General features: G+C 39.5%; 1 protein-coding gene and 1 long non-coding RNA gene across 2 annotated transcripts; both read left to right on the top strand.

The window, feature by feature from the left end:
• Positions 1-40,259: 40,259 nt before the first annotated feature.
• On the top strand, positions 40,260-47,692 carry LOC149236720 (pentatricopeptide repeat-containing protein At3g24000, mitochondrial-like). The gene is made up of 2 exons (XM_089372463.1): positions 40,260-41,971; positions 47,113-47,692. The coding sequence occupies exons 1-2, from the start codon at positions 40,591-40,593 to the stop codon at positions 47,223-47,225; spliced, it is 1,494 nt and encodes a 497-aa protein (XP_089228589.1). The 5' UTR covers positions 40,260-40,590; the 3' UTR covers positions 47,226-47,692.
• An 898-nt stretch (positions 47,693-48,590) lies between these two features.
• LOC149236719 (uncharacterized) lies at positions 48,591-49,392 on the top strand. The gene is made up of 2 exons (XR_016268430.1): positions 48,591-48,972; positions 49,059-49,392. It is a non-coding gene; the product is annotated as an uncharacterized LOC149236719 (long non-coding RNA).
• Positions 49,393-72,089: the final 22,697 nt, after the last annotated feature.

The following is a 72,089-nucleotide window of genomic DNA, read 5'->3' as shown; positions in this document are numbered from 1 at the left end:
TTTCCAGTCTACTCCTGGAAGGGAGCTACAACCCCCTACTTCTTTTCATAAAGCATAAGATGATCAACAAGTACATAACAGATATAGACCACTACAGATATCAGATCAGCAATAACAGAACTAACCCATAACACCTTATCAACAGAGAAATTCAATCAACAGAACATCTTAAAACAGAGACGCAGTTTTTCCTTCTGTGGCCTGCGACCAGACGCAGTAAACCTTCTGCTACTCTGCGTCCACACGCAGATATCCTTCTGCTGCACTGCGTGCCCACGCACTGTTCCTTTAACTGCTCTGCGTTCTGTTGCTTCAGGGACGCACCCAAAGATACTATCGCGCCGCGTCTTTCGCTACAGAGACGCACCTGAACACACTATCGCGCCGCGTCTTTTGCATCAGAGACACACCTGAACCTTGATCGCTCTGCGTCCCCACGCAGATCTACAGTCACTGCGCTGCGTCCCAGATGCACCTGAACTTCGTCTGCCCTGCGTCCCCACGCAGATCTCCAAACTCTGCACTGCGTCCCGGCGCGCTTTCCTTTCACTGAACCTGCGTCCCTTCAGATATAAATGATATGAAGACTTCAGGACTAACCCAAACAGTCAGATCTACAGATCTGATCATGCGCCATAGAGATCACAGTCCATTAGAAGATTCGCCCTCTTAGATCTGGACTAGATCTCACCAAATAAGATATTCAACCAAAGACAATGCACAATCCAAATGAACTCCTTTGCTTTATATAGGCAAGCTCCTCCCCAAAACATGGAACAATACCACGAGCCGACACCATAGAAACACAAAACCGTCGGCTAGATACCACACAAGAAACCCCCACGTGCTTTTTCTCTGCCTTGAAATGTGTGCACTGGGTGGACGCACCCCCTGAACGGCTGGCCAGCGTCGCTGGACGCGGACCCTGCATGGTGTACCTGCGGGTACGCACCTCTGAACTGGTTTCCTGCGTCCTTAATTTTCAACAAACTGAGAGCCTTGCCACTGGAGTTGCCATCAAGTACAACATCTGTAACATACAGTCATACCAGAAAACATAATGCCAACAATCTCCCCCTTTGGACTTGATGGCAACCTTACAAACTTTCAGCTTCATTCTCCCCCTTTGACATCAAGGGCAAAGGGTATGCTCCCCCTAAGCTCATGCTCCTCCAGATCTGCAACAAATAACCAGAGATCCACCATGAAAGAGATAGAGACATATTGCAGCTATTTCCAAGATCTCCTTCTCCATAATGCCAACAATGCATTATGTGCTCCCCCTGAGCCTGTACCACCAATAAGAAGATGTTCAACAATAAGATGATGCATCAACAACCCCCAGCTTTTGCCTGAGGTATTCAAACGTGTCCCTGGGCAATGGTTTGGTGAGAATATCAGCAACTTGTTCCTTGGAAGGAACATACTCCAACTTGACTTTCTGTTCAAGCACTTGTTCCCGGAGAAAATGGTACTTGATTGGTATGTGCTTGGTTTTTGAATGCATAACAGGATTCTTTGAGATGCTGATTGCACTTGTGTTATCACATAAGATGGGGATTGGTGGTGTACAAGTGATTTGAAAATCCTGCAAAGTCTGCATCATCCAAAGAAGTTGGGTGCAACAAGATGCAGCAGCAACATATTCCGCTTCAGCTGTAGACAAGGCAATCGAACTCTGTTTCTTGCTGAACCAAGATACCAGTCTGGAACCCATAAAGAACGCACCACCACTTGTGCTTTTCCTGTCATCCACGCTTCCGGCCCAATCTGCATCTGTATAAGCATGAAGAGTAAGATCTGTATCTCTAGGATACCATAAGCCATAATTTTGAGTCCCTTGAAGATATTTGAAAATTCTCTTTACTGCCTGAAGATGAGTCTCCTTCGGATTTGCCTGAAATCTTCCAACTATTCCAACTGCATGCATGATGTCCGGTCGGGTACCTGTCAAATATAGTAAACTTCCAATCATAGATCTGTAGGTTGGTTGATGTACTGCTGCAGATTCATCATTTGCACTGAGACTACATCCTGTGACCATGGGTGTACATACTGGTTTTGCATCTTCCATGCCATATTTCTTCAAAATCTGTTTGAGATACTTGGTTTGAGATAAAAAGATTCCTCCTTCCTTTTGTTGGATTTGCAAACCAAGGAAATATGTCAGTTCTCCTAGCAAGGACATTTCAAATTCTTTCTGCATGACCGAGGCAAAGCTTTGACTCATAGCTTCTTCATTGCTGCCAAAAATAATGTCATCTACATACACAACAAGTATTAGCAATTTGTCATTTTCAACTTTTATATACAGATTGCTATCTGCTGAACCTTTTGAAAAACCTTGTTGATGAAGATATTTGTCCAACCGGTAGTACCAAGCCCTTGGAGCTTGTTTGAGACCATAGAGAGCCTTTTTCAATCGGCATACAAGATTTGGATCATTTCCAAGAATGAACCCATCTGGCTGTTCAATGTACACTTCTTCTTCCAAGTCTCCATTCAGAAAGGCTGATTTCACGTCCATTTGAAATACTTTGAAGTTTTGAAAACTTGAGAGAGCAAGGAACATTCGGATGGCCTCAAGTCTTGCAACAGGAGCAAAAGTTTCTTCAAAGTCTATTCCTTCTTGCTGCGCATACCCTTTACAAACAAGTCTGGCTTTGTTTCTAATTACTTCTCCATTTTCATTCAATTTATTTTTGAAGACCCATTTTGTTCCGATAACATTCTTATCCTTTGGTCTAGGAACCAGCTCCCAAGTGTTGTTCTTTTCGATTTGCTCAAGTTCTTCATCCATTGCTTTTACCCAACATTCATCTTTGCATGCTTCTTTCACATTTTGTGGTTCAGTAGAGGAGAGTAATGCCAAATAGCTTGAGGCTTCTGCAACTGTTCTTCTTGTTTGTACACCTGCTTCTTTCTGCCCCACAATCTGAGATTCTGGATGATTCTTCTGAACATATCTGGATGGAGTTTTCTCTTCTATTCTTGTCTGCTCCTCTGGTTCTTCTTGAGGTTCTTCTTGAGGTTCTTCTTCTTCATCATTCTGTCTTTGAGGGTAGCCTTCATCTTCTTCGATGTCTTCATGATGTACTTGCCTAGGAATGTATCCCTTCTCATCAACCACTACATCAATGCTGTCAACAATTCTGCCAAGTCTTTTATTGTAGCATTTGTATGCTTTGCTATGTGGAGAGTAACCAAGAAGAATGCCTTCATCTGCTCTAGGTTCAAGTTTGCCAAGCTGCTCATCAGTATTCTTGATATAGCATTTGCTCCCAAAGATTTTGAAGTGCTTTACCGAAGGAGTTTTACCACTCCAGAGCTCATGAGGAGTTTGAGTGCTGTTCACCCGGACATTTGTCTTGTTGAGAATAATAACCGCAGCATGTGCAGCTTCACCCCAGAAAGTTGCGGGAGTTCCTGATTCATCAAGCATAGCACGAGCCATTTGTTGGATTGTTCTGTTCATTCTTTCAACAACTCCATTTTGCTGAGGAGTTCTAGCTGTAGAGAATTCTCTCCTTATCCCATGTTCATCACAGAAATCGAAAAATTCATTTGAAGTAAATTCCCCACCTCTGTCGGATCTGAGGCACTTAATTTTGTGACCTGATTCATTTTCAACCAAGGCTTTGAAGGATTTGAATTTTTCGAATGCTTCATCTTTGTGCTTCATAAGTCCTAACCAGACAAACCTGGAGAAATCGTCAATAAATAATATCAAGTATTCCTCTCCTCTAGGTGTTCTTTTCCTGAATGGACCACATGTATCTGTATGTACTAGCTCAAGAGGCATGCTAGCTGATCCTTCTTTCTCTGGAAAGTTAGTCCTGGTTTGTTTTCCAAACTGACATGATCTGCATATGGTGTTGTCAGGAATTTTGATATCTGGAAGATCGCGAACTGCCTGATATTTGCATGCTTTCCTTATTTGTGAGAAGCTTAGATGTCCCAACCTTCGATGCCATAACCAGTGCTCTTCATCCTTGCTTAGATAGCATTGTTGTTGTCCTTCTTCAAATATGTACAGATTATTTGGAGTTCTTTTGCCTTTGAGTACTGTTTTACCTGTATCAAGATCACGAACAAGACATCCATTCGATCTGAAAATAACCTCGGTTCTTTGATCACACATCTGGCTGACACTTAGAAGATTATGCTTCAATCCATCAACATACAAAACATTTCCAGCCTTGACCTTTTCTTTTAAAGGAGCAATCCCTTTTCCTTTTATAGTTGCAGGAGTATCATTTCCAAAAGAAACTTTCTTTCCCTTTTCTAAAGTAGAATAAGATTCAAGTTTTTCTTTATCACCTGTCATATGTTTCGAACATCCACTGTCAATGTACCATAGATTTTCCTGTCCTTCTGCATAAAATGCTATCCCACATCTTTCTGTTTGAGGTTCCTTTATTCTCCATGTTTTGGTGCTTGTGGCTTGTTCCTTTTTCCGCTCTTGTTTCTCCTGAAACCTGCTCCTGCATTCAGAGTCTTCATGACCAAAATTATTGCAAATAGAACATTCAACTTCATTTTCAAGAGCCGAAAAGTTGTTATAGGTCCTTTTTGTAATCCCTGTCATACTTCTTTGTTTTTGAGCTTCCCTAGTCATGATTGTTTTATATGCAACACATTGAGCTGCTTTGTGACCAAAGTTATGGCAAGAAAAGCATTGTCCATTGAAGAAGCTTCTGCGGTTATTGAATCTACCAGCCAACTGATTGTAATTTCTATTTTCATCTATTCTTGAACCAAACTGAGAAGATTTTACCTGTGGCTGGTTGTAGCTTTTGTTCACCCTTAAGATGGATTGCCCCTGATAGTTTCTGTTTGTAATTCGTCCCTGCTTTACCTGATTATCTTCATTGTTCTTCTGCTCATTTCTTCTTGCTGCATCAAGATAACTTTTTGAGGTGGATGCTTGAGAGGTTTCTCCATTATAGCCCAAACCTGTCTTGTTTAGAGGAGACCGCTGCACATTGATAATCTCATCCAAAGTTTCAGATCCTTTGACAAACTTAAGATTAATAGCTTTTGTTTTCTCAATTTCTTTTCTGAGACCAACAATTTCACCTTCTAGTTTTTCAAGATGTTTTTCCTTTTCATCAATTTGAAATTGTAGAGTATCAATGATCACATTCTTTTCTTCTATACATCTCTTGAGTCTAGTAATTTCATCATAGAGATTATCCACATCTACAGCATCCTCATAATCATCATCTTCAAATGCCATTAACAGCTTATATTTATTACCTTGTTCATCTTCATCACTGTTTGATAAGCCATCACTATCTTCATGGGTGTAGTAGCTTTTCTTATTTGCACTTTGTTTCTTGTTCCATCTAGCAGGTTCCTTTCCTTTATCCTTATAAGGACATTTTGCAGCATAATGACCTACTCTTCCACAAGCAAAGCATTTAAAAGGTAGCTTACCTCTGAACCTTCCAGAACCCCTTTGAAGATTTCTGACAAAATTTGATTCTTCTTCCTCTTCTTCTGGAACATGGCTTGCTTCATAGTAATCTTCTTTGCCTGATGCCTTAAAAGCAGCTTCCCTTCTGTCTGATGGACCTCCCTTTCTCATTTCATAAGCAGTTAGAATTCCATGTAGCTGAGACATAGTGAGAACACGAAGATTTTCCTTTTCTTCTATTGCAGATACTTTAGATTCAAACTTGGGGGATAATGATCTTAGAATCTTTTCAACTACTATAGCCTCTTTTATTTCTTCACCCAAATTTTTCATACAATTAACAATCTCATCTACCCGAAGAAAATAATTAGCCACACTTTCATCATTATACATCTTGAGAGTCTCATATTGAATCCTGAGAGTTTGAAGTTTAGCTCGTTTTACCTGTTCATCTCCTTCATAGCTCGTGACCATTTTGTCCCATATCTCTTTTGCTGATTTGAAGTGCATTACCTTCATGAATTCTGTTTGGGATATACTTCCTAATAGAGTACTGACTGCTTTTGCATTTGTTTCATACTTCTTTTTCTCAGCTGGATCTGTAGGAGTAGCTGAAGGAAAAGCATAGCCTGTTTCTACAATGTCCCAAACTTCTGTACCAAGAGATTGAAGATATGCAGTAACTCTTACCTTCCAATAATTGAAGTTTGTCCCATCAAAAATCGGTGGCCTGATTGATGCTTCTCTCTCGTAGTTGCTCATGATGAATGATCTACCTTCAAGCGATCAAGCTTTTCTGAAGGACCTGCTCTGATACCAATTGTTGGAAATAATACTGAGAGGGGGGGTGAATCAGTATTATCTAGCAATTTAACAAATCTTCCTTATTTGATCTTTGAATTATTCTTGCATATCAGTACCATAAAATAATGAGCATGAACAAAGAAAATAGACAGTCACACCAAAGAACACAAGATGTAAGGTGGAAACCCAATGTGGGAGAAAACCACCTGCTGCAATATGTCTCTATCTTCTTTCAATTTAGAAACTTCTTTTACAATGATTTTGTACTGGTGCAGTCCTTTACCAGTACGCAGGCTGCAACCTGCAGAGAGCTACAACTCTCTCTCTTTCTCGTTTTCCAGTCTACTCCTGGAAGGGAGCTACAACCCCCTACTTCTTTTCATAAAGCATAAGATGATCAACAAGTACATAACAGATATAGACCACTACAGATATCAGATCAGCAATAACAGAACTAACCTATAACACCTTATCAACAGAGAAATTCAATCAACAGAACATCTTAAAACAGAGATGCAGTTTTTCCTTCTGTGGCCTGCGACCAGACGCAGTAAACCTTCTGCTACTCTGCGTCCACATGCAGATATCCTTTTGCTGCGCTGCGTGCCCACGCACTGTTCCTTTAACTGCTCTGCGTTCTGTTGCTTCAGGGACGCACCCAAAGATACTATCGCGCCGCGTCTTTCGCTACAGAGACGCACCTGAACACACTATCGCGCCGCGTCTTTTGCATCAGAGACGCACCTGAACCTTGATCGCTCTGCGTCCCCACGCAGATCTACAGTCACTGCGCTGCGTCCCAGATGCACCTGAACTTCGTCTGCCCTGCGTCCCCACGCAGATCTCCAAACTCTGCACTGCGTCCCGGCGCGCTTTCCTTTCACTGAACCTGCGTCCCTTCAGATATAAATGATATGAAGACTTCAGGACTAACCCAAACAGTCAGATCTACAGATCTGATCATGCGCCATAGAGATCACAGTCCATTAGAAGATTCGCCCTCTTAGATCTGGACTAGATCTCACCAAATAAGATATTCAACCAAAGACAATGCACAATCCAAATGAACTCCTTTGCTTTATATAGGCAAGCTCCTCCCCAAAACATGGAACAATACCACGAGCCGACACCATAGAAACACAAAACCGTCGGCTAGATACCACACAAGAAACCCCCACATGCTTTTTCTCTGCCTTGAAATGTGTGCACTGGGTGGACGCACCCCCTGAACGGCTGGCCAGCGTCGCTGGACGCGGACCCTGCATGGTGTACCTACGGGTACGCACCTCCTAAACTGGTTTCCTGCGTCCTTCTTAATTTTCAACAAACTGAGAGCCTTGCCACTGGAGTTGCCATCAAGTACAACATCTGTAACATACAGTCATACCAGAAAACATAATGCCAACAAGTAGGCTATCCTTTCAAATGTTTTGACCCCATTCACAATAACCCTCACCTTGCTTATATAGCAATCGAGTTAGGGTTTCCAAGCTCCTCATAGAGTTCACTAGGGAAAAAGCAATGAACTTGCTCTTGCTTTTAAACTCTTTCCCATTTGCCTTCTTTTTTTAGATTAGAAATCCTCCAAATATCTTGATTTTGGATGTTTCCTTGCTTTTCTTGAGAAAATTTAGGGATAAATATCTAGATATTTGTGAGTTAATTTGTTGGCTTGACCCATTGAACTTCCCTTAGTTTCACTAACACTACCCCTGGTCTAACAACTTGAGTTAGTAGGGTCACTAACGCACCTTTAGGCTTGGTAACAAGCTTTATAAAGCAGGTTTTCAGTGTGTAACTAGCGTTAGTGTGGTGTTAGAGTCTGTCTGGTTATCCCTCCATCAGAGATCCAAACTCTTTTTTGCATTTCATGTTTAGGTGTCCCATCATTTTTGACCAGTTGCATTTCGTTAGGAGCATGCCATAAATCTGATGGAAAGGTTTGTGTCACTTATTCCCCTCGTGCTTTGGCACTGCTGGCTCAGGTTTGTTCATAAAAATCAAGTCTTGAAAATTCATTTGCAGTCCTGTTTCAGTTTCCAGGTCATAAGAGTTTTTTCGGTCATTAGGTCTAGGGTTAAGTCAATTTGGTCTTTGAAAAAGTCTAATAAAGCCAGCAGGCTAGAGGGAGGTCCTTGATATGTCGTTATCTCAAAGATTTTTATCGTCAGATGGATAGATTATGACTTCTCTTCAAAACTCTGTTTTGAAGATAAGTCGACATTTCATTTTTGTAATAATTTTTCAAAAATTTCAGTTCTTGAATTATCCAGGTGCAGCCCTGGTCTCCTTTGCCAGATCATATCACAGCTATCCCTACAAAAAATTGTCAAAGAAAATCATTATTTCAACCAAATTTAAGGAGGAAACAAAAAGGTCAAAATTCTATTAATCTTGAAAAAGTGTCAATTGCAAAACATAACAAATTGGGTTATGGAAGAGGCAAAAATAAAATTGGTGTCTATATAAAGGTTTTTCAATCAATTTTCAAGTCATTGTGCATGTCAAAGGTGGAGAAATTCATTCCAAGTTGAATTTGTGCATTTTGGAGGAGATTGGTCCCCATTTCACCTGCGCGGCACATATAATAGCCTGCGTGGCGCATATAACTTGTGCGGCGCACACAACATTTCCAGCCAGTGCAAAATTGAACCAGCGCGGCGCATATACCTTGCACGGTGCACTGGGTAATGAGCGCGGCGCTTACAGTTTTGAGCCCGAAATTTGTTGCAAACTCATCAAATCGCCCAAAATTCGCATAAATTCGCCAGGTAGGCTCACATCCATTGCTTCTATTTTGTATTTGATGGTGAAATGTGAATGGTTCATGGATGATGGCCGTGGAAAAAAGACTTTGAAAGCCTCCCTTTGCCAATAAGAAAAATTGCTGTAGGTTTTGAAAACAGTTTTGTCACCAAGGTTTTTTCTTTTCCCATTTCCCTTTGTTCCTCATTTCCAAAATCCACTCATCAATCCTACACTACAATCCCTAAACCCCTAATCCCTTACCCTTATAAAAAACTCCTTAACCCTATTCAATATCCCAAACCCTAAAACCCTATTCCCATATATACATTTCCCCTCCCTTCCCTAATTACATTTTATTTCAAAATTCCCTAATTCCCTGATATTTTCCCCTTCCTAACATTCCCTTGTACATTTGTTTTCCCCTTGGTCACAACATTGTTTAGATCAAAAGAACAGTCCATATTCAGTTGCACACAATAGTTTCACATATCAGCATTCATTCAAGGCAGTTTGCATATCAGCAGTGATGTCATCTGGCCACTCATCTGAATATGAGGCAGAAACCCAAAGTGATTCTCCCTTGGGTGAATAGGAACCCTGGAGGCCTCGTAAAAGTGGCAAACATGTCAGGGAAGAGCCAATCAACCTTAGAGAACTGCATGCTTGTCCTCTTGCTATGCAATGTTTTGAGCATCAGTCATGCTATGAGTTTTGTCAAAAGGTGGCTGAGGTCCAGTTTCATTATGAGTTGGCTCATCTTTTTGTCTTGCATTTGCACGGAGATCAAGCCACCTTGGCTGGGGTCACCTTTACACTTACACCAGAAACTATTTCGTTAGCTACAGGGATACCAAATATTGGTGAACTATGGCACAAAAAACAACAGATTGATAGGCAGCATTATGAGCCATAAATCAAACCCAATTTCTTGAGGCAGCTCAAACGAGTGTTCCCATTTCAGTACCTGAAAGATGAATATGCTCCACTCATGAAATTGATCATGAAATATTTTAGCTGTGAGGGACGGTTCTCTCGTCTTTATGCTTATCACATCAGATTACTCATGCATTTCACCAGGGTGCAGATGATGAACCTTCTGTATTTCATCTGCCGAAATATTGAGAGGATGACTACCTTTATACAACATAGATTCCCTCAGCAGCAACTCAACAGTGTCTATCATTTTGCTCTTATAAAGATTTTGGTGGTTCATCAGCTTGGTTTGCAGGGCATCACTTGGGATGACTTCATCTCACGTGATTTATTCAGATCTTCACGAAGAGTATCAGAGGTGAAACATGAGGGTGAACCTTCTCAGCAATATGAGCGTCGTGAGACCAGGCCTATTTTCATTACATATTAGAGAGGCTATCCGAAAGGCACCAGACCTTTGTTTGCAGCAGCAAAGTGAGTGTTATCTCCACCCGGCGTGGAAGGGGCCTCGCTTCCAACATCAGCACCACAGGCACAGGTACAGGACAAGGGTAGGAAGCCCATGCATGAGAAGGGGCCTTCAGGTGAGCCATCAGGTTTCGTTCTCATTCCTGATGATGAGACAACTACGGATTCAGAGAAGTCCAGATATAAAAGGATTATCGAGGAACAAGAAACAAACATTCAAGCCTTGGAAATCCAGTTGGAGATGGCCAAATGGAACATCAAGTATCTGGAACAGAGAAATAAGCAGCTTGAAGACCAGCATGCGATCATGGAGCTAAATAACATCTGTGAGAATCGCCAAGCTTCCTGACATAGGAGGATTGAGTTCACTTCTCTAGAGCGACAGGTCAATGAGGATCAAGAATCTAATCTCGAGAGGGTCAACATTTACTTGGAGAAGCGGCTGAACAAGGCCAATAGAGATAATGCATTGTTGACACACATGGCTGTCCACTACAGGGCACGGAACCAAGTTTGCAAGGCTCGGATAAGGAATCTAAAGGCGAAATTGAAGAAGGCAATCAGCAAGCAAAAGAAGAAAAGGGAGCTCGATCGTCTTCAGATTTTGGCCGAGGGCTCTTTAGCTCATCATCACACTTGATATAGAAACTCCAACCCAAATTTCAAAAGATTTGGGGCATTTTTGGTCATTTTGGAATTTTTGTGTTAAAAAACAGGTTTTTTCCCTATATGCACCGCGCACCTTGCGCGACGCATAGGATTGGGAGCTCCAAATTACAAATGGCTTGCAGTTTTGAATTTTTCATGGGAAATCATGAATTTTGGTACTTGGACAAGAAATTTGGGCAAGTTCTGGGTCCCCAAAAGGTAAAAAAACATGCAAAAAATGACCTCACTGCCCCTATTTTGACACACAGGAAGCAGTCTTGGGAGAATGCACTTTTGGAGGGGAAAATGGACACCAAATTGGAAAATTCCACTTGGGTTGGAAAGTAGACAGGCAGGGCTTTCCAACAAGCCAACCTGAGCTCAATTTGGACTCCTGAAGGTGCCTCAAAATCAGCAGCAAAGTAGCGCGGCGCATATAGATTTTTTGCCCAATTTTTCATCTTTCAGCTCAGAAATTCGGCCAGTTTGACTAGTTTTGATTTGTGATGTAATTTTTGACTTCTCTTAATGTAATTGATTGAACATGATGTAATTTTGAAACTTAGTTACTTGTTCTAGAAGATTCATTCACCAAAGAGTGAAAATTTAATGAATGAATCAGTTTCCTACCTTATAGAGGCAAGTTGTTTTCACTGCCTAGATTGTAGTGCTTTGTTTAGAATTAGTTGAAACAGCTCCTAGAATGATGAGCTCGACCCCTAGAGGCAAGGGAATAGGTTGGCTTGCCTATATTATGTAATTTCTAAGTCATTTTCAGGGTTGGACTCTTGGGGAAAAGCTTGACACTCTATTGTACATTCACTTCAGCATTTTTGGCAAAGGAAAGACCAGGGGTTTTGCAGCACTGTTTGGGATCCATGTGGATTTATGTGTTGATGGTGTGCTTCTTTCAGTATTTGTAAGTTGTTATGTGCATCATCTTCCTTCTCTCATCTTCTACAATTGAACAAATGAAGTGTTAAGGTAGAATCCATAGATTGTTATGCTCTGCCTTTGAATTTGTTTGATTTTTCATGTTTTCATCTGTTTAAGGAGAATCCTTGAAAGCTTCTTGCTCTCCTTAGCTTCTCACCAGTCAGATCTAGCCATTCATTCTCTTTAAAAGCATCAAGACAATCGCCTACCTTGCCCCAAGTAGACCTCTGCAAAAACTGTGTCTCATCCCCGCACCCAAAATTGCCTTTTCCTTTGATTCAACAAAAACCTTAAAAAATCAACCTCAAACTCCTTGTACTTCATACCTAGCCTAAGATCAATTGCAAATTTAGTCATCTCGAGCCTCATCGATTACCTTTTGCCGAGATTGACCCGGAGAGAGCCCTCTCTTGTCCTCGTAGGGCTAGCTACGAGGCTGAGCGTGGTTTTATGTGGACCGAGAACCTTGTCTTTTCAGCCTGAGACAAATCTAGGCTCTAACATGTGGAATCAAGGCCTGCAATTGTGGTCTTTTCTTCAGCCATCATGTCTTTCACCTTTGAGTTGATGAGGAGGTCATTTTTTTGTATAACAGATGCCCCCTAAAGTATGAGATCAGAGGCAGAGACGATGGCCAAAATAATTTACTGAAATTGTAAATTTTCCTGTCAAAATGTAGAGAGAGAGAAAAGCTTTGAGTGGCAAGGAAAACCTGATACAACACATATATATAAAACTGCTAAAATCATGTCCTGAGTCGGGCATTCCCATGCTCAGTAGCTATGTCAGAGTAATCTTCTCCAAAGAGATATAACAAGGCTGGCCACTGATAAGCACAATGCGGATCCAGTGTCATAATAGAATCATCCTGAAACAACTGTCTCCAAAAAAAAATATCTGCAGCTTGGGAGAGGAAACAAGGTTGATTGATGCAAGCCTCTACCCAAGGTCTTGATTTCCGCTTCATCGAACGACATAGATCGATAAATGTGAAAATATGTGTTGACGTCGAACATGGACGAAATCATCTGATTACCAGTCAATAATGGATACCATTAACAGACGCGAGGAAGGCCACTGATAATGGTGATGGTCTCTAAGATGCACAGTACAAACTAGTGAGTGTGAAAGATGTCTTTATCATCGAACACCCGTAGAATCGCTTAACCAGAAGCCAATAATGAGAACCCTTGATCAAACATGAGGTAACCTACCACTAATGTCTGCAAGTACCAAGGTACTGAATGTGTTTCTGGGTTATCTTCCTAGATAGAGTGTTGAAGTCGAAAGGAAGAAACCTGTCGAAAGGTAGGCAATAATGTGTCCTGCATCAATCGACACAAAATGGGACAAAAATGATTTTGTTTTTTGAGGAATCTTTTGAGCATTTGGGTCTAAACAATGGAGGGCATGATGAAAGGATATGTTTGATCGGTTGATGGAGGAAACAAATGGGTACCCTTGAACAATAGAAGGCACGACAACGGTTTTAACCAGACAACACTAGACTCATGAACACTACAGAGTGTTTAGGATACAGAGATGCAATTACATCAGGGTATATAGGCTAAAACTCATAGGATGGTAGGGTTCATATTTGAGAGGCCATCAAAAGGAGATTTATCTGAGGGAGTGCCATGTTCAAGGGAATGACTGCTGCCAAACCATGCTTTCAAATACGAAATATAGTTGTATTATCCACTTTCCTCGTCTGATTAATTTTATGAGTCCAGACGGGTAAACTCATCGATCTTTTCATTTTTAAAAAGTCTGAAAAGGACCGCAAAAAGAATGACTCTTTTCCCTGTCTGATTAGTTTAATGAGTCCAGACAGGCAAACTCATTGATTTTTTCATGTTTTAAGAGTCTGAAAAGTATCGTAAAAAGAACGACTCTATATCTTGTCTGTGTAATTTAAAGAGTCTAGACTAGACAACTCAGTGGTCTTTTCATATTTAGAGAGTCTGAAAAGATCGTAAAGTGCAACTCCATGGTGGTCCCTTTGTCATAGTTGTTAAACAGGTGTGACAAAAGGTTAATAGTATACCTGGATCGGTTAATTTTCCGTCAGTTAATATATTGGACCCGGATAAAGAGAAACCTATTTTCAATAGATGTTGACCTCATTTTGTTACGAGTACGAGGCGACGGACTAATTTTTTTTTTCGTCGTGAATTTTTAATGAGTCATGCGACGACAAACTCAATACCTTCATCAAAATTTTTAATGAGTCAAATGAAGAAAAATAAGGGTATCTTTTTTAGTTTAGTGAGTGAGAAAAAGATGGAAAAGAATGGCTCATCCCTTCTTCATATTTTTACGAGCTCGAAGGAGGGGAAAAACTCAGGGATTTTTCGATTTAAGAGCGAGAAATGCTCCCAAAAAAGAACATGCTCTAGCTGCGGCCGTATGTTTTTAACAAGCCTGGTAACAAAAACTCAGGATTTTTCAGTTTAACAAGTGAGAAAAGTACCTAAAAGAATGCTCGGGTCATATTTATAAAGTTTAACGAGCCTAAAGACAAAACTTGGGATTTTTTCCATTTTAAAGAGTGAGCAAAAAGCGCCTAAAAAGAAATGCTCCCTTGGTCTTTTTCAGTTGAATGAGCTGGAAAAAGATCAAAAAAGAGTTTTCTCAGAGCATCGTCATATATATTTAATGAGTTCGACGATGAAAACTTGGAGATGTTTATATTTTTTAAAGAGCAATAAAATATCACAAAAATTTCTCTAACTATCGTCGCATAGATTTAATGAGCTCAATGATAAAAACTCGGAGATGTTTATATTTTTTAAAGAGCAATAAAATATATCAAAAAGTGCTTTATTCTATTCTTCATTGTAGTAGTTTAACGAGCCCAAAGAAGGAGACTCGAGGTTTTTCGGATTAATGAGCAAGAAAAATACCATAAAAAGAACGCTCGATCTTCTTCATGGTAGTTTAACGAGCTTGAAGAAGGAGACTCGAGGATTTTTCAGATTAACGAGCAAGAAAAATACCATAAAAAGAATGCTCGACCTTCCTTGATCTCATGCTTGACAATAGAAGGGTCTATGCCATGCATTTCCTCATAAGACCAAGGAAAAACATCGCAGAAGTCCCTAAACGGGTAGGTGAAGCTCACAATTTCCTCAGGATTGTGATTGGCTCCAATTTGTATGTTTTCCACGATGCCTGTCATGACAAAAATATCAGTGAGCAATGTTTTTGAAATAGTGCCCATGTTTCCTTCCACCTCCAAAGTTTGGAGGATCGTATAGGGTGAGGAAATGATTTCATGTGCGTCAAGTAACAGGATTTGAAGAGGCATCATGTCTGAATCAGATATTGAAACATGATGGTGCGAGTCCTCCCAAGGTCGCTCTTCTAAACTCATGATCTCTCTAATAGCTTCGTCCTTAGGTAGGACTTGATTGAGTGGATCGAAAGAAGGAGCAATTATGGGAGGGGTAGTGGTACCATTGGCCGAAACCAAAGTGACCAGAGATTCAGATGCAAATTGAATGGCTTGGTAGGTCGATTTAGTTGGTGACAACGACATTTTCTCTCCATATGTGTCAATGTCTGAAGGAGCCGGTAGGATCCATGGATCGGTCTGTTCATGAGGAATAGATGAAAGCATATTGACCATCTGTGAAACCTTTGGCAGCTGAAGAGGAAAACAACCCATGAGGGAAGAATCCTTCAGTAGACCGGTACCTAAACTGACATAAGAGTCAGTTCCACCTCCTACTAGGGGTACGGAGCCACTTGGTAATGGTGAATAATCAGGGGTGTAGAAAGACAACTGATCTACTGTAACTACCTTTCCATCCAATGGGAATTGGATGATGCGAAAGATAGTAGATATAATGGCCATCATGGCATATGTCCAACTATGACCCAGCAAGAGATTATAGTCGAGTTTTTTGTCTACGACTTCTATGTCCACCGTTACGGTTTTCCCATACAAAGTGATGGGGAAACTGGCTAGGTATCCTTTTGGGATAAAGGTGTGGCCGTCGAAAGCTTTAAGGGAGTTCGACAGTGGGGTTAGGGTTGGAGAACCCAGGGCGAGCCAACATGAATCCGGCATGACGCAGGTAGAAGCCCCTTCATCGATGACAGTTCTGTGTACACCTTTACCTTTCGAAGTGATATGCACCTGGAATGCAAGCTGGTGAGAAAGGCGAGGTTTACACTTGTCCATGTCGAAAATAGAAAGCATGGAATCCATTGGGTCAATACCTCCAATAGCTGAAAGCAAAGCTTTCCGTTGCGTCGGGCATGTTTGTAGTACTTCGAGCGTCGACATAGCTGACGACACTTGTGCCAAATCCTCTACAATGTTGTAGTGTTGGGCGGCATGTGCATATGTATTGTGCATCGAAGTGCCCCTTTTGGGGGTCAAATTACAAGGTCCTAAACTGGCCTTTCAATATGAAATTCATTAGGATGCGGTGGCTTTTGACCTGAGGATTGTTCTGCTGCAGGAGCGACAGGAGATCCATATGATTTGGCTCTTGTAGTGAGTTCTGCCATTTCAAATGTGTAAATGGTAGAAGATCCTTCACCAGCTGAAGGCTGATGTGAACCATCATTGCCCCCTTGCGGGGGTTGCAGTTGGTTTGGAATAATATTTTGCTGCTGTTGAGTGGGAAAAGGATTTCTAAGGACAGCAGGGGCCTTACCAGTATCCTTTTTGGCAAGGTATTCAGTGCATTCTTGAAGCTGCGGACATCGCCAAGTTGTGTGGTCTTCAGCACAGAGTTTGCATGGATATCTGGTGGTTTTATCCTTTTCCTCGTTAGTAGGCGCAGTGGCCTTCTGTTTTGGGTTGGGCTGCTTTGGTGACTGCTCTTCAGAAGGAGTGGTATTTTTCTTATTCTTCTTGTTCTTGCCACTAGATTTTTGTGTAGACTGCACAAAGTTTATCGTAGTGGTAGGAAGAGCAGTTGTATTGGTAGAGGGGTCCACTGCCAGCTTGGCAATGTAACCACTGAGTTGTTTTATAGCGACCTCAGAGGTTGCGCCGACAATCCCGTTGGCGTGCACTCCGGGGTGCTGAGTGGCGGAAGCATTGGGGTTCCCAAAGCATCGGGGATTATGTTGTAAAGAGTGCCATAATATGAATATATCAGATCTAAGTGCTGGGCACGATGTATGGATTGGTCTTCTGTGACCACACCACCTAGAGTGACATATCTAGCGATTTGCGGGAGTAAGGACTTGTAGAACCAGTCCGTTAAGAGAAAGTCTGGGATGGGAGCTTTTACTGACCTTTGCCTACATCTCCATTCATGTATATGATCGGAGATGTGGGTGGTGGTATCTTGACGAAATGAAGTGAGGAGCTCTGTCCCAATCTCATAGGGGATGGGTAGCTGGAAGTGCTTTAGGAATTCCATCGCTAAAGTGTCAAAAGTGTTTACTGACTCGCATGGTAACTCAATATACCATTTTGATGCATTGCCAGTGAGGGTACGGGGAAAAAGACGTAACCAGACACTATCATCCACCATAGAGTTTGAAACACAACAAAGATGGTAGGTGGTGATATGGGTGCCCAGATCCTCCCCTTGTTCTCCATCGAACTTTGGGATGTCCATTGGTATTTTATGCGAGATCAACGACCATTGTAAGTTGTGGTAGATGGGGTCATTTGTCAACTTGTATAAGTTGGGTATATCCAATGTTGCCAAGAAAGGTAGAGAGTTAGGTGCCCCCGACTCGGACCATGGTGATGACGGATGACTTGAGGAGCTTTGCGCTCCTCCCATTGTTTAGTTCCCCATATTATACATGGGTTGCATGGTGTAGCAGTTTCTTTGAGGTATGGTGTTGTAGAGTGTATTTCCATGAAGATTTTGATACTGGGGTATGTAATTGCCCCTAGTATAAGCGGTGCCCCCTTGACTCATTTGAGTATGTGAGTAGGGTGTCCCCATGGACTGGTTGGGAACCCCTTGAGGATTCCCGCCTGACACAGAACTAACCATTTGTCCTTGATTGACAGAGGGAATGATCATGTCAATTAGCAATTTACCATGCATGCCAAAGAACGGAGGGGGAACTGTTATGTTCCCTACCGGCATGTTCATATTGGGAACCCCCCCAGGTGTATGAATCTGGGGTTTGAATTGTACATTGGTGGCCAACCATGTTGTTGGTAAACTGGAACCACGCTCATAGTGCCACATTGGGTGTTATATGGAGCACTATATGTGGCACTTGTCGAAGGTATGTAGTTTGGCACCAAAGGGGTGGAACTTGGCATATGCTGGGTTCCGCTCGGATATGGTGTCATGTGAGTGGTTGTACCTAGGACAAATGGTATAGCGGGATTTTCCATTACTGGTGTTGTGGTGACTGTCGACTGGGGAAGTGGTGGAGGATCGAAAGTGTCCACAAAGTTCCACGATCCATTAGTCATTGACTGGATAGATGGAAATGTTCCAACTACCGAAGCAGGAAGTATAGGTACCACAGGAGCCAAGACAGGTTCCAACGGATTCATGAACGAAGTGTTAAACGAAGGAAGGAATCCTTCGGTAAAGAAGTCCTCTGGCAAAATTGAATCGTCGGTAGTCCAAATAGATCTCGTGTGAGATCTAGGCGACTGAACCCCCGAAGATGGGGAATCCAGTTCAGTGGAACTCGGCAGATCCTCCATAATGAGTGGAGGAAGTCCTAACGATCGTCTCGAGTGACGACAAGGGCCAGATGTAGCCATGGTGACCGTTAATTTTTATCAATAAATTTTATTGCGATATTCTTTTAAAGTCTCAAAATGATAGCACTCAGGTACCTAAAAAATATATAAAAAATACACTAAATGGATTGATTAGCAAACAGAGGGAAATTACCTCATCTGATAAGCACCGATCACCAGAGATGAAACCCGGTATCTCAATGAATAACAGAGAAGGATGGCCAAATGTACAATTACAGTTACTTTAGAGCTTCGCTCGAACCTTAGATTGAGGGGCCCAAGTACTCTTGTGAAGAGGAGCACCCTCCCAAAAATTGAAGACAAAGTAGATTCGTCTGTGTTAGGTACCAAGATAACCCGTCCCAGTCACCTTGTGTAAATACCTAGAAGTTTGGCCACTAGAGATACCTCAAATCACAGACATCACCGGGGGGACATAGTCATAGACATCACGCTGTATGGGCAGGGTACTTGAGTCCCCGACTCAGTTTCGAAATCCCCGAAGGGACCCCCAATACACAGAATGCCCAAAGGATTTGTAAGAGAAGGCGGGCTACCTTCAATTACAGTCCGATGTTGTTTCGTATTTCGCTCCGTTGTTAGTGGAGTGGTCCCGATAATATGAGTGCAGAAGGAATTTTTAACTCGTTAACGACACTAGTTTGGTTTTCGACCTTGGGAAGTTCACTCACATGCTTATCCCAAGATCCTAGCCTAGCTAATGGTGGTTTTCTCAAAAGAGTAACTGATTGATTTTAATGTAAATTTTATGTGTACTTGATTATTGTCTTCGATAGGGGTGTTGATGTATGAAATATGGTGAGATTCTTGACTCAATAAATTATGCAGAAACAATGCTCTGATTTTTTTTTTTTTCAATTTGATGTAAACAAGCTTTATTCTACATATTCATATTTTTCACATATTCATTGTTTCGTTTGTGCATCTATAGTCATTCAACACATGCATAACCAAAAGATTATTTTCCAATATTTCCTAACAACTACTGAAAACCAAAATGAAGCAACTCACAACTATTTAAACAGAAGGATGAATACAAATTATCAGTCTTTCTTTCAGAAAAATGTTTTTTAAGAGAGAAAAACCAAATCTTTTTCCTAAAAATAAATTTCTAGGACACCAATTTTGCTGACATAATACAGTTACAGATCTTATTTTAGCCCATGATAAGATTTTCCATCCCTTTTGGTCCATAGATACTACTGGAAATCAAGGCAAAGGGAGACTAACACTCTGTAACAGTGGTTACAGAGAGTTAGTAGGGTCACTAACGCTCCCTATACACATGCACAATGCTTTATAAAGCTCTCTGTAGCTTGGTAACCTGTGTTAGTGTGGGAAATCTTTCACAACAAGGGTTTCCAAGATCAGTTTCTAAGATGAATGTATACTAGTAGGATGCAACAAGATATTTGGTGGATCAGAAAAAGGATTGCTGAAGAATAGGGAGCTCTTGGAAGGAAGAGAGAACAGAGAAGAGTCTAGGTAAACTGGGAACTAGATGTCTAGTCCCCAACGGAGTCGCCAATTCTGCTATGGGGTAAAATGCACAGTGTATGGAGAATGAAAACTACCCTCAAAGGCCTTCTTGGGACCTTTGACAGACTGTAAGATTATTTGCAGAAGCTACCAAGTTATACACATGTTCATATATCAAATATTAATTAACAAAGTATGGAAAGAGGATTACCTCAAGTCTCCTTCTAGATTTGTTTGGAGATCGCAATGTAGCCAAGAAGAGCTCTCTCAAAGCCAGCTCCAAATCAATTTCTGCACAAAGGAAAGGCAAACACAATCATAACATACAATATTGAAAACTAATATAAGAATTCACATTGAACATCTATTTTCATATAACTAAACCACTCATCTAAACAAGTATTGAATGAACAACTTAATGAACAAAGGTTACCAACACCATGGAGTAGGGAACACAACTGCAGTTCTATATTAATAACGGAAGAGTGATTACAACCATCCATTGTATCAGTCTTCCTTTGCCCCTTCCGCTTCTCTCTATCTCTCTTCTAGCTCACCTCTTCAAGTATGTGACAGTTCACAACAGCTTAGTAGGCTATCCTTTCAAATGTTCTGACCCCATTCACAATAACTCTCACCTTGCTTATATAGCAATCGAGTTAGGGTTTCCAAGCTCCTCATAGAGTTCACTAGGGAAAAAGCAATGAACTTGCTCTTGCTTTTCAGCTCTTTCCCATTTGCCTTCTTTTCTTAGATTAGAAATCCTCCAAATATCTTAATTTTGGATGTTTCCTTGCTTTTCTTGAGAAAATTTAGGGATAAATATCTAGATATTTGTGAGTCAATTCGTTGGCTTGACTCATTTAAATTCCCTTAGTTTCACTAACGTTGCCCCTAGTCTAATAACTTGAGTTAGTAGGGTCACTAACGCACATTTGGGCTTGGTAACAAGCTTTATAAAGCAGGTTTTCTGTGTGTAACTAGTGTTAGTGTGGACTCAAGGCCTGCAATTGTGGTCTTTGCTTCAATCATAATGTCTTTAACCTCTGAGTTGATGAGGAGGTCATTTTGTTGTATAACACTCACATGTCCATAAAACTTTCCATGAATTGGGCTTCTAAACCCCGTGGAGTTTCTTCTGCCATTCTCCTCTGAGAATAGACTCTCCCAATCTTTGGATTAGCCTCAACAAGTTCTCCTTCTCCTAGTTTGAGCTTTGACCTAGTTAGCATTCAAAAATCCAGCACAAGCTTATCTAACCTTAGAAAACCTAAAGCTCTGATACCACTTGATCCGATAATGATGATCTTAAATTACTTTTAAGGTATTACAGACTCATGCGCATGGATTTGCCTATATCACTTAGTGCAACGGATCGATAGATTACGAATAATATAGACAATGAGCAGTTAGAGAGACATAATAGACATACACACATAGCACAACAAAATAATCAAGGAGTTAACCAAAACTCCTGGGCTACGTCTCCTGGTCCAGCCTTCAGTGGTGACCTCTCTATTATGTCTTCAAGAGTAGAGTTTTACAAAAATGAGCTCAATTTGAGTCTCAACACAATAGATACAAAACAATAGGAGTTTACTTAAATCCCTCAAGTCTCTCTAGGTACATAGACTCTCCCTCTCTCCTTCTGTCTCTGTCTTCTTTCTGTCTCAACACTACTTCTCTCTATCTCTATCATCCAGTGGCTTTTAAACCAATCGACGCTTGTCTGTTTGGTTTCCCATTTGGGCTCTCTAGCTCCTGGCCTCTGTCCGCTCAAATCCATTCTAAGCGTTAAGCAATCATTTGTTAATGCCTTCATGGAAGGTGGCTACCTGTTCTGCAATGGAAGGGACCATCGGCGCTGTAGAAATCCCAAAACAATCGTTCTCTGTTTACACAGAGAAATATACAGAAACACTGTAAAAATCCGCCTAAACGCCTTTTATCGGAGCTGAAATATTATCAATCTCACCCTATAATCCTTTCGGATCCGTCTTCGGGTGCTATCGCAAGTGATCATTGATCCAATGACTGCTATTGATTTCGGGTGGCTTATGCGCATGAAGATTACCCGCCCGAAAAGGTGGTTTTCTCTCTCCAGCATTGAGCCACGTGGTGGCCAGTGTATGGGCTCGGGAGGAGCCCGTCCAATACCACTTATCACCGAAGGCCCGCTTGAAATCCCACTCGTTACGGAACTCAAATTGTATATCACTGCATGTATAAACGCTTTCGAGTCCGTTTTATTGTCCCATTCACATTTCCTTTGTTTTTCGTTTATTTCACGAAAATGCAATGTTACATAGAAAAAATCCTTTATACAAAACTCAATATATATATATATATTTGTACCCATAAGACCCGTTGGGTCTGGCTTTATCGCAAGTCGCATATGTATTGGCCCCACTCCTCTGTATTGTCGCGATGTGATTTTGTAATTGTGATATATCGCAATCGCATATCGCATGGTCTTTGGGCCTCCATAAGCCTTTCCCTTTATGTTTTGCCGATGCGATATCACGACCTAACCTGGGCCATCGATTTGCATGCTTGATCAATGGTCCTTGTTGACTCGCGCTGATCACTGTCTCAACTTTCATAGGGCCGCCTCCAATAACCTTTGCTTACCATCGCTGATTGCAATATGCTGATTGAATCTGGATCATTGATTAGTCAGATATAACGGCTCCTGTGCAAAGTTGTTCAAGCCCCCGATAGACTCTGTTTTTGGCCATTTTTCATGTTTTTTTTGTCTCCCGATGGTGTAATCTACCTTTTTTGAAGGTTTTTCCTTCGCGATAGTTTTTGATCTTTGAATACTTAGAGGGTTTTTTAGGATCCCTTTTAGATCAAATGGTGACGATTTTCCCCTTGTCCTCTGTTGACAACTTGGTGTGCAACGGGTTCTCCGAGGACACACGTATGGGGATCATTGCTTGTTTGTCCTTCTTGGGTTTTGGTGTGCGTGGTGATTTTGGGATTTCTGCCACAATCCCGGAACCTTCCGGAGCATCACCCATAGTCAGGGCCTGCGCGGCCTCTTCGGTGGTCATTCCTATTATCTCCATAACGTCCTCAGTTGTTGCCATCGTGTTTGTCCAAGAATCTAGCACTCACGAACTCAAGGGCTCAATCAACACTCGGCTCACAACAATCAAGGCTTTGCTCAATAGCTCAATTTGCAATTGACTAAGTGTTGTTTGCTGGGTAGCCCTTTGTAATTTATAACACCTTTTGAATTTGAATTTGACTGTTTCCCCCAAATCCGGTTCATGAATGCTCCATCAGCGGTAGATTTCCCCAAATATTACCCATAAATTGCGTCTTAAATGCTTGCCGCCCACTCCATTTGGCCTCAAGTCGAGCATCCCATCATGAATAGTGACTTCAACGATCACTTTCTGGCCAACCTGCGTGACAGCACAACCCCCCGTGCGCAGTTACGGACCTTGTGATTCTTTGCTTCTGCCTGCATCTCCAACATCACGTAACTCCCTGGCAAAATATTTTATCATCCCGTGTTTCTTTTCAACTACCTGGAGTGTTAAGACTGTACTTCCCTTGGCCAGTCAGGTGGCTACACCACCTGTGTATGGTTTCCTCTGGTCATCCATCATTCTTTCTGGGAAATACCCAACTTTCATCGTTACTGGCGGCGTTGCGTATCTTATCATCTGCAGTGCGCCACCCTAATTAATTCGCTTAGTAATATGCAGTCCAAGCCAAGGCATCACACTGATCAATCCACGGAAATAGTCCTCAAACTTGTCAGCATGATCATGCGCACCATGTTTTATCACCATGGTCTTTTTATCGAGGAAATATTCCCTTATTTCGTCCTCCAACTTCTTGACTTCCACGTCCACCAGAGCACTTTTCTTTCTTAATTGTACCCTTTCCTTTTCAAGTTCCTGGAGCCTAGCATTTCCTAGTTGGATTTCTTCTGCCAGGGTTTTGTGAACCCCCGTATCTATCGGTGCTAGGGATTTATAGTGGTTTCTTGATACTCAAGCCTTGGCAGTCCCTGTGCGATCAGGTGCTTGCACGCGGTCCTATAAGCCCATAGAACTGTTGGAATGCGTAGGTCCCATTCAGTTCATTTCACATTGTGGACCTTGTTCAATGCTTCACGTACTTTGTTAAAAGCTTCTACATGGATATTCTTCTGCGCACCTGGTCTTTCCGTACTTCGTGGTTCCAACTGGAGGGGTTGTGCGTGCCATTTCCTTTCTCGTACCTACTTACTAACCGTATCTTCTAATGTGAAAGTTGTGTGCATAGTGTAGGTTTCGCACTAGATGCCTGCATCCATCTGGATAGGTGGGCACGCGGGCCATTTTGTTCGTCAATCTTGTCTGTTAACCACATCAGAGACTTCCCAAACTGTGTGTGCATCATTCTTCTGCAGTCGCGCCAGTCCTCAAAACTTCTTTGGTGTGTACCCCACCACCTCGTGGGTGTAGCGCGCAGTACCCATTTCAGAGTGTTGAAGCGCTACTGTTCTGACACTTCTCTTTCAAATTTGTTCAGGAACTCATCCACCTCACCTAACCCATCGTACGTAGGCAGATCTCTTATCTTTGTTGTTACACAGTGTTGGGTTGTGTTATATTCTTTCCACTACTAGCCCACATTGTTAACCAGGGGGTTAGAGGGGGGCCATAGCCCCCCTTTCGTTGCACCGATTGCATAGTGGGGGGGGATCATAGGGGGTTTAAGGGGTGCAGGTAACCCAACTCTATGGGGTGCAGGTTTGAGGGGCACATGGTTTTGGATGCGATGGTTTTCAGTCCATGGTTTTGGATGCGATGGTTTTGGTCCATGGTAGTGGATGCTTCGGCATGTATAAATATGTATTGTAACATTGAAAGGAACATAATGAAAAATCAAGCTGGTAGTCCCGGTTTTGGGATCCAGGGGAAAATTTATGTGGATTTGTGTTTTATGTGTTATGCTCTCGCATTGTTTATTTTCTGTGTTTTAGAATTCGTATGCAAGTAATTTTTATACGGGGTTAAAACCCACATTTGGTATCAGAGCTGTTTTGGCTTCAAGGGGACGCCTTTGTTGCTGAGGGGTTTTGCTTAGGCTTGTGGTAGACCCTATTCATTGGGAGATCTATGGGATTGATTCTGGTGGTGAAAGAAGAAGGAAAGCAGTGGAAAGATAAAGATCGAGAAATTTAATGGTTAGAGTTTTGAGTTGTGGAAACTCAAGATGGAGGATCTGTTGGTGGATAAAGATCAGTTGATCACGGTAGATCCAGGTACTAAACCAACGGGAGTTTCTGATGAAGAATGGAAGAAGTTGGATCGGAAGGCAAAGAGCACAATACGATTGTGTGTCTCAGATTCATTATTGTTGAATGTATCAAGGGAAGCTATGATGAAGGCTTCATGGGACAAGTTAGGTACTTTGTACCAATCTAAGTCTCTGGTGAATAAACTGTTCCTACAGAAAAAACTATACAACCTAAGGATGAAAGATGGAGACTCAGTGACAGAGCATCTGAATGCATTTAATACTATGGTAAGTTAGTTATTATCAGTTGATATTAAAATTTCAGATGAAGATAAGTGCATCAATTTTTTGTGTTCTCTACCAGATTCGTGGGATAGTTTGGTTATTGCAATAGGTAGTAATGCAACTGCCTTGCAGTTTGATGAAATAGTCTCATTTTTGGTGACGGAGGAGATGAGACGGAAAAATATGGAGAGCCAGAATGATGATGGCTTGTCTGTACGAGGACGGTCCCAGAACATAAACAAAAATAAGTCATCGAGTGGGAGATCTAAATCTAGAGGGAGATATAAATCTCTAGGGAAACCTTTAAAGGTGGTTTGCTGGAAATGTGGAAAGGAAGGGCACTACAAAAGGGACTATAAATCTAAAGCTCTTGAAAAAGGAAAGGGATCTGATGATTCTCCTTCTGTAGAGGTGAAAACCACCTCCGATGGAGGTGGGGATGTGTACTTGGCTTCTTCAAGTACACATGTAGATCATGAGGCATGGTTGATTGACTCAGGTGCATCCTTTCACTTCACTCCCCATAGAGAGTGGTTCTGCGAGTATGAGAAATATGATGGTGGTGATGTCTTCTTAGGGGATGATAGGAAGGCCAGAATTGTTGGTCGCGGAAAATTAAAGTTGAAGTTGCAAGGTGGAAGGGTTAGAACACTTTCGGGTGTTCTGCATATTCTTGCATTGGCCAGAAATCTGATTTCTGTAAGAAAGCTAGACGATGCAGGTGTAAAAACAATGTTCGAGAAGGATACCTAAAAGATGGTTCGGGGAGCACTAGTATTGATGTGGGGAGTTCAGATTGGAACTCTATACAAGCTGCAAGGTAGCACTATTGTTGATGGGTGCAACAGTTCCGTGGTTCCTGAAAGTGGAGCAGAAAATCTAGTGGTCTCTGGAGAGAAGACCATGTTGTGGCATCAAAGGCTTGGACATATTGGAGAGAAGGGCCTTCAAATACTTCATGGTAAAGGTATGGTAGAAGGTATGAGTAATAGCTCTCTCGATTTTGATTTCTGTGAAAATTGTGTATATGGGAAGTAGAATCGGATGAGTTTCCCCTCTGGTGGTAAGAGGGCAAAACATATATTAGAGCTTGTGCACAGTGATGTGTTTGGACATGTGAAGGTTCCATCATTGGGTAAGTCTGTGTACTATGTATCATTTATAGATGACTTTTCAAGGAATACATCGATATATCTCCTTAAGAATAAATCTGAAGTCTTTGATAGGTTTAAAGAATTTAAGGCTCTAGTGGAAAAACAGACAGAGAAGAAGATAAAGGTGCTGGGGACAAATAACGGTGGAGAGTTTTGCAGTAAGGAATTTGAAGAATTATGTAAGAAGTGTGGTATAGCATGGCAGAAGACTACTCCATATACACATTAGCAAAATGGAGTTGCAGAAAGAATGAATAAGACGTTGATGGAAAGCGTAAGAAGCATGCTCAATGGTGCCGGGTTAGGACAAGAATCCCGGGCAGAGGCGGTGGAGACTGCATGTTACTTGGTCAACAGATCACCTTCATCAACATTGGAAGATAAGACTCCACAAGAGGTATGGACTGGTAAGAAACCTTCTCTTTCACATCTAAGGGTATTTGGATGTGATGCATATGTACATGTTCCAAAGGAGAAAAGAACCAAGGTGGATAGTAAATTTGAAAAGTGCATCTTTATTGGGTATAAGGATGGTTTAAAGGGTTATAAGCTTTGGAACCCAGTAACAAGGAAGGTTGTGTACATCCTAGATGTGGTGTTAAGATAGGTGAAAGATGTTATTAAACATGAATTCCAACCAAAGGAAACTGAGAAGATAGAGTTCGAGCTAAAGGAGGAAGAATCAGACTCTACAATAGAGGAGGAATCAGAACATGAAGAGTTACAAACTCCGGGTGTGAGAAGATTAGTTCGAGAAAGAAGGCAGCCGGAAAGGTATAGTCCATATGCTTTCTGTTCAAATTTTTCTTTATCTATTACTGATTGATGATCCAAGAATTGTGAAGGAAGCAGTAGATGCAGAGGATGGACAACTCTGGAAAGAGGCCGTGGTTGATGGTATCTTTGCACAAAAATGAGGCTTGGGATCTGGTGGAGTTGACGGCTCGAAGGAAACCCATTGGCAGCAAATGGGTGTTCAAGAAGAAGACAAATGTAGAAGGAAAGGTGGAGAAATACAAAGCTCGGTTGGTAGAAAAAGGTTATTCCCAGGTGCTGGGAATTGATTTTGGTGATATTTTTTCTCCTGTTGCCAAGGTAACTTCTATTAGATTACTTTATATGTTGCTACTACTTTTGATTTTGAGGTAAAACAAACAGATGTGAAGACAAAATTTCTTAACGGGGATCTAGAAGAGGAGATCTACATGAAGAAACCTGTAGGTTTTGTGGTGAAGGGTAAGAAAGAACTGGTATGCAAGTTAAAGAAGTCTCTATATGGGTTTAAACAATCACCAAGGATGTGGTATCAGAAATTTGATACATTTATATGGGAACTTGGCTTCACCAGAAGCAAAGCAGATCACTGTGTGTATTTTAAATTAATTGGTGACCATGTTATTTATCTGGTCTTGTATGTGGATGATATGTTGTTGGTTGGAAATGACAAAGAAATTATCCAAGATTTTAAGACCCATTTTTCCTCCAAATTCGACATTAAATATCTGGGTGCTACAAACTATATTTTGGGCATGGAAATTAAAAGAGATTGGACAAAGAGGATGCTCTGGTTAAACCAGAGGAAGTATGTCGAGACAATATTGTAGAGGTTTAATATGCAGGATAGTAAACTGGTGAAGGTTCCTATTCCTATAGGTGTAAAGTTATCTGCTAAATGGTGTCCCAAGACACAAGAAGAGGAAGAGGACATGTCCCATGTTCCATATGCAAGTGCAGTCGGTAGCCTGATATATGCGATGGTCTATACTAGACCAAACATTGCACATGTAATGGGAGTATTGAGCAGGTTTATGTCAAAACTAGGGAAGGAGCACTGGACAACAGTGAAGCGAGTTTTCAGGTATTTGTGTGGCACTAGTGATTATGGTTTGTGCTACCAAGGAAGACCAGGATTGGATGGAGTGTTGGATATTCGTGGCTTTGTTGATGCAGATTGGGCTGGAGATCTGGATCAGAGAAGATCTACAAGTGGGTATGTGTTTAACCTATTTGGAGGTGTAGTCAGTTGGATGAGTAAGAAACAATCTGTAGTAGCATTATCAACTACAGAGGTAGAATACATGGCAGCCACTCATGCAAGCAAGGAAGCAGTTTGGTTGTAGAGATTGTGTTCAAGTATGGGGTTAGTACATGGAGGTATAAGGATAGACTGTGACAGCCAAAATGCAATTTTCTTGGCAAAGAACCCTACATATCATTCAAAGACAAAGCACATTGATGTTCAACATCACTTTGTGAGGGATATGATAGAAGACAAAAATGTGTTGCTGGTAAAGGTGGACACTTTGAAGAATACTGCAGATGCATTGAAAAAATCTCTGAGCTCTGAGAAGTTCTCTTGGTGTAGAGAAACAACGAGCATTGCAGGGCTGGATAAATGACTAAGCTCTTATGTGGTCCCATGTGGAAAGAAAACAACAAGTGGGAGAACGTTGGGTTGTGTTATATTCTTTCTACATTTAGCTCATGTAGTTAACGGGGGGAGCCCCCCCTTCGTTGCGCCGATTACGTAGCAGGGGGGATCACAGGGGTTTGAGTTGTGCAGGTAACCCCACTCTATGGGGTCCGGGGCAGCGCCCTAGAAAATTTTGGTTTTGGACCCTATATTAGGTTGGCCATACCTACCTATGGTTTTGTGCATGATTTCGCACGTGGTTTTGGATGCGATGGTTTTCGGTCCATGGTATTGGGTGCTCCGACATGTATAAATATGTATTGCAACATTGAAAGGAATATAATGAAAATTCAATCTAGTAGTCTTGGTTTTGGGATCCAGGGGAAAATGTCTGTGTATATGTGTTTTATGTGTTATGCTCTTGCATTGTTTATTTTCTCTGTTTTAGAATTCGTATGTAGGTAATTTCTGTACGGGGTTAAAAACCACACACAATGCAGCGATCTCGTCATCATGTTACAGTTGAGCGTGGTTACCTCGTGTAACCGATTCTGCCATTGTTCTATCTCCTTGTCAGAATCTGATGTACAGGAGATTTCATGCTCCCATGAGATTCGGCCATCCACGGTTGGATTTACCTAGTCTTGCTCCTACACGGTTATCTTGTAGATGCAGTCCAGATCATCGTCATTGTCATAGTCGCACACTGGCTTTGTGTAGCGTGATCCTTCCTCAGGGTCCAAAAGTACCACTACATGCAGTTACTTTTTCTTAAAAATCATCTCACGCTTCTTTATATTTATCACCCCATTCATGTTAGTGGCTCAATCTATTCCAATAGCGTGGGGTAGGGATTGCTATCATCAACAATCTCTATCACTTTGAAATCGGCTAGCACGCTTGCTCCTTCGATATCTACTATGATTCCTTGCAATCTCCCAATAGGTAGGATCTTTTGCTGGTTCGCCATCTGCAGTTGGATAGGAGACCATTGTAGTGTAGGCTTTCCCATGCGCTCCCATGTCTGCTTCAGTAGGACGTTTGCGTCCGATCCTAAATCCAAGATTACTTGGCCCATCTCATATTCCCCAATTTGCACGGTCAATCTCATTTCCCTTCCCATTCATGTTGTGTGCTTTTCGAGCTTTCGAATTACGTGTGGTTCTCCTTGCGTGGTCCCTACGCATCTATTTATGAGTTCTTGCAGTCCCCTTACAGCCTTGCTGTCACGCAGCAGCTTCATGCATGTTTCCAAAAACGTAGTAAGCATTGATGGGTCCATTTACGGCTCCAGTCTGTCTTTACTTCGTAAAGTGGAGGCATCAATGAAGCTGCTCTTAGCTTCCATGAAGGTCTCCTTAGCGCACTCCAAATCAAATTCTGGTTCTTTCATTGGAGCCTTGCAAACCCGGGTAATTTCTTTAGGTTGCTTGCCTTTTTCATCCCCTGTCGTAATTCCACTCCAGAGCACAATATTTACATTAGGGTCTTCCTCATGTGGCTCAGACCTCATCATTTGTAGGTTCTGAGTTGGGGGAGGCTGGAGTGTTCCTTTATCGTGCAACCTCACTATCAGTGTGGGACAATCCTTTGTCTCATGATCAAACAAAGTACAATATAAGCATGATGGTTGCGTTGGATTTGTACAATCACGGGCATAATGCCCTGGCCCTCCGCAATTGTAACATATCAGCTGTTCGCGACCTCTTCCTAGTCCCCCTCCACCTCGGCCTCGTCCGCACCCCTGAAATCCAGTGCGCGCCATTCCTGCACTTTGATCGAGGGGCCAGGTTTCGACCTGAACTCTATAGGTAGGAGTTTGATCCATCATCAGCTCATAACTTCTATAGGTACGCTCATCATGTCCCACTGACCTACAAAATTTACAGAACAACTGCTGTGAATTTTGCGTATACTTTTGTAATACATGGCAGTTATCTATAGCATGCTTTCCTCTTATTTGACAAATTGTGCACCATAGTGCAGGCGCCACGCTCGGTCCTGCTTGTGCCTCCGGTCTTAATGGTATTGGCCCTCCTCCCACAAGGTAATTCGTGAACACTAGGCAATGGTCCTTGTCATGCCCCTGACCCTTGCATTTTATGCACCATACCTCATCGTGCACTTCTAGAATGGTTGTCCTGTCTTGTTTCAAACTATGCATTTCCAGGCACAAGTTTTTCAACTGCATGTGAATCTGCTGAACTCCCAGGTTGGGGTCTTGTATCAGAGTCTCGTGTAATCTCATCGCAACGTCCAAGGCCTTAGCCTGAGTGGTTAGACTCTATTGTGACAACGCGTTCCATAGATGCAACGTTAACGATGCTACAAACCATTCGCGGTTTTGTCCATTTGTCAATGTCATGTTAGCTTCGCGAATTGTGTCCTTGAGCCTCTGATCCAACTCCCAAGGGGTCTCGCCTGGTAGCATTGTGATTTCCTTGAACCCAATGATTGACTACACCTCTGACTTTGGCCTGCTAAATTCCTTGTTTAGCACACTTTGGATATCCGCAATCCCCGCATCCGGATTATCATTGGAATGCTTAATATACTAGGTCAGCACGCGATCCTGCAGAGCACTGACCAACATCGCTTTCTTTATATTGTCATCTGTGACACCCTGTGCTTCCCATACAACTTTTATTACGAACCAGAATTGGTCCAGATATTCATTCCCTACTCCCTTGGACACTGGTAACTTTATCGCGCTTTCCATATTGACTCACGGTGGTGGCGCAGATGGTATGGGTGAAGATGGGGGTGACAACGGTGAAACTGGCGATGGTGTGGGTGGGGGTGGTATGTGCAGAATTCTCTTTCTTATCAAATTGATTGCACTTCTTGGTGAGACCCTCACGAGCTCTTCTTCATCCCTTTGCAGAGGTGAAATCAAGGGCTTAGTTTCTAGTTCTGCACTACCTTCGTTTCTATAGATCCTCCCACTTCGCGTAGCCCCAAGCATTAATTTATTCGCATAACCCGTTTCTCACATAGTAGCATTTTAATCCAAGTATTCAAATATTTAATGTACTTACCTAGCGGCCCTTTGAGGAAGCATCGTTCTACCTCGCTATAGCTGACTAAAGTATCTACCGCGAACTCGGTGATGAATCCTCCTATGATTCAATCTAGCACTAAAATAACCAAAATAGTTCAACTAATTTAGTACAGGTGAAAGGAAACATGAATCATAAACATTCACAGAACAATCTTACAAATATTCACAATCCATGCATGAAAACGTGTTGGCCATCAAGCTTCAAGTATTAAGTAAAAGTCCCAAGATACATGAATACAATGAACATCACTAGCTCCAATAGTGGAGCGTTGGAGCCACGAATTGCTCCCCAAAAGTACTGACTTTGTCTCTCTTATGCCTTATGGGAGAAGCCAAGGTGAAAAAGTCCTTTTGCATGAACAATGAGGGTGTATATATAATAAATGGGGTGATCATTCACCTCCCTTGTGACTCTTGGACTACTCGCATGACTGTTTGACTTCTCTACGATGTTTTGAATTCTTGCATGAATTTTCACATTACATGGATGACTCTTGGACTTCCACTTTACATTAAATTTCTCTCAAATAGAATTTACATAATCCACAAAATGCTATGTCACATGATGACTCATGACATGACATGGCACTGATGACATGGACTACATGATGACTGGTAATGTCGAGCCACTTTTTCTGTTTCTTTCTTTGTGTCTTCATGAGAGGTGGAACATGGTCTTCTTCTTCATAAGAGATATTCTTTTTTATTTATATCCACCCTCCAAAGAGTTTTGAATCAATATGGAGTCTTCATGGTGTTCTGATCTTTGTTCTTCTGTTGTAATTTTGTGTTCCTTCGTTTTCTCGCGGAATGACCATTTTATCTCTTCATCTCCATAGGTGTTTTATAGCATGGTATCCCTCTCCTTTCCCTCCATCATCATCTTATCATGATTAGACAGAGTAACAGTAACCACAATCCATTCATGACAAGATGACATCAGTCCAAAAATACCCTAGTCTAACATGCTTCATGATAGCCACTAATTGAGTTGTAATCGGGTGATAGGTTGGGAGACAAGATTAGGAATTGCACAGTTCAAGAGCTCACGACTGAGGTTTGATGCTTGAGACTGTGCAATGAAAAATTATGGAGGGTCAAGGCTAATTGACTGTGTAGTTGAGGGGCTTAGGATGTTAATCTTAAGCCTTGAAGTTTCCTAGTGAGTAGTTCTAAAAGGCTAGGCTAGGTGACTGTGCAGCTAAGGAGCTCAAGAGCTCAAGGTTGAGGCTTGGGGTTTCCCAATGCGCAGTTCTGATAGGAGAACAGGACGAGAGATTGCACAGTTGAAGGGTTCAAGGCCTCAAGATTGAGGCTTGAATATTGAAGTTTCCCAATGTGCAATTATGGAGGGAGAGAGGCCAAGTGATTGTGCAGTTGCATAGTTTAAGAGCTCAAGGCTAAGGCTTGATTCTTGAGACTACAAAGTGCGTAGAGAAGGATGGAAGGAGGAAAGGATTGCATAGTTCTAGAGCTCAAGGAATGGGACAGAGAACCGAGACTACACATTGCGTAGTTCCAAGAGGCAAGGACATGGCTTGAGGGTTGAGATTGCGCAATGCACGGTTCATGAAGGCTGAGTGAAGTCAAGTTGCCCGAGAACAAAATTTTCCAAATAAGGTTAAGTGTGGGACCAATGAGGCTTAAGTGAGTAGAGAAAAAACTATATCATGATCACACACTCAAAATAGTCAATGAAACAACATTGATCACTCTAAAAAAACAAGAACAACATGATGCCCTCACTGCGACAACAATGCAACTTACCTTTCCAAGTGCAACACAAAAGATACACTTTGCGACGAAAGTGACCACACTTGTGCGACAATGCATGAAACTTTGGGAATGAGTGTAAAACATGTCTACATGACTAGTATGACTTATCAACACCAACGTTACCCCTTGAAATAATACAAAACTTTACTTTATATGATAAGTGACACTTCCCATGCCAAAAGATGACATTTCTATATAAAGAGAAAAGTGTGAATGACACTTGCGATATGCGAACAACGATGAAAACAAAAACAACACATGCCAGAGCCAAGATAACATGGAAAAAACAATAATTAAGATGAAATCAAGTGAATGTGACAATAAAAAACATGAAAGAGAAACTCATGAAAGTGAAGGTGCACAAAAGTGATAATTTGGAAAACTCAACGAAACAAAAGTACAATCACAACCAAAAGTGAGAGATTGTTAATGAAAGAGTGTTGGATAGATGGCATTGTCTAGATGGCTAGTGGCTACAAGTGTGTTGTAACTGATGTCAATAATCATGCTGGGAGATGTGTGGTATTAATTTCAGAAATCATGCTGGGAGATGTGTTGGGCAGTTGGTACTGTCCAACTATTGGAAAGAGTGTTGGCATTGATGTCAACCAGATAGCATGGATGTTTGTGGAAGAAAATGTTGGATTTGATGTTCCCTAGCCTAGCTGTGATGGTAATTGGGCTAGTTTGATTTTCTTGATGTGTCAAACTCATGGAGAGACCCATGGTTGCTACAGTGCATTGTAGAGAATCATCATAGTAGCATGATTATTGGAGAATCCATAAAAAGATGACTATGATGGTTGGGAGTCCCAGACTTTGGAGGAAGTTCTGCCTTACGAGATCAACTTAGATACTCTTGGAGATGGCACAGTTGGTTAGTGATCTAAAATATGTCTCCAATTATATGTGGAACCTTTCAAAATGCCTCTGAAGAGCGGGTTCTAGGCCGAAGAAGAAGAGTGAAGGTGGAAAGAATGGCAAAGAGTTTGCAACCATTTCCTAGGTATTAAATGATGGCATTATTGTCATTGATGGCAAAGAATCACAAGGGAAGCAAAGAAAAAGAAGTAGCAAAAGTGTATAAAAGTTAAAGGAGAAGTAAAAGTGCAACAAAGGAAAATGAACAACAAAAGTGAAACAAAGGTAAAAGAGCAACATAAGTGCAAAGAAGGAAAAAGAGAAAAAAAAGTGCAGCAAAGGCAAAGGAGCAACAAAAGTTTAAGAAAGGTAAAAGAGTAGAAAAAGTGCAACAAAGGTAAAAGAGCAACAAAAGTGAAACAAAGGAAAAGGAACAACAAAAGAGCAAAAAAGTTGAACAAAGGAGAAAATACTGGCATTGTTGTGTTGCAAGACTATGGAAAAGGAAAATATGTGCAAGAAAGAATGTTACAGAAATTGCTATGTTGAAGATTTGTTGTGATGTTGAGTGTTTTGATGCAAGGAAAAGGCAAGACTCCATGACACCAAAGGCAATACTCCATGAAAACAAAGACAAAACTCCATGACAACAAAATAAGACAATACTCATGGAGGTTGAGACAATGACATGAAGATGTTGTGATGCAAGTCCAAGGAAAAGATGTTGCAAAGATTGTTGTGACGCATTACTGATAAATATTGTTATTTGATGTTGACTTATGTTGATGTATTTAATCATTTCATGTGGATGAAAAATAATATTGGGTGGATTATTTATTTTTATGTATTAATATTCAAGATATAAAGAATTTGGAAACAAATGAGTGGAAGGCAAAGAGTCAAGCCTATTCACTTCATATTCCTATGTGTGATACAAACAGACAACAACTTATCTTTATAAAAGATGTGATTTTGGAATGAATTTGAGGTTAGAGAGTGGGTGAATGTGGGTGATCTCATTGAGGTATTATGAGTTAGTTGCCTAGTGCATTTGAATCTTATGTGAAGCAAATTTGAAGGGAAGAACAAGCAGAAATGAAGATGGATATATGCATAATTTATGACTAGTTAAACCAACATATTATTATTTCTTATTTGCATCGAGGGGCTGTAGTCTCCTTTCAAGTTGTGGCTTGATAAATATCCAGTTGTAGTTGGTTTAGGTAGGAGCCTCATGTGGGTTGTAGCCTATAGAAAACAGATGGGAGTTGGAGCTTCCTTGCATGTTGCAACTTGTAGAAAATTAAGGTAGAAACTTCATGTAGTTTCCAGCCAGATGTAATAAGGAGTAGGAGCTTGCCTCTGTATCAAAACAATAATAAAACTGTGGTTTTCTCCCTTTATGGGTTTCCACATATATCTGGTGTTAATATGTGTTATTATTATGTACTGATGTGATGTTTTGGTTTTCTTATTGCTTGCTGTTCACATACTCAATCTATTGGTCATTATTTGTTAATCTACTCATGTAATGTTTCAGTTAAAGATATGAATGAAGATAATTTTAATGTCCATGAATATACTAAACTGATTCACCCCCCCCTCTAAGTTTAGTCAAGTTTTCATTAATTGGTATTAGATCCAGTTCCTTTGGTATAAGCCTAACAACCTGAAGGTAGCTTTACTTGAGTCATGGACTATCAAAGTGTACCCATGTTGAGTGCAACAAACTTTCATGAATGGAGAGATAAGGTAAAGTCTGAACTAATAGCTTATAGACCTGATGTATGGAAACTTGTATCTGATGGATACCATAAGAACTCCCCCTCTAAGCAAGAATAGTAGTGGAATTCTAAAGAAAAATATGTTATGTTTAATAATATTCATAATAAGGATCTTGATACAGTAATAGACTTAAATTTTGAAAAATAAATATGGGATATATTACATCTCATGCATGAAGGAGACACTAGTAGCTGCACTGTTAAGAAGGAGAAGGTAAAGAGGAAAAAGAAGAATTCCTGTCAAAAGGAAAATATTCAGTCAATGGATCTTATTTCCAAGAATAAAATACAACTGAAGAACAAGCCATGCTTGACATAGCCTTGACTGAAATAGAAATATTGAAGAATGAAAACAAAGATATAAAGAAACTAGTGCAAACATGTGATGAGAGAGAGCATAAGTACAAGGAGGAAATTGTTAGTTTGAAGAATCAAGGAGAATAGAAGGGAAGATGAATAACCAACTAAAGGAGAAAGATGTACAATGTGAAAGATTAATGTCTTAGATTATTTCAACTAGAAGACAGTTAGATGAAAATAATAGGTTGTGTAAGCAGCTAGAAGAGGAGATTGCCTCCATGAAGAAATTAGAAAAGGAAGCCTTTAAAGATGATAATGAAGAATCCCTAAAAATACCTATAGGAGAAGGGACAAGCACAATGTTTAGTAAAGAAGAAAAAAAAAACAAGCAACAATCTCAAAATCCAAAGAATGAGATGAAGAAGGGATTCACTACAAGAAGATCATTTTCTCCTGAAAATGAGTTGAACAAACTTGGAAGATTACAAAGGAGATTTTTTTCTCCCTTGAAAGATATCAAGTGTTTTTCTTGTCATGAACTTGGACATATTGCAATAGAATGTAAGAGAAAGAACATCAAGTTTAATCAGCAAAAAATGTAGCAAATGAGAAGACTTCCTCAAGCAATAAAAAAAAGAATACATTCATTCACCATGTATACAAATAATCTATATGGTTACTATTATATATGCAATGAATTTGGACATAGATCTATTGAATGCAAAAAGTATGTAAATAAAAATAGAAATGACTCAAGAAAACACACATCATTAGTTCCTTTGCTCGGTCATACAACATTCTATTTGTGTAGCAGTCTAGTCCATATGGTCAAAGAATGCAAACTACTATATATCCTAAAGAGTTCTAGACATAAGATGAAGGAAACTTCAAGTAGATCAAACAATGAAGGAAATGCACGACAAGCTACAAAGTGGGGAAGAGGAAGAGAAATGAACAACTTGTTACTTCAATGATGCAATAAAGGAATCATGGTTTCAGTGGGAGTTGCTCTAAGAAACAAGGCAATCATCCAATAAGTATTAGAAGAGCAGAAAGGGGAGAGAAGCCCATAAAATGTGAGAAGTTAATGGATATCGTGAGATCAAAGTTGGCATGGAAAACGTGAAGCAAACAAATACATATACATGCAGAAGAAACAATTAAGTAAATAACAGAGAGAAATCTATATGAGTGGAAATATCATGAGGACAAACTCAGTTGGAAAAAGTGAAAATAAGAAGGAAACCGATGTTATTGGGCAGGACCAGGTTAAGAACTACTGGGAATCACATGTGGAGAAACCTTCAACAAATAAAAATGAAAAGACTCCTACAACTACTGGGAAGGAATTTAAGAAAAGAATCATTCCTCGCCTTTTTAGTGAAGAACAAAATTTTTATAATTAGAGGGAAGAGAAAAAGCCATTCCTCCCTTGATTATCACTCCTCAGCCTTCTGAAACAGGTGCTACAAAAAGCATTGATTCACTTACAACAAGGGATATTAGGGTTGAAACTAAAGTTCTCGTAAATGCTGAAGAAGGTGCCTTGAAGGATTCTAATGATAAGAAACAAGATATTGCTAATGCAGAGATTGGAAACAAGGTTCTTGCAGATGGCACAAGAGTTGCCTTGGAGGGTTCCATTGATAGGCAACAAGAGATTTCCAATACAACAATTGAAAGTGAGGTTCTTGCAAATGCCGCAGGAGGCCTCTTGAAGGATCCCAATAATAAACGACAGGAAATTTCCAATGCAAAAAATTGAATCGAACGTCCTTGTGAATTCCATAGAAGGTGTCTTGAAGGATTCCAAAAATTAGCAGCAGGAAATTGCCAATGAGAAGGCCAAGCATCAAGGTATTTTCAACAAGGATTCAGCTGGCACTAACATGGCTACAAATGTCATTGCTTTTCTTGATAATGATTTGGTGGATGGTGTCTTAGAACAAGAAGTAGATGATCTAGAGAAATTTGTGGCAGATGACATACAAGAAGCAAGAATACTAGAATGTGACCCTAAGCAGGAGGAGGAGCTAAATGACAACAAATATTGAAGATAAGATGTCCAGGTATCATCAAATAATTTTTGGAGCCTTCAACGTTTCATCGAGTAACAGACTTGAGTGCAATATTGTCACATGGATGTCAGAGATCTGGAACGTTTCAATGCATACCTTATATCAATTATGCTTCTCTCTGTGTTACCAGCAGAATAATAAAGATTCTCTGGCAATGGGACCATTATGATAATAAAAGCATTATTCAGCCCAGGCAGAATTGTGGAATGAGCATACGTTACATTGTATATCATTAGTATTACAAGCATCCAAGGAAAGTTACAAATTCGATTGGGGCTATTTGAACTGGTGTATTAATCAATTAATTGGAAACATTATTACAATGGGTGCATGGCATTACAAATGATGTGGTGACATTGATTATTTGAAGCGTCGATCAGTAGCCTTAATACCTATCCAGTCATTGTAATGGTAGAAACATTGCAATAAGAGATGCATTAATATTGAGACGAGAAATCCTCCAACAGCTAGCTCCTTGGGCTCCAGAATTATTTCTCTTACAAATATCATCCATGAATGGAAATTGGTGTCAGAATGCATCGTTAGTGGTTATTATTGTTCAATGGCATTATTATTTTTCATTGGAATTATTATTGTTTGATGACATTATTATTATCAAGCGTTCGATGGAATTATCAAAGTGTTCAATGGCATTATTATTATCACTGCACAATAGCCTTATTTTGTTGCACAATAGTAATCATGAATATGTTGTAATATTCCAACCAATTAATGCAACAAGTATTCATTTCTATTAGCATAGTGGTATCAAAGAACCATTTATGGTTTAATGAAACATATGGTTTATATGAGTTAATATTAACACAAAAATTAATGGTGAATGCGTTCAATATTACAATATTGAGGTTATCGCCATGCAATTACAATATTAGCGCAAAAACCATGGATGCATTGTATATGGAGCAACAACGTTATATATGGATTCATGACTGAGAAATCTCATATATGGTATTATGGTAGCATAATATATAAGAGAAACAACATTATATAAGAACAATAATGTTATGGTTTACTCATTGAGCAACAATATTTACACCGTAAGGCGTTTCCCTTTGAAATGAATTACCCCAGCCGATGCCGTGTCCTATTGTTGATCGTAGATTTGTGGTGTTAGACGATTGAATGATGTTGGATCGTTGATCCTCACACTGTCCTTTTGTCTCCCAACCCAATGGATAACATATTGTATGCCTTCGGCAGAGCAAAATCAGGATGCGGCCACCGTGCGTTTCAAATCTACTGTCAATCCACCACGCCCTATCTCACAATCAACAACGTGAGCTACAGGGTTTTGGGCTACAATCAAAACAGTATGAAAATCGCCAGTGGCACAGTTTTTACAGACTGTGGCATTCCGCAAGCTCCTGTTAATCTCACTGCCTCTCTGTTTAAACTTGCTGGTTCGTCCTACCAAAGTATAACCCTGGGAATAGGATGCCCGACAATAGGAAATTTGCCTGTGCTCAATGTCCCAACAGGGGCGTTTGAAAGAAGCGCTCCATCCTCTACCTCCCATGGATACCCGAAAATTTCAGCCAGACTCCCATACTTATGCTTCCCTCTTGCAGGTCTGTCGCAGTACGAATTTCTTACCCCAAGCCAAACTCGTCCATGCCCACATCATATTAACTGGATTTAAGCTCAATAAATTCTTGGACACCAAAATTCTGATTGCGTATGCCAAGTGCGGGAGTCTGGTGCATGCGCGCCGAGTTCTAGAAGAGTTACCGCAACCAAATGTGGTCTCGTGGACAACAATGATTGCAGCTTACTCCAAATACGAGCATGATGACGAGGCTCTGGGATTGTTTTATCGAATGCAGCGATCCGGTATCAGACCAGATGAGTTCATGGTCGCCAGTGTTCTTCCGGCATGTGCTAGCATGGCAGTTTTGGAACACGGTAAGCAGATCCAAACCAATATCATTAGAAGTGGGTTTCTGTCTGATGTCTTTGTGGGCAGTGCTCTGATAGATATGTATATTAAATGTGGGTGTTTGCGGGATGCACGCAAAGTGTTTGGCGAAATGCCTGCACGAAATGTTGTTTCATGGAATACTATGATCACAGGGTATGCAGAGAATGGAAATCATGAAGAGGCATTGAGTCTATTTTGTGAGATGCAACAGGTTGGCGTTGGACCAGATGAATTCACCTTTGCCAGCGTCCTCCCTTCGTGTACCAATCTTGTGGCTTTGGAGCATGGTAGACAGGTCCATGAAGACATTATTAGGAAAGGGCTCCAGTCTGATGTCTATGTGAGAAGTGCCCTGGTAGACATGTATGCTAAATCTGGTAGCATAGAGGACGCTCGCAAATTCTTTGACAAATTGCATTTACAAGATGTGGTCGCCTGGACGGCAATGATTGTTGGGTATGCTCTGCATGGTTACGAGAAGGAGGCCCTGTGCATGTTTGAGCAGATGCAAGATCTTGGCATGAAGCCTGACCATGTTACCTTTGTTGGTGTTTTGTTTGCTTGCTGCCATGCGGGGCTAGTGGATGATGGGTGGCATTACTTTCATTGCATGAGTCGAGATTATCAAATTATGCCTAGAGTTGAGCACTATTGTTGCATGGTTGATCTCCTTGGTTGTTCTGGGAAGCTTAATGAAGCTCTAGACTTCATCAATAAAATGCCGACCAAACCCGAAGCTGCTTTGTGGGGAACTTTTCTCAGTGCTTGTAGAATCCATAAGAACATAAAGCTTGGAGAATATGCAGCAGAACGTGTTATTGAGTGTGACCCTGAAACTGCCTCCCACTATGTGGTATTATCAAACATCTACAGAGAGGCCGGTAGATGGAATGATGCTGAAAAAGTGCGAAAAGTTATGAAAGACAGAGGTATAAAAAAGATGCTAGGTTGTAGCTGGATTCAGGTCAATAAGACAGTACATGCTTTTGTTGTAGGAGATGGCTGAGACATGAGAAAGGGAACGTGCTGAAACCAGTTTTAAACCACACATGCCATAGACAATTATGAAGATCAGGAGTCATGTGGCTTGTATATATGTGAATCAAGGAGGCTATTGAAGTATGTGTTGACTGTTTTAACGGATTTTGGATTGGTGGTTAAGCTGGGGTGGTGATATTCCTCTACCAAGGTTCAAATCATCAGAGATATTTTTTGCCCTCGTGGACTGTTTTGACCATGTAAGTGCACCGTTGGGTACACCATTCCTTGCAGTTGGGGTAAGGTGCAAGTCTTTGGCAAGTTTGGTAAAACAGAATACCCCAGCTTAGCCAATAGGGTTAGGTGGAAGTCCTGGGCAACTTTGGCAAAACATAATACCGCAGCTTAGCCAAAGGCTTTTAATTTGAATGTTACACCCAGAGTAGAGAGTAAACATGTTTGCCACATCTCAATAAATAAAAACAAGTTCAAGAAGAAAGGTATGTGGCGACTGCATTCTGCCACCGACTTCATCTCCATGACTTGCACAAAAGTTCCTTGCGCAGAACACCCAGTACTGTTGGTACTAGAAAGATGGACGGTGTTCTAGAAGAACATAGTGGAGACTCATGAAGGGAGCTTCAATCAGGACAGGAGGTAGATCAATTGTCTGAAATAGCTATCTAGGATTTCAAAAAAAAATTGTAATCCTATGGACTAAAGGGAGATCAATTGTTTGAAATAGCTCTCGCTAACAAATACGCGATCTTGTATAAATAAAAAGAGAGTACATATATAGATCTTCGTTTTTTCTGTTCTTCCTGTTTTGTTTTTCCCTTTTAATCCTTTACCGATTTTATCCATTTACTGGAGGAAAAGAATACCTGGTCACAATGTGTCTGTCTGATTTAGACTGGTAATTTTTTGTTTCAATAGCTATCGAATGCTGGAGGAAGGCTTATCATTGCAACTGATGGTGTTTGGGATGCATTGAGCTTTGAGAAGGCTGCAAATTGTTGCCGAGGCTTGCCAGCAGAACTTGCTGCAAAACAAATTGTTAAGGTACAAATACTGTTGACAAGGATAAGCGATCAATGTCACCATCTTTAAGTTTATTTTCTATCATAGCCTAACCGATTTAGCTGTAGGAGGCTTTGAGGATAAGAGGACTTAGGGACGACACTATATGCATTGTAGTGGATTTGATCCCACCTGAGAAATCTACACCACCAGCTCCAGTTAAGAAGGAAGGCAAATTTAATAATTTAACTTGCAGTCTCTAATATTATTCAAATTGGCAACAATCTCAATTCAAATTCAACTCAGACTTTTGTGATACCGCTGATACAGAGATACAATATGACCATATAAAAGTTGATTTGGAAATATCATATGCAATAATTCTGGCACACTAACATATACAATTAATCAGTAAACTGCATGATGATAATGAATGCAACCTTTACATTACAGATATGGTCCAGCTTGATGATTGGGTGCTGTGCCGAATTTACAAGAAAAATGGTCATTCTCAGAGAGTACAAGGGGTAGAACGAGATGAATCACCAAGTGTAGATGAAGTGATGGCTTTAGATATAGACATTGTCCAGGAAATCTTTGAGGAGGGGTCAGCAATGCTCGCTGAAACTCTTTGGAGGAGTGCCTTTGTTCTGGTTGCCAGAGTTTGTCATTGTTGTCCGAACTAAGGGAAGTGCAGAACACCCAGGTATGGGTTTTTCTTGTAGAAGTGTTCCCACCTGGTCAATTATCCTCTTCTGGTTGGAAATATCCAACATCTTTCCAATACCTGTCTCTGTCACAGCCTGGTCTCAGGTTGAACGCATGAAGTGGTTCCAACTCTCATCAGTGTTTCATTCTCCTCTTGATGTCTGCAGTTTGTTTCGATTCCAACTTCATCTCTATGATAACCATCTCTGTCACATTGTTTTCTCGAGTTGAACGCATTAAGTGGTTCCAACTCAAATCAATGTTCCATTCTCCTCTTGATGTTTGCAGTTTGTCTCGATTCCAACTTCATTTCTATGATAACCATCTCTGTAACAGCGTGGTCTCGAGTTGAATGCATGAAGTGGTTCCAACTCATATCAGTGTTCCATTGTTCCCTCGACGTCTATAGCTCATCTCAATTAGTTACCATTCCACATCATCTCTTGGAGCTTTGCCATGGCTTCCTTCTTGATTTCCCACATTATTTCCCTAAGCTTAGATTTGAAAGCCATTTTCTCCACCGTTCCATTCATAAGGCTCCCCACAATTCTAGCCAGCGATTTGTGGATCCTCTGCTTGGATGGACTGTCTACAAAATGCGATTGTCTTCTCATTCCAAGTCTATCCTTCTCTAGTAACCAGGGTGGGCGTCCCCCCCCTGGCTCAATCCCATCTTAATCATCTCTGCAACCCTTGTTCAAGAGCCTTTCCGAGTCTATAGGTCTGCTATGGAGCATTTGGAGGCTCTGCCCTTGGGCCTCCTTTCCTTCCCTTAACCTGCCACAATCTCCCAAGTGCCAATTCAAAAATAGTTCAGACCTATGTCACAAGGTTCACCGAACTTCAACTTTGAGGTTCAAAATTCAGCAAACCTGAATTTTTTTTTTGAGGTTTAGCAAACCTCATCGAACCTCTGGGTCATTACCATTTCCATGGTTCAAGCTCATAACATCATGTCGCAGCTCACACTTGTAGTCCATCCAAAATTCGGCAAACCTAAATTTTCTTTTGGGGTTTGGCAAACCTCATCGAACCTCTGGGTCATTGACCAATTCCATGGTTCAAGCTCATAATTTGATGTCACAGCTCACACTTGTAGTTCATTCTTGCAGTTTCGAAGTCCATGATAGCATTTTTTATGTTTATTGATGTTGATTTCTTACTATCTTGTGCTATATAGCGAACCTCATCAAGAAATTCAAACTCGAATCAAACCTAATCATTATTGAACCTGAACTTGAACCCCAAACCATGTGACTTAGGTTCAGACCAAAGCAAGAAAGTGGCAAACCTCAGAGAATTTTCAGGCGTAAAGCATAGAATGAAAATTATGACTAGATTACTCATCCATAATCACAATTTATTGCCAGATTGAGGATGTTATTACGCTGGGGTGGTGTTTGGTTGAACACCAGATCTGCCTGCTTTGGGGCTCTCAAGCATAGTCTATTTTGCTTCCATTAGAGCTCTCAATTTACCTGAGTATATGTGTCCATTGTTATCTATTTTGTGTAGACTGCTAACATATCTGCAGTACTGGCTCTGATTCATCAGCAATTCTGTTGGTGCCTGCTGTCTACAACTGAGTTGATAATTATGACATTTTTCTTTGGAATATTTGCTTCATTAATTTATCTCTAAATGGTGAATTTACTTCAAAATTATGAGATTATTGGGTCTTTGTTAATGGTGGTCAAGCTGGAAATTGCTAGTTTTTCGAATTGGGTTGAAACTTGAAAGTTATGATCTTTCTAGGTATTTTATATTGGTTTGTGTTTTCTAAATGTATATGTTTTTGACAAGTTGGGTAGACGATCATACTATTTGTATGTTGAAATTTCTATGGATTTTTCATGGTTGTGGTGTGTCTGTATATAGTTATATATTGTTGAAAACTAGACAAGCTATAGGAATTGAACCTAAGATCTGTCCTCAAGCAATTAGCTGCTCTATCAATGAGATAGATGCCCCTTCATGACAGGCACCCTTAAGGTTCAATATAAAGTTGCGGATTGCTACCTCTGAAACCCACCCTGTTATCCCCTTTAACACACTTTGGTAAAAAATTGACAGGCTAGGAATTGAATTGAAAACTTGCCCTTTAAACAAGTGTTTGCTCTACCACTAACCTGTGTGGTGCTTTGTGATAGGTACCATTAGCAGTTTGATCTAAAGGTGTTGATTGCAACCTTTGACATATATGTGCTATTGGTGAATAGGGTTGAAAATGTGGGCCAAAATCTATTCATATTTTTGGTATTTGTCACAATTATTGGGTGGTGTGAAGTGAAAACTATGTTGATTGTGTTGGAGTTTATATCAGATTCTATCATTCTTGTAGTGTATCTGCTATTAGTGTATGCATCACCTATGAGTGAACTTTGTTGGAAATTACGAAGTTCTGTTTTAGGTTTCTGCTATTGGTTATCAGGTTAAAAAGAATAGTTTTGTGTTATTTGTTTCTGGTATGATTAAAACTACTATTTAAAAAATTATGCAATTCCTTTGTAGGTCCTTTATTGGTGGATTGGTATTTGTCACAATTATTGGTGGTGTGAAGTGAAAACTATGTTGGTTGTGTTGGAGTTTGTATCAGATTCTATCATTCTTGTAGTGTATCTGCTATTAGTGTATACATCACCCATGAGTGAAATTTGTTGGAAATTACGAAGTTTTCTTTTAGGTTTCTACTATTGGTTATCAGGTTAAAAAGAATAGTTTTGTATGCATCACCCATGAGTGAACTTTGTTGGAAATTAGGAAGTTTTCTTTTAGATAGCCATTTCCAGCTTAGCATCCTTGCAGTAGATTATGTTTTGTAAACACAGACTTATCATTGGATTCAGAACAAAACATGATAAATTGTATCTGAGTTGTTGCTCCTTGAATGTGGACAATCTTTGTTTACAAATTTTTATTAAAATTGGATAATTGTGTTGCAAATTTGAATTGTGGCTATGCATGGGTAATGCCTGCTTATATTTTGGCATTTTTGAATTTTCAATTTTTCAATCTGGTTTTTTTTTAAATAATGTTTTTCCTGTTAACAGATTTAGTTTATACTCGGTTCAGCCTTAGTAAAAGCATTAATCTATTTCTTATGTGTTTTTTGGGTTCTAGGCATTTAATATAGAATGGTGTTTCCTTCCTTTTAGGATTTGGTATGTTATTTATACTGAGGTAAGAGAAGTCCAAAGGAGGCCTTTTTCTGTTATGGCCTTGTATATCTTTGTCTCAGCTACGAAGGATTAAATCCTTGCTTTTCCATGTGATGTACTGAAATAAAAACTAGCTGTAGAGAATATTGTAGAATGCATCTTGTTGCAAGTCCATCATGCTAATAATTGCGTATTTGACATTGCAGGCTGGGCTCGGAATATACGGTGCAGACAGTATCAGGATTTTTTGCTTGTGCTGTCTGTCAAACTGACATCACACCTAGTGAGGGAATTTCTGTGCATGCTGGCCTTCAGATAAGGATTTTGCAGCATGGGGTCAAAACTTTGTTGATGACAAGCATCGCATTTTGTTGACGACACTACATGCATTGTACTGGATTTGATCCCACCTGAGAAATCCGCACCACCAGCTCCAGTTAAGAAGGAAGGCAAATTTAAGAATTTTTTCAGAAGGAAATCCACTGATTCATCGTCTAAGTCAGTTGAAAAGCAGCAAAATATAGACATTGTCCAGGAAATCTTTGAGGAGGGGTCAGCAATGCTCGCTGAAAGGTAGATAGCCATTTCCAGCTTAGCATCCTTGCAGTAGATTATGTTTTGTAAACTCAGACTTATCATTGGATTCAGAACAAAGCATGATAAATTGTATCTGAGTTGCTGCTCCTTGAATGTGGACAATCTATGTTTACAAATTTTTATTAAAATTGGATAATTGTGTTGCAAATTTGAATTGTGGCTATGCATGGGTAATCCCTGCTTATATTTTGGCACTTTTGAATTTTCAATTTTTCAATCTAGTTTTTTTAAAATAATCTTTTTCCTGTTAACAGATTTAGTTTATACTCGGTTCAGCCTTAGTAAAAGCATTAATCTATTTTTTATGTGTTTTTTGGGTTCTAGGCATTTAATATAGAATGGTGTTTCCTTCCTTTTAGGATTTGGTTTGTTATTTATACTAAGGTAAGAGAAGTCCAAAGGAGGCCTTTTTCTGTTATGGCCTTGTATATATTTGTCTCAGCTACGAAGGATTAAATCCTTGCTTTTCCATGTGATGTATTGAAATAAAAACTAGCTGTAGAGAATATTGTAGAATGCATCTTGTTGCAAGTCTGTCATGCTAATAATTGAGTATTTGACATTGCACGCTGGGCTCGGAATATACGGTGCAGATAGTATCAAGATTGTTCGCTTGTGATGTCTGTCAAACTGACATCACACCTAGTGAGGGCATTTCTATGCATGCTGGCCTTCAGATCAGGATTTTGCAGCATGGGGTCAAAACTTTGTTGATGATAAGCATCGCCTTTTGCGCATCATAGATCCTACTCTTCGACCAGAGGTTGAAGGAAGGGTTGAAATATCAGTGTCTGTGGGGATTGCATTGAATTGTGATTTTGCTTCCCCTCAAAAGAGACCATCAATGATGGAGGTATTGCATTTTCTAGAAAAAATGCCATCATCCACAACCGATTAACCAATTCTTTCTTCCTATGTAGCATCCTTGCTTTGACATAAGTCGAACAGAGATGAGGACTAACACCCACATTCCATATTCAACAGCTCTACTTAGACATTGACATAACTCATATAGACATCTCTATGATTGGGACTCAGCAACAGACAAACTCTGCTGTCAACTTAGCGGCTTATGAAATGGCCAGAGTCTTCTTAAAAATTTCAATATTTCTACAATTGAGGATTGTAGCAAAGCTCAGGGATCAAACTTAACTCCATGCTTATGAGGCATCCGCGTTCTCACAGTTTACTTGCAGCTCATTCTCAATTTTAATGGGAAGGTGATATATGGTGTATTATTGTTGCAGTGGCAGGGAATGGATTTTATCCATTTACTGGAGGAAAAACATACCTGGTCACAATGTGTCTGTTTGATTTAGACTGGTAATTTTTTGTTTCAATGGCTATCGAATGTTGGAGGAAGGCTTATCATTGCAACTGATGGTGTTTGGGATGCATTGAGCTCTGAGAAGGCTGCAAATTGCTGCCGAGGCTTGCCAGCAGAACTTGCTGCAAAACAAATTGTTAAGGTACAAATACTGTTGAAAAGGATAAGTGATCGATGTCACCATCTTTAAGTTTATTTTCTATCATAGCCTAACCGGTTTAGCTGTAGGAGGCTTTGAGGATAAGAGGACTTAGGGACGACACTACATGCATTGTAGTGGATTTGATCCCACCTGAGAAATCCGCACCACGAGCTCCAGTTAAGAAGGAAGGCAAATTTAAGAATTGTTTCAGAAGGAAATCCACTGATTCATCGTCTAAGTCAGTTGAAAAGTAGCAAAATATAGACATTGTCCAGGAAATCTTTGAGGAGGGGTCAGCAATGCTCGCTGAAAGGTAGATAGCCATTTCCAGGTTAGCATCCTTGCAGTAGATTATGTTTTGTAAACACAAACTTATCATTTAAAATTGCAAAGGGAGTAGCCAGAGGCCTGTCTTACTTACATGAAAGGAAGTTTGTTCATGGAAATATTAAGCCAAGCAACATCGTTCTGGGCTTTGACATGGAGCCATGCATAGCAGATTTTGGGCTAGAAAAGCTACTGGACACTGTCAATGTCAAGTATAGTAGCTCTACTATCCACCTAAGGAACCTTGAAGGTATATTTTCAAGGAGCAAACGATGAGAGGTTGTATCCTCCATGGTCACTCTAGAAATCCTTATAAACCCATGTAAATATGGTCTTTGATTAATATAAAACCTTAAGTTACAAATTTCTCTCTCTCTCTCTCTCTCTCTATATGTATGTCTTATTGATAACCAAATATGTATATATTATTTAGACGTATCTTTCTCTCAATTATAAAATCTCTTAGATTTTCGGCCAATCTTGCTTTAAATTATAAAAAATTGTGAAATATTGGCGAATCTTTTGTTAAAATATTAGACCTTATAAATAAAAGGAAAATATTTTCTACTAAAATATAATTTACTCATTTTCCACACTAGGGAAAATATGCCTACATGCCTACTTTTCATCATCTAATAGGTTTTTATGATGCACTCCTGCAAATCTATTTGTTTGTTTTGATCCCTTTTACAACAAAGGTCATGTATGTGTTAATCTAACCTCCACTTCCCTCAATCTTGGGAGATATTAATGTGTGCACTCTCACTTCATGAATATCAACTCTAGTAATTAAATTACATCCATATCCTTGAGAGCTTGTGTTATCCATGTTGATGTAATTAGATGTAGCCTTAAACCTATTTATTTAAGGAGAAGCACCATTAGGAAATTTTAGGAAGCTTCTCTCAAGAGTAGTAAGTTCCCACAAATTCTATTTTGTATTATTATCGAATAAGAATTGATGTTTATCTTCCTTTTTTATTCAGTGACCTTATCTTCTTTAGCACATCTCTAAACATATTTAACTACTCTCTAAAATATCTTAATATGTTGTTAACAGGAAATCTATATAGGATTCTTTATAAAAGTTGTTACTACACTTTTCCCAAGCTACCTTATCCTGTTCATTAGCAAGCATCTCTTTTGTAATATTGAGTCATTTGTGGACATTAAAAGCATTTTCCTCTGACTTTCTTTCTTTGATATTAAGTTTTTTCTACTGATTGGAGATCATATTACATGATGCATGATTAACAAATGCTTCTTATTTGTACAAAAAATACACTGGAGATATAAAAGAGTTAAGACACATGATAAATGAAGAGTTTGGTTTTATTTATCTAGATCACAATATCACACATATGAAAATTATTTCACCATTTGAAAAACTTATCATTTCTTTATCCACTCACTATATGAGTTCCATTGGGAGTGTAGAGCCTTACAACAATAATATATTAGTGCAATTTTCAAAATTTCATATAATCTACTAATTATCAGCACTAAACTCTTTATAAATGAAGTTGAAACACTAAAAAAGGATGCTTGTCTTTTAATTTAAAAGAGAATTATCATGGTAAATTGGTATAAGAATATTAGTAGAAAAAATCACCTAGTTATAAGCCTAAATATTGGCAAAGGCTAATTCTTCATGTGGCATAATCAATTAACCATGTGATCTTGCTACATGATGCAAAAAAATGACCCATGGATCCTAATACTTTTTAGGGTTCTTTTTCAATTCAATAGGCTTTTCTTCTTCTTCTTCTTCTTCGTGAGATGGTAAAGATAATGACTCAAGAATGACTCTAAGCTTACTAGATAACCAAATTCTCAACATACCTTGCAATTTCCACACTAGCCACTTACGGATTTTCAAACATCAATGTTTAGATAATAAATAATGGATGGCCATAAAAAAAATATAAACATTAACACCAAAAATAATAATAATCACATGAACCTACTGAGAAAGCAGAAACACATAAGATATCATCTTCACATTGGATACTTTGGAGAAAGGAAATCTTGAGTACCACGATCAAATAAAGAAACACGAAAACACATAAGATATCATCTTCGCATTGGATACCACGATCAAATAAAGAAACACCAGACTACCGGAGAAGTGACTGTTAATTTTTAAAATTTTGATATAAACATTGGTTTTCAAGAGAAATTGCAATTAGCAATGTACAAATTACTGAATAAATAATTACCAATTAAACTTTTAAGTCACGTTTTAAAGGTGCAATTAAGTTGAGCTTTCATCTTGTCATTCAATTGATGGACACTGAATATTAAATATAACATAAATATATAGGAGTAGCATGTGAGTGTTAGTTTTATAAAGAATATTCTTTTTATTATTAATAAAAATATAGATAGTTAGTTTCATTTTAAAGGGTTATAAATATGAGTTATAAATACAAGACTTAAAAGGTTGTAAATATTTAAAGGGTTGTAAATATGAGTTATTAATTGTTTTTACTCAAAACCTGATAAATAGCAATTTAGCAATTTATTTTTAATTGAGTGACTCAAATTCATGTTTCTTTAGGTTGAAGGTAAACCCACTAAAGTGGAAAAAATTGTGATGCTAATAATTATAGGGATTGTCATCATGGGGTGATAAGAAATTTAATATTAGAAATGCAACAACATAAATGTTCACAACAAATTTAGAGAGATCCACCTTGTTGAATAATGCACACATAATGGATTTCCGCACTTTATGCCTTACGGCGTTTTCTTTGCAACATCTGGTGCAAATGCTAGTATATATTAAGAGAAACATCATATAGTGGTATATTGGGATGAACACAACAACAACGTTATATTGGTATGAACGCAACAGGAACGTTATGAATGCATCAACTACGCTTTATTGGTATGGTATATTGGTATTAACGCAGTAACAACATTACATTGGTATATTGGTATGAATGCAACAACATATGGTATATCGACATCTCACAAACTATCAGTCTTATACTACTCGACATCCATTATGCTATTCAACATATCAATATTTTTCTATTCGACATGTCCTACGCTATTCAACATTCCTTATGCTATTTTCTCTCCTTCCTGTGTTCCAAAGCCGTGCCACATATGTCAATTATAAGTTGGATCTATATCAAAGAGTCGAATTAGGGTTTTGAGCTCTAGGTACCACTCAACTTTCTTATAATTGTATGAAGCGTTGATATTGTGTGGAATATGAAGCGTTGATGGAAGCATAGCATATGGAGCGTTTGAAGCATAACATATGGAGCGTCTTGATAGCATATGAAGAGTAGCATATGGAGCGTAGCATATGAAGTGTAACATATGAAGCGTAGCATATGGAGCATGTTGATAGCATATGAAAATTAAGTACATATGAGCAACATTATGAATGTTAATATTATACATTGGATATGTAGCATATGGAGCATTTGATATGGTGTGAATTCGATTGTGTGAAGTGTTTATGTTGATAGCATATGAAGCGTAGTATATGGAGCGTTTATTATATTATGTTTAGATGAAAATAATTCATATGTATGGTTTTATATATACGTTAAATTTGAAAGGCCAGTATTACATATGCATTCGACTAGCAATGGAGGTGAAGCCCGCAAGGAAAGATAAAGCTAAACATAAAACTGTGTCAGATAGTGAAAGATAATTTTTGTGCAAATTCCTACCTATGACGAGAGAATATATACAGTCTGCTGCAGTAGTAGTCAAATATCAATGATGCACATTTGATAGAAGTCGATACTGATGATTCTGCTGCGTATTTCACTACAGGTGTTGCTAATTTCATTACAGGTGCTGCACATTTGATAGAGATCGATATTGACGATTTTAATGATGAGAATAACCCAATGAATGACTATCCTAGTGAAGAGGAATCCGAACTTGATGATAAATTCCAAAGCAACTTCTCCAATGAGTCTGAGGAAGAAGATCCATTTGATGAAAATGATGCAGATTCCGATGTTGTTGAGAGTAATGAAAAAGCCAGAAAATGGACATACCACAGATGATGATAAAGTTCCTTCAAAAGTTCTTAACATGGCTTGCAACTTTAGAGTTGTCTAGTTTATACTTCTTTAGTTATAATAGTTGGACCATCACCGCGACATCAAGGAGAGATAACAAGCACAATTATGTTTGGTCAGAGAACCATGAAAGTGGAAAATATGGAGAAGCTGAGGGAGGAGTTTGATTACAAAAGTCTTTGCCGCAAGCTTGAAATTCAGGTGGATGTACTAACTATGGAGAATGAGTGACAGTCTAAAGTGGCTCTTGATACTTATTATCGATGGCGCAAAAGCTCATATCGATGTGGACAATCACCATTACAACCTGGAGTTTATTAAGATGGTGTTATTATTATTGTTCAGAAAGTTATTTACAGGAACTATTTTGTTGGGATTAAAGAAAATCCTATTTATTCATTGGAGTTGCTGAAGAATCATATTCTTAGTCTACCAATTTTAATAATGGAGATCAGTTTCTTGCTTTGGCAAAGGGAGTTTTAAAATGCCATGAAAAACTAGGAATTTTCTGAGTGCAATTTAAGTTGGGCTTTTGTATATCGAGTACTTGGTAAAGGTGTGTAATGCTCAAGGTATCACTATATATAAAAATATTTATGAGGTTGTGTAATGCTGTGTAATGATGCAAATCTGGGAAAAAATTGGAATGATAAGGACACTGTTGTATGGTGGTTTTATAATTTAGGGTTGTGTGCTTTAGAGCTATTTGTTTGCCATGGAAATCTGCTGAGAAGCTATGGAATTATCTAGTTTAATAGCAGATGTGTACTGAAGATGAAAACCATCTTCAGTAAACTCACATATTAATTGAGAGCTTTGGCACATATTATGGTCCATAATATTGAAAGTGTTGGTACATGAAAGCTGTGGCACATATTGTTGAGAGAATTGGCACATGAAAGCATTGGCACATATTATGGATGTTCACAATACATATATGGCAGCAATGTTATTATTGTGTTGATCATTGTATATTGGAATACATTCATTGGAGTAGCCTATATTGGAGCAACATTTATAAACAACTTATTCAGTTGGAGAAACTTTTATTGGTTTATTGGAGCAACCTTGAAGATTGATACATTGGGAAGCCTTGGAGATTAATACATTAAGCAACATTGGAAATTGATACATTGGAAATGTTTTTAATACATTCTCAGACATAGTTTTATGAATTAGGGTTTTGTGCCCTAACATGCTTATTCCCTAAGAGTTCATTATGGAACAACTTTCATCATGAAGACACAGTCAATCTTGTATATTTATATCATGGAAATCATGTTAATATAGAGAGTGTTTATTCTGAAAGCATGAAGGCAACTTTCTTCTCAATTGGGATATGTGGATGGAAAATGGGTTGCTGGTATTTTCATGAAAATCCCATCTATGATGCCTTTATGGATGAAGATTAAGATTTGGTGTTTCTTGCATAGCCAAGGAATATGGAAACTTTCCATTTGCAGTTTTCACTCAATAAACATATAAAATATACAAGAAGACATATCTTCATAACCTCAATATGTCTTGACAACAACATACATGTTTTTGGGAGTAGCCGAATTTTTCATCATTTTAAAGGAGGACCTCAAGCCCTAAATCATGAGGAGCTCATTATTTTTCTCATAAACACAATGATGGAGGTTCTAACACATGTTAAATTGGATGGTTGATTGCTACAAAATGGTAATCCAAAGTTGGATTAGAGTGGAAAATGAATTTGTTGAACTTTCTATCCAAATGCTATAAAGTGGAATACATAAATATATTCATAAATCAATATCATATTTGGTTCAGATCAACATCAAATATATTCTTAAGGGTATTTATAGTACTTTAAAGTGCTACTTCCATAGCTTTAAACATCGGAGTTTAGTGGCTTTACACAGTCAGGGAGTTTTATTAAATTCCAACCCCCTTGCCATTGATGTCAAAGGGGGAGGTAAGTAGAGAAAGGATCACAATGATTGCCATCAATGCCAAAGGGGGAGATTGTTGGAATTATTGTCATTGATGGAAAAGGAGCAGCACAAGGGAAACAAAGAAAAAGAAGCAAAAAAAGTGTAGCAAAGGTAAAGGAGTAGTAAAAGTGCAGCAAAGCCAAAGGAGCAACAAAAGTGCAACAAAGGTAAAAAAGCAACAAAAGTGAAACAAAGATAAAAGAGCAATAAAAGTGAAGCAAAGGAAAATGAGCAACAAAGTGCAACAAAGGTAAAAGAGCAGAAAAAATTGATGGAAAAGGAGCAGAAAAAATGTGACAAAGTTGAATAAATTATCATAGAATAAGCATTGTTGTGTTGCAAGGCTATGTCAAAGGAAAATATGTGCAAGAAAAAATGTTGCAAAAATTGCTATGTTGAAGATTTGTTGTGATGCTGAAGTGTTGTGATGTAAGGCAAAGGCAAGACTCCATGACACCAAAGGCAAGACTCCATGACAACAAAGGCAAAACTCCATGACAACAAAACAAGACAAGACTCAAGGAGGTTGAGACAATGACATGAAGATGTTGTGATGCAAGTCCAAGGAAAAGGAAAAGATGTTGCGAAGATTGTTGTGATGCATTAATGATAAATATTTTTATTTGATGTTGGCTTATGTTGATGAATTTAATCATTTCATGTGGATGAAAAATAATATTGGGTGGATTATTTATTTTTGTGTTCTAATATTCAAGATATGAATAATTTGGAAACAAATGAGTGGAAGGCAAAGAGTCAAGCCTATTCACTTCATATTCCTATGTGGGATACAAACTGTATTTATAAAAGATGTGATTTTGGAAGGCATTTGAAGTTAGAGAGTGGGAGAATGTGGGTGAGATGATTGACTTATTATGCATTAGTTACCTAGCACATTTGAAGCTTATGTGAAGCAGATTTGAAGGGAATAAAAGGTAGAAATGAAGATGGAGATATGTAGAATTTATGACCAGGTAAACTAACACATTATTGATTCTTGTTTGTTTCAGGGGGTTGTAGTCTCCTTTCAAGTTTTGGCTTTATAAATATTCAGTTGGAGCTGGTTGAGGTAGGAGCCTCCTGTGGGTTGTATCCTATAGAAAACATATTGGAGTTGGAGCTTCCTTGCATGTTGTAACTTGCAAAAAATTGAGGTAGCAACCTCTTGTAGGTTGGAGCCTACAGAAAATGAGATTTAATAAGGAGTAGGAGCTTACCTTTGCACCAAAACAATAATAAAAACATAGTTTTATCCCTTTATGGGTTTCCACATATATCTGGTGTCAATATGTGTTGTTATTATGTAGCGATGTGATGTTTTGGTTTGCTTATTTCTTGCTGTTCACATACTTAATTTGTTGGTCATTATTTTTTAAGATGCTCATGTAATGTTTTAGTTAATAAGATTAATGAAAATAATTTTAATGTCCATGAATATACTAAACTGATTCACCCCCCTCTCAGTTTAGTCAAGTTTTCATCAGTAAATGGGATCAAAGACTACACTGTACCCTCTCCACTGGAAAGTGCTCTAAAATAAGGTGTGTGGAAGTCTAAAAATGGCCTCCTAGATCAAAATTTATGGACTGTCTAAGTTAGGATCTTGAATTCATAAGAAGGCTCAAATATCAGAGCAAGCTAGCATATAGAGACCTCATAACTTCATAAACTCAATGAAATTCCTTTTTAAGGAAGTCCCAATCTGATACCAGGGCAACAAAGCAAGCAACAAAGTCAAATATCAGAACCCAAAACTTCGATAGATCGGACCTGAGAGGAGCTTAAATAAGAGCAATTAGAATATTGGGGAGTAGGCAGACCATCAGAACCTCGGAGGTTTGGAACCTCAGGACCACAGAACATCGAGACCTGATTTCAGAATATCAGAAGTATATCTGGATTTTAGAATCTCAAATTTTGGTAAGTCCTTATAATTTGAATTCTTTAGAAGCACTGAGGTTGCGAGGTGCAGGGAATTAATGAAGAAATTCATCATAAAACCAAAGGACAGAGGGACCCTTTTCCCTCTCCTCTGATATGACACATGGTGGTAGTTGTTTGGCCCCGAGGAGCTAACGGTGGCAGATGATGTCAACATGACATGGATGTACGAAGGACACGTGACAACCAATTTGGAAAAATTAGGTGGCCTAATGGGGCAAATCCAAGTGACACATGTCACCACTATAGAGGGGCTATGTGGAGATGATGACAAGAGCATGATGTCATCGAACAAGTCAAAATTTCTTAGGTCATAGTTTTCATAACTCCAGTGTAATTGAAATTGGTAGAAGTTCTGATGCTAGGGGATCCAATGTTGTTTGCACTTGGTCATGAAGCCCATAGAACCAAGGGTGTAGAGTGAGACCTAGCACCCAAGTGCTATGGAGTATTTTGGAGAAAGGGAACATCAAAATTCTTTTATAAATGTTTTAAAAAAAAATTATGATGGAAGGGGATCTGATGTGAAGTGGCACTTGGTCATGGAGATCCAAAGAACCAAGGGCATAGGGAATACCTTAGCACCTAAGTGTTGTGAAGATGCCATGTGGGATATATTTTGGAGGCTAGATATTTTAGAACTCCTCCGTAATTGAATTAAAAGGAAGTCATGATATAACGAGCTCTGATGTTGTAGCGTTTGGTTGTAGAAGCCAGAGAACCAAGGGCGCAAAGCTAAAATATAAGGAGCTATCCCCAACAGATCCTAAAGGGCTTAACACCTAAAATATATTTCGCTAGTCACACCTCCCGGTCCTTGTAACACCCTCCTCCCACATCCACCCAATTAACCATGCCAACTGGGGTAACATAAGACGAGAGGAAACTATGATAAGATTCGACCTCCTATGTGACCTTAACGAAGTTGAATTGACGAAACATAACACACAGTCATCCAACATCATCAAAAAACCCTCAGGATACAAGTTAGCCATTCAGATAGCCTATCCCTAGGTCGCGACCAACAACCTAAAGTTGCCCTCACAAGCTTGCTTGCCAGTGGCTAGAGACCAAAATTTCCAATTATATGCTAGCGACACTGATATTTAAGGCACTTTTTGAGGCCTAGAGCCTAGTTCACTGCCCAGAATGGAGTGATAGCTTGAAATCCATAAAAGTATAGGGAAACAATGATGCAAAAGAAATAAGCCGAACAAGACCATAACCAAACCCCTACCATAGCCATGATAGACATTTCGTCAAACATATCATCAACATGTAACCTATAGGTGTAAACAATAGAATTATGTGTAGGAATCTCATACTTATCTGAGAATCTCTATGAACCATTGTTCCCTCATGTCATTTACTGCATTATCATCTATTAGGTCATGGACACATTATCCGTTCATATGCAAGTAAAAACATGCTGAGAGCCACACATAGCTTCTGTCATAAAATATACTTATAACCAACATAATAGGGACAAAAATATCATAAACCTATCAGCCATAAAATCCATATATATACCAGTACATTTACACATGAAAATCAAGGGAATCAATATCTCATTAATGAATGCAATAAACCAACCAGAGATGGGACTACCACATTCCACCTGACCATATATTGGTTGAGCCAAGTCTCTCTTCAACCAATCACCCCCATGACATATTCCAAGGTTGAATGTGGGGATCATAGAACACATCAAAAACACCAATCAATATGAATACCATTGGAGTTCTCCACCTACACCGTGAGGAATTTGAGTGCCTCCTAGTCTCTCAGGATTTACCATTCATCCACAGTCCGATCTAGGGATCATTAGGCCCTACATCGAGACATACTCTCCGAGATTTACCGTGCATCCCATCTTGGTACTGCTAGGCACAACATAGAAAAAATCCACCTCTTGGCTTTACTGTATATCATGCCATTCACCGGAAAGGATTCGTAGACCCACCGAGGCACACAATCGAGCTTTACTGCAACCCACAATCCAATTCAGGGGTTACTAGGTTGGTGGATTCATGATCCTCAGTCCGGTTAAGGGACCACTTAGACAATGTGTTTGTCAATTCGAAGATCCACCCCACTAAGCTTTGAACCCAATTCGGCTATCCCACATAAACCAAATGAGAGAACCCATCTCATCAAAGCTATCAAGAAATGGCAAGGTTAGGATGAAAATACTGTCACACCTGGAAAAACCCATGCCATGGTAGAAAAGAAACACATGCAATCCATGAATTCCATATCTAGGAAGGAAAATACACATGCAAGTTGATACCTGCAATGAAGCCTGCTGTAGCTGCTTGATCCCGCCTTTCCCTACTTGATATTTTCTTCTTCTTACCTTCTTTGCCTTTCTTTCTCCAATGCCAAAATTGCTCCAAAAAACTGTAAGTTTCCAAGAGTATGAGAGAGAGAGAGAGAGAATAATGAGAGAGCTCAAAAACTCAATTAACAAAAGGTTAACACTGACCAAGCTTTCCAACTGATCCTCATAATCCTTTTTAGTAACGAGGCCCATAATTTCTTCATTTTCCATTATTTTCCTTCAATTTCCTCCTCACATACAACCTGTGACCTTTCACCTTCCTTTTCTCCTAGTTTCTATTATTTTCATAAATAAATGTGCCAAAAATGCCATTTTTCCTTTCTAAATCTTTAGCCAATTTCCTTATCCATAAACAACCAAATGAACACTCACACTAGGATGTCTTTCCCACCATTCAACTTGGAATACATGTCTTATCAACCGTGGTCTTATATATTTTTACATGGAATTTTTACTAGGGTTGTTACAGAACCCTCCCCCTTGGGGGACACCATCATTGGTGTTCAACAACACCTATAACCACAAAACTGCTGAAAACAACACATACTACCCATGGAGATTTATAACATAGGCCGTTGCAATATTTGCAATGACCACTGCTAAAACATGAAAAACATATGTTTACTGGAGCTTTATAACACAACTCAATACGACATTTACAATAACCACATATACACATATGCACATTTTCTAAAATAGAAAATAAAGGATATGATGCCTGCATCCACAATAAGGGAATCTAGATTCTCGCACCTTGACCCTCAAAGTAATTCAAGGATTTGCTTCCTTCCCAAGAAGTCGAGAATCCACTGCAATAGTCAAAGCTGCATGTAATGTCCAACTCTACAATCCTGCACTACTTGTCCTCTCAATGAACAATTACCAACTCATTGTTCCGGGGCACACTCCCAATGTGCATTTGATTCCATATGGAAATGGTCATGACAAAAAAAATATATCTGCGACCTTCCTTTCTCTGCTACACAATCCCTTGGGCAATCCGGCCACCCCTTTTGTGTAGTCACTCACCTTCCAAGTTCCCTGACATCCCCTATCCTGGGGGATCTAGCCCTTGGAAAGGCTTCCTCACATCGGAAGATTACACAACCAAGGCATATACCTACCTCAAAACCATCATACCAGTCATAGCATGCTCATGGAAATCAATGGAAACTATTGGGTAGTAGTGTCCCACAATGGCCCTTCTCTTGAAGTGATTTACCAAATACTGCTGCATGTTCCAATTTCTTTCACTACTACTCCTAATTCTTGTAGTCGATTTCAACCACCCAAATGGGCATGTTCATGCTTCATGTACCAAGAACATAACTTCCATTAGATTTAAAATAAATTGAAATAAATTCATGTCATACCTCATTGGTAGCTCGTCAATAAGGTACACTTGCAATTATGTTCGCATCCTGCCACAACAAGTCAAACTAACTGTTTGATCAAAGCATTGTTGGGTTGTGTTATATTCTTTCCACGACTAACATACATAGTGAACTGAGGGGTTAGAGGGGGGGTGGAGCCCCCCCTTTGTTGTTCCGATTGCATAGCATGGGGGTCACAAGAGGGGCAGAAGCCCCCCCTGTCCGAGGGGTTTGGGGGGGCGGGTAGCCCCCCTCTACAGGGTCTGGGGCAGCACCATGAGATTTTTTTTTTAGGACCCTATATTAGGTTGGGTGAACCTACCTATGGTTTTTCAGGCCATGGTTTTGGACGCGATGGTTTTCGGTCCATGGTATTGGATGCTTCGGCATGTATATATATGTATTGTAAAATTGAAAGGAATATAATGAAAAATCAAGCTAGTAGTCCCAGTTTTGGGATCCAGGGGAAAATCTCTGTGTATATGTGTTATGCTCTCGTATTGTTTATTTTCTGTGTTTTAGAATTCGTATGCAGGTAATTTCTGTACGGGGTTAAAACCTACATTTGGTATCAAAGCTGTTTTGGCTTCAAGGGGACGCCTTTGTTGCTGAGGGGTTTCGCTCGGGCCTGTGGTAGACCTTGTTCAGTGGGAGATCTACGAGATCGATTCTGGTGGTGAAAGAAGATGGCGAGCAGTGGAAAGATAGAGATCGAGAAATTTAATGGTCAGAGTTTTGAGTTGTGGAAACTCAAGATGGAGGATCTGTCGGTGGATAAAGATTAGTGGATTGCGGTAGTTCCAGGTAATAAACCAATGAGAGTGTCTGATGAAGAATGGAAGAAGTTGGATTGGAAGGCAAAGAGCACAATATGATTGTGTGTCTCAGATTCAATATTGCTGAATGTATTAGGGGAAGCTACGATGAAGGCTTTGTGGGACAAGTTAGGGACTTTGTACTAATCTAAGTCTCTGGTAAATAAACTATTCTTGTGGAAAAAGCTGTATAACCTGAGGATGAAAGATGGAGACTTGGTTACAGAGCATCTGAACACATTTAATAGTGTGGTAAGTCAGTTAGCATCTGTTGATATTAAAATTTCAGATGAAGATAAGTGCATCAGTTTGTTGTGTTCTCTACCAGATTCATGGGATAGTCTGGTTATTATAATAGGTAGCAATGCAACTGCCTTGTATTTTGATGAAATAGTCTCATCCTTGCTGATAGAGGAGATGAGACGGAAAAATATGGAGAGCCGGAATGGTGATGCCTTGTTTGTACGAGGATGGTCCCAGAACAGAAACAAAAATAAGTCATCAAGTGGGAGATCTAAATCTAGAGGGAGATCTAAATCTCCAGGAAAACCTGTAAAGGTGGTGTGCTGGAAATGCAGAAAGGAAGGGCACTTCAAAAGGAACTGTAAATCTAAAGCTCCTGATAAAGGAAAGGGATTTAATGATGCTCCTTCTGTAGAGGTGAAAACCACCTCAGATGAAGGTGGGGATGTGTACTTGGCTTCTTCAAGTACACATGTAGATCATGAGGCATGGTTGATTGACTCAGGTGCATCCTTTTACTTCACTCCCCATAGAGAGTGGTTCTGCGAGTATGAGAAATACGATGGTGGTGATGTCTTCTTGGGGGATGACAGGAAGGCTAGAATCATTGGTCGTGGAAAGGCAAACTTGAACTTGCAAGGTGGAAGGGTTAGAACACTTCTAGGTGTTCTGCATATTCCTACATTGGCCACAAATCTGATTTCTGTAAGCAAGTTGGATGATATAGGTGTAAAAACAGTGTTCAAGAAGGATACCTGCAAGATCGTTCGGGTAGCATTGGTATTGATGTGGGGAGTTCAGACTGGAACTCTGTACAAGCTGCAAGGTAGCATTTTTGTTGATGGGTGCAACAGTTCTGTGGTTCCTGAAAGTGGAGCAGAAAATCTAGTGGTCTCTGGAGAGAAGACTATGCTGTGGCATCAAAGGCTTGGACATATTGGAGAGAAGGGCATTTGAATACTTTATGATAAAGGTATGGTAGAAGTTATGAGTAATAGCTCTCTAGACTTTGATTTCTGTGAAAAATGTGTATATGGGAAGCAAAATCGGGTGAGTTTCCCCTCTGGTGGTAAGAGGGCGAAACAGATATTAGAGCTTGTGCACAGTGATGTGTTTGGACCTGTGAAGGTTCCATCACTGGGTAAGTCTGTGTACAATGTATCATTTATAGATGACTTCTTAAGGAATACATGGATATATTTCGTTAAGAAGAAATCTGAAGTCTTTGACAAGTTTAAAGAATTTAAGGCTCTGGCGGAAAACCAGACAGAGAAGAAGATAAAGATGCTGAGGACAGATAACGGTGGAGAGTTTTGCAGTAAGGATTTTGAAGAATTCTGTAAGAAGTGTGGTATATCACGGCAGAATACTACTCCATATACACCTCAGCAAAATAGAGTTGTAGAAAGAATGAACAAGATGTTGATGGAAAGGGCAAGAAGCATGCTCAGTGGTGCCGGGTTAGGACAGGAATTCTGGGCAGAGGCGATGGAGACAACATGTTACCTGGTCAACAGATCACCTTCATCAGTGTTGGAGGATAAGACTCCAAAAGAGGTATGGACTGGCAAGAAACCCTCTCTTTCACATCTGAGGGTATTTGGATGTGATGCATATATATATGTTCCAAAGGAGAAACGAACCAAGTTGGATAGTAAATCTGAAAAGTGCATCTTTATTGGGTATAAGGATGGTTTAAAGGGTTATAAGCTTAGGAACCCAGCAACAAGGAAGGTTGTGTACAACTGAGATGTGGTGTTCAGAGAGGTGAAAGATGTTATTAAACATGAAGTCCAATGAAAGGAACCTGAGAAGATAGAGTTTGAGCTAAAGGAGGAAGAATCAGACTTTACAACAGAGGAGGAATCAAAAGATGAAGAGACACAAACTCTGGGTGTAAGAAGATCAGTTCGAGAAAGAAGGCAACCAGAAAGGTATAGTCCATCTGCTTTCTTTTCAAATTTTGCTTTAACTATTACTGATGATGATCCCAAAACTGTGAAGGAAGCAGTAGATTCAAAGGATGGAAAACTCTAGAAAGAGGCCATGGTTGATGAAATGGCATCTTTGCACAAAAATGAGGCTTGGGATCTAGTGGAGTTGCTAGCTAGAAGGAAACCCATTGGCAAAAAATGGGTGTTTAACAGGGAAAATTTTAAGAACCCCCCCTAAATTTATAAATATAATAAATGGGCGAATCTCCATGGTATATAGGAAAAATGGAAGGCGATTTTATCAATAATATAATATGTATATATAATTTTTTGGCGAATCTCTCACCAGGCATGGCGAATATTTTACTCAATTATAAAATCTTGTAAGATCTTGGCGAGTCTTTCACTAAATAATAAAACTTTGTAAAGTCCTAGTGAATCTTAGCATAGGCTACATGCTGGTTTAATTCCCCCATTTAAATAGGCTACATTCCAGGTGAATACCATGGGTCAATACCATGTGCCATTTTTATTTTTAATAATTCTAATATTAGGGTTAATAATGGTTTTTTGCATGGTATTAATAACAATCTAGTCCATGGTATTTGTGCCATAGTATTTTGGCCATAGGTTTCACCTAAATATAACCCATTTTTTGAGTGTTCGTAAATATAAGGTGACTTATGGAGTAAATATAAAAAAATGTTTTATTTGTTTACCATACCTCTCGTTTATTTATATTTTTATTAATTTACCATACCTCTTTTACAAATATGGTATTTGGCCCATAGGATTCACTTAAATAAAACCTCTTTCTTGAGCCTTCATAAATAGAACGAGGGTTATGGACTAAATATAAAAAGAGGTTTTATTTATTTACGATATGTCTAGTTTATTTATATTTATTTATTTACCATACCTTTTGAGTAAGTATAAAAAGACGTTTTATTTATTTACCATACCTCCACTTTACTTATATTTTTATTTGTTTACACCCTTACATGTATATAAGGTGACTTATGGAGTAAATATAAAAAATGTTATATTTATTTACCATACCTCTCATTTATTTATATTTTTATTAATTTACCATACCTCTTTTATAAATATGGTATTTGGCCCATAGGATTCACTTAAATAAAACCTATTCTTGAAAATGGGCGAATGGATTCACTTAAATAAAACCTATTCTTGAAAATGGGCGAATGGAAGGTTGTAAGTCCTAATTTCAAGGGCTAAATTTACCTTTTTTACCCTCTCCCTTAAAATAGGGTGGGCTATTTGAGGTGATTTGTAAAAATGTACTATGATACAAAATATTCGCCCACTAAAAATTTAAAACCCCTTAATTTCGCCAAAGGGCGAACATTCGCCCCTAAAATTATCCTTGGTGTTTAAGAAGAAGACAAATGCAGAAGGAAAGGTGGAGAAATACAAACTTGCTCGGTTGGTAGCAAAAGGTTATTCCCAGGTCCCGGAAATTGATTTTGGTGATATTTTTTCTCCTGTTGCCAAGGTAACTTCTATTAGGTTACTTTTATCTGTTGCTGCTACTTTTGATTTTGAGGTAGAAGAGATGGATGTGAAGACAACATTTCTTTACGGGGATCTGGAAGAGTAAATCTACATGAAGCAACTTGAAGGCTTTGCAGTGAAGGGCAAGAAAGAACTGGTATGCAAGTTAAAGAAGTCTTTGTATGGGTTAAAACAGTCACCAAGGATATGGTATCAGAAATTTGATACATTTATACGGGGACTTGGCTTCACCAGAAACAAATCAAATGACTATGAGTATTTTAAATTAATTGGTGACCATGTTATTTATCTAGTCTTGTATGTGGATGATATGTTTATGGTTGGAAATGACAAAGAAATTATCGAGGATTTCAAGACCTAATTGTCCTCCAAATTTGACATGAAAGATCTTGGTGCTGCAAACTATATTTTTGGCATGCAAATTAAAAGAGATCGAGCAAAGAGGAAGCTCTGGTTAAACCAGAGGAAGTATGTCTGATGAGCCCCAAAAATGGGTAACTTATTGGGCTCATTTTACCTATTATTATCGATTAATCCACCATTCTTCATAGTTTATGCATGCTTTTGAGTATATTTATGTTAATTGAATGAATGAGGATAGTCACTTGATCATGAAGTCTAATACGTGCTTATTGCAGAATTTTGGACATATTTTGGACTAAGGTCAAGCATTTATGAGCCAGTTGACAGCCAAATATGAGGGAACAAGGTTGAGGATTAGTAGGAAGGGTGTCTCCTGCACTAAATGGGCCCTTCCTCGAGTTCTCCACCATCAGCTCAGAGTTCAGCAGCCCACCAAAGATGATTTCCAAGGGTAGCCGAGTAGCTTTTGTGAAGTGGCTGATTACTTGCAGTTTTGAGCAGCCAAGCCCCTTGAGTTAAGGAGGGCTATTCGAGGTCCTCGTGGTGCATAAGTAGGAAGGCTTCAAGCCTTGTTAGTTTAGCTCTTGAATAGTTGTTTTCGCACTTTGGTGCTGCTCTGCCTTTCAGCTCATTTTCGAGCTTTTTCTATAAACATTTCTATGACATGGTTATTTTTTGAGTAAATGAGATAAATTTCACTTTGCACCAGCTCTGAGCTTTTCTTAGGAGGCTGTAGCTCTTCGGGTTGGGCCCAACCCAAGTGCTAGTACCTCCTTTGTGTACTATTATGTGTTTTCTTTGCATTCATAGAATAATTTCTGCTATTTAGGTTAAGATCTTGCTTTTTTACTTAGGTTGCTTTTGATGATTAAAATATCTTTTCATGCTTCAGGTTGATTTGACAGTTTGAATACAGAAAAGATCTTCAAAAAAGGCCATCAAGCAACCCTTGATCTCACCTCTCCCTCCTTGGGACCATGAGCTGTGTTGGGTGTGGAGCCTGATTATCTTCTATATTCAAATGTATTGCCACATTGGACCCCAGTTTGAAATGAGGGCGGCAACACCGCTCGTAAAATATTCGCTGCAGGGGGAGTCCAGGGGGGGGTGGCTGCGACCTTTGGGAGCCCCCCCCCTGGTGGGGGGTTTCAGGGGTAGCGCCCCCGAAGCTAAAAACATATGTAAAATTGCCTTGTAAAAGTATAGTAATTTCTAGTCAATCTGGGCCGTTCATTAGGCGGATGATTTGACGGTAGAACTTATGTTTAGTTTAGGGTTTTTTGCCCTAGAAGGCAACCCCTCTCTTTCTATGAGGGCATTGTATTTGAGGCTATGAGACAAATGTGTATTCTCTGAGCGAGAAACAGAAAGGTGAGACTGTGAGAGAAAACAGAGGATATTACAATAGATTTGCTGTAGATTGTGTCTCTTCATTTTGCTGGATAATAGAAAGGAAGGACTGGCTGTTCGGGGTGGACGTAGCCCGAACTGGGTGAACCACGTATATCTGTGTCTCTCTTGTTTTATGCATTTTCTGTGTTTATATTTTTGCAATATTTTATGTGTTCCATTGCTCCGTAATATATAATTTTCTAACAACTGGTATCAGAGCCGAAGGTCTATTTGGTTGATAAACTCGCAGGAAAGAAGGGTTCCTTGTTCGAGTGGGAGCAATGGCGGAAGATGGTAAGTTTAGGGTCGAGAAATTTAACGGCCAAAACTTCTCGCTATGGAAGATGTAGATGGAAGATTATCTGTATCAGAAAGATCTATACCTACCATTGAGTAGAAAAACAAAGAAGCCGACGGCTATGACAGATGAAGAATGGAACCTTCTCGATAGAAAGGCACTCGTAACGATACGGTTGTGCCTCACTACGTCAGTCGCCTTCAACATTTTGATGGAAACAACGACAGAGGGTTTGATTTAGGCATTGTCGAAACTATATGAAAAACCCTCAGCCTTAAACAAGGTATTTCTTATGAAACAGTTATTTAATATGAAGATGTCGGAAGGTGGATCTGTTGCAGATCATTTAAATGATTTTAATACAGTTACAAGTCAGTTAAGTTCTGTAGGGGTAAACTTTGAAGATGAAGTTAGAGCTCTGTTATTCTTGTGCTCATTGCCAGAAAGTTGGAATGGTTTAGTAATGGCCATTAGTAACTCTGTCTCTGGATCTAGTACTTTAAAGTTTGATGATGTTGTCGATGCTATCCTTAGCGAGGAAATGCGACGGAAAAGCTCCGGTGAGACATCGGGTAATGCTTTGAGTGCAGAGTCTAGGGGAAGAAAAATGGAAAGAGGAAAGAGCTCAGGATATCGCAGTAAATCAAGGAAAGGCAGATCCAAGTCTAGATCAGGGATAGTGTGCTGGAAATGTGGAAAGAAAGGACACCTAAAGAAATACTGTAGATCTCGGAAGGGAAAAGAAGGAGATGCACAGCAAGAAAACAATCATGAAGCAAATGTGACAGGTGAGGTGTTACAAGATGCTTTGATTCTTTCTTTCGAAAATATTACTGATTCCTGGGTGGTAGATTCAGGGGCCTCATTCCATGCCACACCTGATAAGAAATACTTTCATGACTATGTTCAAGGAGATTTTGGACAAGTTCGTCTGGGTGATGATAAACCCTGTAAAATTATTGGAATGGGTAAGGTTCTTGTAAAACAACAGAATGGAAACTAATGGCTGCTAAAGGAGGTAAGGCATGTTCCAGATCTAAAGAAAAATCTGATTTCAACAGGGCAGTTAGGCGGTGAAGGTTGTGTGACAACTTTCACAGATAAAGCTTGGAAGGTTACCAAAGGAGCCCTGGTAATAGAAAAAGGTGAAAAGGTTGGTACATTGTATTTATATAATGGTATTTCTAACTCTGTTAATGCTTTAACTTCCAAAGGAGCAGATGTAGCGTTATGGCATCATAGGCTTGGACACATGAGTGAAAATGGGATGAAGGTTCTTCACTCAAGGAATTCGTTGCCAGGTTTGAAGAATGTTGATTTGGACTTCTGTGAGAATTGCATTTATGGAAAACATAAGAGAGTCAGATTTCTCAGAGTTGGGAAAGAAAAGAAGAGCGAAAAATTAGAGCTTGTGCATAAAGACGTATGGGGACCTGCTCAGGTATCATCTCTCGGTAGCTCTCGTTATTATGTTACCTTTATTGATGATGCAACTAGAAAAACTTGGATTTATTGTATTAAGAATAAATCTGATGTATTTGATACTTTCAAGAAATGGAAAGCTTTGGTTGAGATTGAGACAGGAAAGAAATTGAAGTGTCTTAGGTCAAACAATGGAGTTGAATATTGCATCAAAGAGTTTGATAGGTACTGTTCAGAGCATGGAATTCGTAGAGAGAAGACAGTTCCAAGAACACCACAAGAAAATGGTGTGTCAGAAAGGATGAATAGAACAATCATGGAGCATGCAAGGTGCGTGAGATTGCATGCAGGATTGCCTTTACAGTTTTGGGCAGATGCTGTAGATACTGCTGTTTATCTAATAAACAGAGGGCCTTCAAGTTCCTTGGATGGTGGTGTTCCAGAGGAAGCATGGACAGGTAAAAAGGTAAACTACTCTATTTTAAAGCCTTTTGGTTGTGAGGCCTTTGTCCATATTGATAAAGAAAATAGAACAAAGCTTGAGGCAAAGTCAAAGAAATGTACCTTTATTGGATATGGTGTTAATGATTTTGGTTATCGCTTATATGATTAAGAAAATCACAAAATAATTAGGAGCAGAGATGTAATATTCAATGAAAAGGTATTGTATAAGAATCAGTTGCAGGAAAAGAAACAGGAAAAGGAAAACAAGGAATACGCAGTTCTTGATGAAATCATTGAAAAAGTAAAGGTGTCTGAAAATAATAATAATCAACAACCACAACAACAACAACCACCACAAAAACAACAGGTACCCCAAACACCTGAAAGTGGTGTTAGAAGATCTACCAGGATAAGTGGACCCCTTGAACGATACTCTCCTTCATTATATTATTTATTGTTGACTGATTCCGGTGAACCCGAATGTTATGAAGAAGCAATGCAGGTTGAAAGTAGGAAGAAGTGGGAGGTAGCCATGGAAGAAGAGATGGACTCCTTAATGCATAACCAGACTTGGGATTTAGTCAGGTTGCCTGCAGGAAAAACTAAATTGAAGAATAAATGGGTTTACAGGCTGAAGGAAGAAGATGGAGGAAAACAGAGATACAAAGCTAGACTTGTGGTGAAGGGGTTTGCATAGAAGAAAGGTATTGATTTTGATGAAATATTTTCTCCTGTTGCTAAAATGAATTCAATCAGAACTATTTTAAGTCTTGTAGCAGCTGAAGATTTGCATCTTGAGCAGTTAGATGTAAAGACAAACTTTCTCCATGGGGATTTGGAGGAATAGATATATATGCAGCAGCCACAATGATATGAGGTGAAAGGGAAGGAGAAACTAGTGTGCAGGTTGAAGAAGAGCTTGTATGGCTTAAAACAGGCTCCAAGGCAGTGGTATCTAAAATTTGACAAGTTTATGTCTGAACAAGGTTATACTAGATGTCACTCTGATCATTGTGTATATCCTCCATTTCCACTTTCCCACCGTTTTTCCTCCATCAACCCTCAAAAATCCTCTCTCGGCTCTTCCTGTAGAACATCCTGTAGAACCCCTGCAGACTTCCTGTAGAAGATTACGTGAGCAGTTTTTCGAGATCTAATCACTGTGGAACTCTCTAGGAGGGTGCCAAGGACCCCTTAGGCCCTCTTCTCTCCTTCCCAACCTCCTGCAACCACCCACTCCATTTCCTTTTGCCAATAACCCATGCGCAGTTAAACATAGTTAAAGCACATGCATAATAATTATGCAAAATTACTCAAAAATACAAAAAGAAGTGTTTTCCATATTTTCCTTCAGAAGTAGCTTAGTCACATGCATTTCACCTTTCCAAGAGTCAATGGCATCCATTTCTGCAACTTTCACCTCTTTTCTTGCACCAGTAGGGTTAGCCGGTAAAACTAGGGTTTGCTAGGGTTTGCATTTCCTTTCAACTTTCAGCTTATTTCTGCAAATAGATTAGCCTCCTTTGAGTTAGCTTTCATCCATCACATATAAAAGCTTCTTCGAAGAGCTCATAGAAGTTGGCTTAAGCTCCTAGCGGACTTGTGCCAGCTGATCAAGTGACAGCCTGCGGCAAGAGCTAGTACTTGTGCATACAACATCATCGCTTCCAAGTTTGTTACGAACTACTGGGTTGATAAAAGTAAAGAAGGGAGTCCCAGGAGTTGCAGCCCCATTGCTGCAATACTGGAGCCCACCATCTTTTTGGCGTCGTTGCCGGGGAAGCGTCAGAGTATTTGTGATTGCTGCTTTTCTTTTATTTTCTACTGCAACCTTCTGCTAAGTAGTTTATTTCAGCAAGAGTAGAGTAGTTGTTTCATTTCCATTATGCAATTTCAATTCTGCAAGCATAGATTAGCATTTCCATTATGCAATTTCAATTCCGCAAGCGTAAATTAGCATTTCAATTCTGCAAGCGTAGCTTAGAATTTCCTTTATGCAATTTCATTTCAGCAGCATAGATTAGTCATTTCCTGCTTTCATTTCAATTCTGCATTTTCATTTCAGCAAGATAGATTTTAGTTAGTTGCAGTTCAATCTATTTCAGTTTTGCAGGTACAAGCAGAAAAAAACAAAAATCAACCAAAAATATTTCATTTCATGCCTCGTAGGAACAGAGACCATACAGGAAAATTCTTACCCAACACCCCCACCACATCACTGAGTCACCCTTCTCTCTTCTTCGGTGGCAGTGATCCAGAAGAACCTATAGGTGAACCTCCAGAGATATACGAAGACCCTATAACAGAAGAAGAGCAAGAAAACGTTCCTCTTGAGACCATGGCTGAACACAGGAATGGTATAGGGAATGAGGAGAGAATAGAAGGTTCCTTTCCCATCCGAGAGACAAATGGGGACACAAAAATGAAAAACATAAGTCCCTCAGCCTTACCTCACTTCCATGGATTGACCACTGAAGACCCTGATACCTTCATGTTTGAGTTTGCTGTCCTTTGTCAAACTTATGACTATGCAGAAGACGAGTAGAAGTTGAAACTCTTTCCCTCTACCCTCAAGGATGCAACACTACGATGGTTCATGGGGTTACCTGGAAACAATATCACAACTTGGGCTCAAATGTAGTAAGCCTTTAACAACAAATACCAGGACTACTGTAGGT

Source organism: Pinus tabuliformis, chromosome 8 (genome assembly GCF_031772625.1).
Source record: "Pinus tabuliformis cultivar Carrire ecotype Pingquan chromosome 8, CPIR1, whole genome shotgun sequence".
Classification (NCBI taxonomy): domain Eukaryota; kingdom Viridiplantae; phylum Streptophyta; class Pinopsida; order Pinales; family Pinaceae; genus Pinus; species Pinus tabuliformis.
This window is presented reverse-complemented; position numbering and strand designations above follow the sequence as displayed.

Excerpts from the sequence above, each read along its gene's own strand:
- LOC149236720 (XM_089372463.1), top strand. The coding sequence starts at position 40,591 with ATGTCCCAACAGGGGCGTTTGAAAGAAGCGCTCCATCCTCTACCTCCC. Across the intron at positions 41,972-47,112 it reads AAAAGTTATGAAAGACAGAG|GCTGGGCTCGGAATATACGG; the intron begins GTATAAAAAAGA and ends TTGACATTGCAG.